Genomic DNA, 70,812 nt, shown 5'->3' on the forward strand with positions numbered 1-70,812 from the left:
CCCCACGGCCTGAGTGAGCCAGAGCCCCCTAATCAGCTGCTACTTTAACCCAATCATGTCTGGGCAGGGAACAGAAGCCCTCAGGTGACCTACAGGCAGATGTGGGGCCATAACCAAAGCTAAATCCAAGGAGCTGTGCAAACAAAGTAGAGAAAGGGAAATTTCTCCAGCAGCCTCAGGAGCAGCGGATTAAATCTCCACAATCAACTTCATGTACCCTGAATCTCTGGAATACCTGAATAGAAAAAGAATCATCCCAAAACTGAGGTGGTGGACTTTGGGAACAACTGTAGATTTGGGGTTGGCTTTCTGCATCTAATTTTTTCTGGTTTTATGTTCAACTTAGTTTAGTATTTAGAGCTTATTATCATTGGTAGATTTGCTTATTGATTTGGTTGCTCTCTTCCTTTTTTTCTTTTTGTGAGTGTGTATGTGTATGCTTCTTTCTGTGATTTGGTCTGCATAGCTTTGCTTTTACTGGGGTTGTGACTGTCCTTTTTTTTTTCTTTTTTTTCAGTATAGTTTTTAGCACTTGTTAAACCTGGTGGATTTGTTTTTTGGACTGCTTGCCCTCTTCTGTCTTTTGTTATTTCTTTCTTTCTTTTATCTCTTATTTACTTTTTTATTTTTTTTACTTTTAATAATATTTTTTATTTTTTTATTTTAATACCTTTATTTTATTTTTTTTCTTTCTTTCATTCTTTCTTTCTTTCTTTCTTTCTTTTATTCTCCCTTTTCTTCTGAGCCGTGTGGCTCACAGGGTCTTGGTATTCCAGCCGGGTGTGCCTCTGAGGTGGGAGAGCCGAGTTCAGAACATTGGTCCACCAGACACCTCCCAGCTCCACCTAATATCAAATGGCAAAACCTCTCCCAGAGATCTCAATCTCAACTCTAAGGCCCAGCTCCACTCAACGACCAGAAAGCTACAGTACTGAACAACCTATGCCAAACAACTAGCAAGACAGGAACACAACCCCACCCATTAGCAGAGAGGCTGCCTAAAATCATAATAAGGTCACACACACCGCAAAACACACCACTGGATGCGGTCCTGCCCACCAGAAAGACAAGATCCAGCCTCATCCACCAGAACACAGGCACCAGTCCCCTCCACCAGGAAACCTACAAAACCCCCTGAAACGACCTTAGCCACTGGCGGCAGACACAAAAAACAACAGGAATTACGAACGTGCAGACTGCAAAAAGGAGACCCCAAACACAGTAAGTTAAGCAAAATGAGAAGACAGAGAAACACACAGCAGATGAAGGAGCAAGGTAAAAACCCACCAGACCAAACAAATGAAGAGGAAACAGGCAGTCTACCCAAAAAAGAATTCAGAGTAATGATAGTAAAGATGATCCAAAATCTTGGAAATAGAATGGAGAAAATACAAGAAACGTTTAACAAGGACCTAGAAGAACTAAAGAGCAAACAAACAATGATGAACAACACAATAAATGAAATTAAAAATTCTCTGGAAGGAATCAGTAGCAGAATAACTGAGGCAGACGAATGGATAAGTGACCTGGAAGATAAAATAGTGGAAATAACTACCACAGAGCAGAATAAAGAAAAAAGAATGAAAAGAATTGAGGACAGTCTCAGAGACCTCTGGGACAACATTAAACGCACCAACATTCGAATTATAGGGGTCCCAGAAGAAGAAGAGAAAAAGAAAGGGACTGAGAAAATATTGAAAAAGATTATAGTTGAAAACGTCCCTAATATGGGAAAGGAAATAGTCAATCAAGTCCAGGAAGTGCAGAGAGAACCATACAGGATAAATCCAAAGGGAAACATGCCAAGACACATATTAATCAACCTATCAAAAATTAAATACAAAGAAAAAATATTAAAAACAGCAAGGGAAAAACAGCAAATAACATACCTGGGAATCCCAATAAGGTTAACAGCTGATCTTTCAGCAGAAACTCTGCAAGCCACAAGGGAATGGAAAGAAATATTTAAAGTGAGGAAAGGGAAAAACCTACAACCAAGATTACTCTACCCAGCAAGGATCTCATTCAGATTCGATGGAGAAATCAAAACCTTTAGAGACAATCAAAAGGTAAGAGAATTCAGCACCACCAAACCAGCTTTACAACAAATGCTAAATACACTTTTCTAGGCAGGTAACACAAGTGAAGGCAAAGGCCTACAATAACAAACCCAAAACAATTAAGAAAATGGTAACAGGAACATACATACCGATAACTACCTTAAATGTAAATGGATTAAATGCTCCAACAAAAGACATACACTGGCTGAATGGATACAAAAACAAGACTCATATATACGCTGTCTAAAAGAGACCCACTTCAGACCTAGGGACACATACAGACTGAAAGTGAGGGGATGGAAAAAGATATTCCATGCAAATGGAAATCAAAAGAAAGGTGGAGTAACAATTCTCATATCAGACAAAATAGACTTTAAAATAAAGCCTATTACAAGAGACAAAGAAGGACACTACATAATGATCAAGGGATTGACCCAAGAAGAACATATAACAATTGTAAATATTTATGAACCCAACATAGGAGCACCTAAATACATAAGGCAAATATTAACAGCCATAAAAGGGGAAATCGACAGTAACACAATCATACTATGGGACTTTAACACCCCACTTTCACCAATGGACACATCATCCAAAATGAAAATAAATAAGGAAACAAAAGCTCTAAATGATACATTAACCAAGATGGACTTAATTGATAGTTATAGGACATTCCATCCAAAAACAACAGAATACACTTTCTTCTCAAGTGCTCATGGAACATTCTCCAAGATAGATCATATCTTGGGTCACAGGTCAAGCCTTGGTAAATTTAAGAAAATTGAAATCGTACCAGGTATCTTTTCTGACTACAATGCTAAGAGACTAGATATCAATTACAGGGAAAAAAAACTGTAAAAAATACAAACAAATGGAGGCTAAACAATACACTACTAAATAATCAAGAGATCACTGCAGAAATCAAAGAGGAAGTCAAAAAACACCTAGAAAAAAATGACAATGAAAACAGGATGACCCAAAACCTATGGGATGCAGCAAAAGCAGTTCTAAGAGGGAAGTTTATAGCAATAAAATCCTACCTCAAGAAACAAGAAAAATCTCGAATACATAACCTAAACTTACATCTAAAGCAATTAGAGAAAGAAGAACAAAAATTCCGCAAAGTTAGCTGGAGGAAAGAAATAATAAAGATCAGATCAGAAATAAATGAAAAAGAAATGAAGGAAACGATAGCAAATATCAATAAAACTAAAAGCTGGTTCTTTGAGAAGATAAACAAAATTAATAAACCATTAGCCAGACTCATCAAGAAAAAAAGGGAGAAGACTCAAATCAATAGAATTAGAAATGAAAAAGGAGAAGTAACAACTGACACTGCAGAAATACAAAGGATCATGAGAGATTACTACTAGAAACTCTATGCCAATAAAATGGACAACCTGGAAGAAATGGACAAATTCTTAGAAATGCAAAACCTTCCGAGACTGAATCAGGAAGAAATAGAAAATATGAACAGACGAATCACAAGCACTGAAATTGAAACTGTGATTAAAAATCTTCCAACAAACAAAAGCACAGGAGCAGATGGCTTCACAGGTGAATTCTATCAAGCATTTAGAGAAGAGCTAACACCGATCCTCCTCAAACTCTTCGAAAATATAGCAGAAGGAGGAAAACTCCCAAACTCATTCTACGAGGGAACATCACCCTGATATCAAAACCAGACAAAGATGTCACGAAGAAAGAAAACTACAGGCCAATATCACTGATGAACATAGATGCAAAAATCCTCAACAAAATACTAGCAAACAGAATCCAACAGCACATTAAAAGGATCATACACCATGTTCAAGTGGGGTTTATCCCAGGAATGCAAGGATTCTTCAATATATGCAAATCAATCAATGTGATACACCATATTAACAAACTGAAGGAGAAAAACCATATGATCATCTCAACAGATGCAGAGAAAGCTTTCGACAAAATTCAACACTAATTTATGATAAAAGCCCTCCAGAAAGTAGGCATAGAGGGAACTTTCCTCAACATAATAAAGGCCATATATGACAAACCCACAGCCAACATCGTCCTCAATGCTGAAAAACTGAAACCATTTCCACTAAGATCAGGAACAAGACAAGATTTCCCACTCTCACCACTATTATTCAACATAGTTTTGGAAGTGTTAGCCACAGCAATCAGAGAAGAAAAAGAAATAAAAGGAATCCAAATTGGAAAAGAAGAAGTAAAGCTGTTACTGTTTGCAGATGACATGATACTATACATAGAGAATCCTAAAGATGCTACCAGAAAACTACTAGAGCTAATCAATGAATTTGGTAAAGTAGCAGGATACAAAATTATTTCACAGAAACTTCTTGCATTCCTATACAATAATGATGAAAAATCTGAAAGAGAAACTAAGTAAACACTCCCATTTACCACTGCAACAAAGAATAAAATACCTAGCAATAAACCTACATAAGGAGACAAAAAACCTGTATGCAAAAAACTATAAGACACTGATGAAAGAAGTTAAAGATGATACAAACACATGGAGAGATATACCATGTTCTTGGACTGGAAGAATCAACATTGTGAAAACGACTATACTATCCAAGGCAATATACAGATTCAATGCAATCCCTATCAAACTACCAATGGTATTATTTTTCACAGAAGTAGATCAAAAAATTTCACAATTTGTATGGAAACACAAAAGACCCTGAATAGCCAAAGTAATCTTGAGGGGAAAAAAAGGAGCTGGAGGAATCAGGCTCCTGGACTTCAGACTATACTACAAAGGTACAGTAATCAAGACAGTATGGTACTAGCACAAAAACTGAAATATAGATCAATGGAACAGGATAGAAAGTCCAGAGATAAACCCACACACATATGGTCACCTTATGTTTGATAAAGGAGGCAAGAACATACAATGGAGAAAAGACAGCCTCTCCAATAAGTGGTGATGCAAAAACTGGACCGCTACATGAAATTAGAACACTTCCTAACACCATTCACAAAAATAGCTCAAAATGGATTAATGACCTAAATGTAAGGCCAGACACTATAAAACTCTTAAAGGAAAACATAGGAAGAACACTCTATGACATAAATCACAGCAAGATCCTTTTTGACCCACCTCCTAGAGAAATGGAAATAAAAACAAAAATAAACAAATGGGACCTAATGAAACTTAAAAGCTTTTGCACAGCAAAGGAAACCGTAAACAAGACCAAAAGACAACCATCAGAATGGGAGAAAATAGTTGCAAATGAAGCAACTGACAAAGGATTTATCTCCAAGATTTACAAGCAGCTCATGCAGCTTAATATCAAAAAAACAAATAACCCAATCCAAAAACGGGCAGAAGACCTAAATAGACATTTCTCCAAAGAAGATAGACAGATTGCCAACAAACACCTGAAAGGATGCTCAACATCACTAATCATTAGAGAAATGTGAATCAAAACTACAGTGAGGTATCACCTCACACCAGTCAGAAGGGCCATCATCAAAAAATCTACAAACAATAAATGCTGGAGAGGGTGTGGAGAAAAGGGAACACTCTTGCACTGTGGTGGCAATGTAAATTGATACAACCACTATGGAGAACAATATGGAGGTTCCTTAAGAAACTAAAAATAGAGCTACCATACGACCCAGCAATCCCACTCCTGGGCATATACCCTGAGAAATCCATAATTCAAAAAGAGTCATGTACCACAATGTTCATTGCAGCTCTATTTACAATAGCCAGGACATGGAAGTAACCTAAGTGTCCATCATCGGATGAATGGATAAAGAAGATGTGGCACATATATACAATGGAATATTACTCAGCCATAAAAAGAAACGAAATGGAGGTATTTGTAGTGAGGTGGATGAAGTTAGAGTCTGTCATACAGAGTGAAGTAAGTCAGAAAGAGAAAAACAAATACAGTATGTTAACACATATATATGGAATCTAAGGGGGAAAAAAAGGTCATGAAGAACCTAGTGGTAAGACGGGAATAAAGACACAGACCTACTAGAGAATGGACTTGAGGATCTGGGGAGGGGGAAGGGTAAGCTGTGACAAAGTGAGAGAGTGACATGGACATATATACACTACCAAACGTAAAATAGATAGCTAGTGGGAAGCAACTGCATAGCACAGGGAGATCAGCTCTGTGCTTTGTGACCACCTAGAGGGGTGCGATAGGGAGGGTGGGAGGGAGGGAGATGCAAGAGGGAAGAGATATGGGAACATATATATATGTATAACTGATTCACTTTGTTATAAAGCAGAAACTAACACACCATTGTAAAGCAATTATACTCCAATAAAGATGTTTAAAAAAAAATCTTTCAACAAACAAAAGCCCAGGACCAGATGGCTTTACAAGTGAATTCTATCAAACATTTAGAGAAGAGCTAACATCTATCCTTCTCAAACTCTTCCAAAATATTGCAGATAGAGGAATACTCCCCAACTCATTCTATGAGACCACCATCACCCTGATACCAAAACCAGACAAAGTCGTCACATAGAAAGAAAACTACAGGCCAATATCACTGATGAACATAGATGCAAAAATCCTCAGCAAAATACTAGCAAACAGAATCCAACAGCACATTAAAAGGATCATACACCATGATCAAGTGGGGTTTATTCCAGGAATTCAAGGTTTCTTCAATGTATGCAAATCAATCAACATGATACACCATATTAACAAATTGAAGGAGAAAAGCCAAACAATCTTGAGAAAGAGAAACAAGTTTAGAGGTGTCTCACGCCCTGATTTCAAACTATACTACGAAGCTACAATAATCAAAACAGTATGGTACTGGCACAAAAACAAACACATTTGTCAATGGAACAGAATAGAGAGCCCAGAAATAAACCCACACACTTATGGTCAATTAATCTACAACAAAGGAAGCAAGAATAAACAAAGGGAAAAGGACAGAATCTTCAACAAATGGTGTTGAAAAAAACTGGACAGCTACATGCAAAAAACTCAAACTAGACTGCTTTCTTACACCATATACAAAAATAAACTCAAATGGATTAAAAAGTTAAATGTAAGACCTGAAACCATAAAACTCCTAGGACATTGGTCCTAACAATATTTTTTGAATCTGTCTCCTCAGGTAAGGGAAACAAAAGCAAAAATAAATAGGACTATAACAAACTAAAAAGCTTTTGCACAGCGAAGGAAATTATCAACAAATAGATAAGGCAGTCAACTGAATGGGAGAAGATATTTGCAAACCATATATTTGCAAGTGGGAGAAGATATTTGATAAGGGGTTAATATCCAAAATATATAGAGAACTCATACAACTCAATATAAAAAACAACCCAATTAAAAAATGGGCAGAGGACCTGAATAGACATTTTTCCAAAGAAGACATACAGATGGCCAACAAACACATGAAAAGATGCTAAACATCACTAATCATTGGGGAAATGAAAGTATAAAACCACAATAAGATGTCACCTCTCACCTGTCAGAATGGCTATTATCAAAAAGACAACAAATAACAAGTGTTGGCAAGGATGTGGAAAAAGGGAACCCTCATGCACTGTTGGTGGGATTGTAAATTGGTGCAGCCACTATGGAAAATATTTTGGAGGTTCCTCAAGACATTAAAAGTAGAACAGCCATATGATCCATCAATTTTCTTCTGGATATTTACCCAAAGAAAAGAAGAGCACTCATTGGAAAAGATGTATGCACACCAATGTTCACTGCAACATTATTTACAGTAGCCAAGATATGGAAACAATCCAAGTATCCATTGATAGATGAGTGGTTAAAAAAGATGTGGTAGATTTATACAGTGGAGTATTACTCAGGTATAAAAATAATGAAATCTTGCCACTTGCAGCAACATGGATGGATCTAGAGGATATTACTAAGTATAATAAGTCAGATATAGAAAGACAAATTTACATGATCTCATTATATATGGAATCTGAAAAACAAAACAAACAAAACAAAAACAAACTCATAGATACAGAGAACAAAAAGGTGGTTGCCAGATGGGAGAGGAGTGGGGGATGGCAATAAATATGTGAAGGGGATTAAGAGGTACAAACCTCCAGTTAGAAAATAAGTAGGCCATGGGGGTGTAATATACTGCATAAGGAATATTGTCAATAATATTGAAATAACTTTGTATAGGGACAGATAGTTACTCGACTTTCACGGTAATCATTTCACAATGTGTGCAAATGTCAAATCACTATGTAGTGGATGTGAATCTAACATAATATTGTACATCAATTAGGTTTGAATACAATTTTTAATTTAATAAACTTCACTACAGCCCTATAAAAAGAAAAATAAGTATTTTCCTGATTTCGTAACTTTGATATGTACCATATCTATGAAGAGCACTACTTTCCTTAGACTTAGGCAACCACCAGAAGCCCTACTCTGGCTTTGTTTTTGCCTTGCGCCTCACCACATAGAGTCCACATCCCCCTTCTATACCATATTTCAGGTACCTGAAACCTTGAAATTCCTTTCCCAAATGATTCCAAGCCAGCTTTCAGGAACTTTTTCCAAGTCTGTCTTCCTGAGGATAAACCATGATGTAACTATGTGCACCCCCAAGCCTGGGAGATGGTCCTGGGGTAAGTATTTATGTTAGAAGAGGTGAATGTGGTTATATCTTGGACTTGGAAGGCTAGAGTATCTATGGTGTCTACATGCATGCACATAAAAACACTTGTGTTGAGGGACAGAGTTTGAAGTGGGGAGATAACCAGTATAAGGCATGGTCCAGGGACCTCTAGTTTTCCTCATGTGCTATACCCTACAAATATTAGGAGCAGACCTGTTGGTTTATGTCAAAATTCTCTTTTATATCTACACAGAAATAAATGTAATTTCTACCTGTGCTCTCAGCAATTGCAATAAAAAGACACAAAGTATGTATCTTTTCCACACTATTCATCCTGTAAATTCAATATGTAGAGCATTAGTTTTTATAAGTTAGATTCGTATTTGTAAATAGTTGCTTCTATTTAAAGCACAATTTCTGTTAGACATATTTGTCATTTCTAAAGGGTTTTGATGCCAAGATTTATTTTTTTCACTTAATAGTAGATAAGGTCATTTGGCTCACTCAATCTCCATCCCGTCCTCTTTCTAGTGTATCTTGCTACAGATTCTCTTGCAGCCAGATTTCTGAATGCAAATTGTTTTTTCCAATTAAATGCATTCACACTATATTTAGAAGGCAGAAGTTGGGTGGAGGCCATTTTATTATAGCTTTTTGTTGTCATCTTCTCAAAAGTAATGTTGTGAAAATTTTAGTGTCCAATCTCTAGCTTTGTGGGGGTCAAGAAGTTAGTTTCACTGCCAGGGTACAGATTCTGGAAGTAATTTCTAGAGATTCATACAAGAGTACATTTCTCCAGCTTTTCCAATAATTTTGATAACTTCTAATTGTCATGGTAAATCCCCTTCTGCACAACTGGCTGGAAAAACAAAATTTTGATGTCAGCTGGCTGCTTCTTGCTGCCTTTGTCAAAGTCCTGCAAGAAAGATGAACGCATAAAAAGTGGCTATTGTTATAAAGAGGCAGCCTTAGCAAGAGACAAGTCTGTGGCCCTAAACTTTTCTTGAGTACCACCTATAAGGTCTTCCCTGTAAGAAAGTGGGCATCAACCCATTGGCAAAATTCAGACAGTCTTCCCAGCCAAGTCTATCATTTTCAAATAGCCTCAAGTTATCCTCCACTAAGAGGAGGGAGTAAAAATGGGTAAAGCACAAGAATGAGTAAATAAAAATTAGAATTTTTCAGCACTAAAAAACATGACTAGAGGAAGCACTTACAGAAGGGTGGAGTGTGGATCTCCAAAAACCTGCTCCTCTATGAAAGCAATGAGATTGTGCCAAACCTTGTCACAATCAACTTTCCCAGAATTCTGGAAATTAGCCAAAGTCATGCAAAAATCTGAGGAGTGACCATGCAAGTAACATGGTCAAATCTCACTAAGAGCAGATTCGAATATGAATTTGATAAAAGTCATCTGTAAGAACCATCAGCAAGCATCAAACTTAATTGTAAAAGAGTGAATTCTTTTCCCTTAAGGTCAGAAACAAGACAAGCATGCTCATTCTTGCCACTTCTATTCAAAACTGTAATAGAGGTTCTAGCCAGGGCAATCAGGCAAGAAAATAAAATAAAATGTATCCAGATTGGAAAGGAAGAGGCAGAACTATTCACAGGTGACATGGTCTTGTATATAGAAAATGTTAAGGAATTCACATACAAAAAAAAAAAAAAAAACTGTTCCAATTAATAAAAGGATTCCAAAAGGCTGTAGGACAAGACAAGAACTAATTGTATTTCTATACAGTAACAATGAACAATCCCAAAATGAAATTAATTGCAAAACTCCATTTAAAGCAGCATAAAAATAATATAATACTTTGGATTAAATTTAACAAAATAAATGCAAGATATACACTTAAAACTACAAAATGGGGCTGACTGTGAAAGAGATTGCTTGCTGTCCTATCAATTTTCTTCATTTTCTGCAAGAGTAGAAATTTTAGCTGGGCACATGGTCATATGATGAAAATTCATCTTTCTCAACTTTATTTGCAGCTATATGTGGCCATGTGACTAAGTTCTGTCCAATGGGTCATGAATAATAGTGTTGTAAACAACCTCTAGATCATGCCATTAGAGCAAATGGTTTAGCCTCCCCTTTTTCTCCCTTCCCTCTTTTCTGCTAGCTGAAATAAGCATCTTATTATTTTGAAGATGCAAAGGCATCTTCAACCATACAGAGGAGGGCAACACCCTAAGGATGGTTCTTTTTTTATTATTATTTCTATCTATTCTTATTCTCTGTTTGGTAAGCCATAGTTGTCATACTTTACTTCTTTAGACATGGTTTCTTTTAGCTTTTTGAACAAATTTTAAATATCTGACTTAAAGTCTTTGGTTACTAAGGACATCATCTGGACCACCTCAGGGACAGTTTTTTTAGGGCTGCTTCTTTTGGGGTATATGGGCCATGCTTTCTTGCTCTTTGCATGTCTCATAATGTTTGGTTGAAAACTGGACATTGTAGATAATATGTTGTAGTAACTCTGGAATTAGAAAACTCCTGCACCTCTAGTTTGTTGTTGTTGTTGTTGTTGCTGCTGCTCCTTATTTGTTTAGCAACATTCCTAGATTGATTATATGGATTCTGTATTCCCTACAGCATGGGGGCATTGAGCTCTCTCCTCACATTTTTTAAAAATAGTATTGCTTTTATTTATAAGCTTGGCTTCCTTGGAGCCATCTCTAGTCAGTATAGTTAGTGGTCAGCCAATAATAATCAGTCAGAATATTTCTTTAAACGCCCTGAACTAGCAGGTCTTCCATGAATTTATCAAAGGGATCTGTGTGTGAAAGCACACCTTGAAAGTTCAGGCAGTTTATAAGTCAGCATTAGCTTTCACTTCCTGCTTGTGCAGAGCCTCCAGGTCAGCCAGAGGTGAGTTGATGGGGCTGTCTCAGCCCTTTCTTGGGCATGCACACAACTCTGCACATATGAGCAGCTTCCTAGATTCCAAAAATACATTGGCACTTCACCAAGTACCCTGCAGGTGTGTAATTCTTTGGGTCTAAATTTTAAATTTTGAGCCGCAGCTGGATTTTAAATTTTCAGACCCCAAAATTTGTTTGCCCCAACTGAAATCACAGGCTTATGCGTCTGTGGTATTACCAATTCCACATAATTGCTCTTGTTGTCAGCATGAGAATAGGTTTCTTTCTGCAAAACTGGGCTCTGAATATGATCAAATAGAAACAACACCATGGGTGTGAAACTTTTCCAGGGAACTAAGAATCTGCTCAAAATACTGACTGTGCTCTGAGGAAGGGGCTTTTCACAGACCTCTAAAAGAGGTCATTCCTTCTTATTCGCTACAAGGCTGCCGAATTTTCATGGCTACCACACCACTTAGTTGGGGATGGCGGTGTGTGAAGTCCCAAGTTAAAGTGCCACAGGCAGGCACTGATGTTCTTATAGCTGTTCAGTACTTTTTCTTGATTAATTGCTTTTCAGCTTACTCTGTGCCTTTGGTTAATTTCCAGAGTTCTGAAATGGTTGGTTTTAACAGTTTTGTCAGTTATTTGTATTACTTTTGTGGTGGAGTGGGTTCACTGAGGTCCTCATTCCACCATTTCAGAAGCCAATTCTCAACACCCTGAGGATGGAAGAGCCACCAGATGGAAGGAGCTTAGGTCCCCAACGCTGTCAACCTACTATACCGGCCCTTGACTTAAAAGATTATTTGAAAGAGAAATGTCTTTTTTTAAGCTAATGTATTTTAACTCCCTTATTAAATAGACTAGCCTATGTCCTAACTAAACTATGTCCTATAAATAGTACATGCACGGCAGCATCACTGACAAGCAAACTCTATAGAAATTTTGGTTCTTGTTTTCAGTTTAATGAATTTTCCATCATACATCTTTTCCAAACAGCAAATCATATTTTTTCCTATATTTGTTTCCTAATAGCATATTAGGTTGTATTATTTTGGCACAGACATCCTTTGCATTGTAAGGATGTAGGGAAATTCTTTACTGGCCCTAAAATTATGATTCTAGAGCTTGTGCTCTTATCTGTTATAAAATTATGTGAATAAGATTTATTGAGTATATACTTTGTGTCAGGCACTATGCTAAGTCCTTTATATGTACTGTAGTCTCATTCATGACAGAAACCTTATCAGGTAGGTAACTCTAATTATCTCCATTTAACGGATGAGAAAGAAAACTGCTGCTTAGAGAGATCACTGCTAGGGGTGTCTCTATTATATGAACCCTATGATGACTCTAGGGACAGATTTCCTTTGAATCTCATTACCAGGAACACTGGTACTTGCCTTGAGAAAATGGTTTGTTTTGATCCAATAGTGACTGTAGTTTATGCAAGTGATCCTGTAGAACTCTTTTCATTGGCTGCTAAACTTGTTGAGAAAAATATATAAAGTGATTCAAATAGAGGTTAAAGCCTTTTTCCAGCTGATGTGCATCACCTTAAGACCAGGTAACACTGAACTGAAACAGAACTAGAGGTTTTATAGGGAAAGGAGGAGAGAGATACATTACTAGTATTTGCCAGGTTTCAGTTTTTAACTGCTACAAATGTGTAGTTGGAATGGTCGGGAATTTGTTCTACTTTTTCACAGCTCTTGCTCATATCTTTAGTGCAATCTCATTCCAATAGGCGTCAGAACAGTTTTTCAAGGGTTATTTTTGTATTTGTTGTTGTCATGTTTTAGTAGTGGGGAGAGGTAACAAAAAAGATGAGGTAGGTTAAAAAAAAGAGAGAAAAAAAGGTAAAGAAAGCAAAGGTTGAAGCAAGGAAAACTGGGGTCTATTGTACAGTTGTCCCTTGGTATCTGCCAGGGATTGGTTTCAGGACCTGCCTTGAATACCAAATTTCAAAGATGCTCAAGTCCCAGAGTCAGTCCCTATCCATGGTTCCACATGCATGGATTCAACCAACTGAAGATCATGTAGTACAGTTGTATTTATTGAAAATAATACTGAGTATAAGTGGACCCATGCAGTTCAAACCCACGTTGTTCAAGGGTCAACTGTAATTATTTTTCAGTTTCTCCTCTTAGACAAGATGAACTTCTTTCATCACTAGCCAAATCTTTTCAGAGATAAAATTACAAGGATGTACAAGGTTCAGGAATTGAGTCAAGAAGGCCCTCATCGTGGGTTAGAGGAGCAGTTTGTTCTTTCATCTTCTGTTCCTTAATTGTAGCTTGGATCATCTATTTGGACAGTGATGCTGGTTCTGACTAGGTGTGTGCTATAGATTGAATGTCTGTGTACACCCCTCCCAAATCCATATGCTGAATCCTAACCCCTAATGTGATGGTATTTGGATTTGCAGCCTTTGAGGGTGACTAAGTCATGAAGGTAGAGCCCTCCTGAATGGGATTAGGGTCCTTATAAAAGAGACTCCAGGGACCTCTCTTACCCCATCCATCAGGTAAAGATACAACAAGAAGTCCATCTATGAATGAGGAAGCGAGGCTTCAACAGACACAGAATCTGCTGGCACTTTGATCTTGGACTTCCCAGCCTCCACAATTGTGAGAAATAAATGTTTGTTGTTTAAGCCACCCGGTCTATCATATTTCATTATAGCAGCCCAAAAAACTAAGACACAATGATTGAATGCAGTTTCATTGATGATATTTGTGTCTATATTAATGGGTTATTAGTATTTGCTTTGCTTTTCCTGAAAGGTCTTTGTCTGGTTTCGGTATCAGGGTTATAATACTGGCCCCATACAAAGAGTTTGAAAGTATTACCTCTTCTTCTATTTTTTGGAAAAACTTGTAAAGTTTTGTTATTAATATTTGTTCTTTCAATATTTGGTAGGTTTACCAATAAAGTCATCTCAGCACCAGACATTCACTGTGGAAAGTTTTTAAATTATTAATTCAACTCTTATTATAGGTATATTCTTATTTTCTATTTCCCCTTCAGTTATTTTTGGTATTTTGACTTTTTCTAAAATTTTCCTATTTTATCAAAGTTGTCTTTCTAATTTGTTGTCATACAGTGTTCATTATATTCACATATAATACTTTTTAATTTCTGTAAGGTCAGTAGTAATGTCCCATCTTTCACTCTGATTTCATAATTTGAGTTGTCTCTCTCTCTGCTTGGTCAGTCTAGCTAAAAGCTTGTCAATTTTGTTGATTTCTTTCAAAGAGGAAGCTTGATTTCACTGATTTTCTCTATTGCTTTTCCTGTTCTCTATTCCATCTATTTCCATTAGAGTCTTTATTATTTCATTCCATCAGCTTGCTTTAGATTTAGTTTGCTCTTCTTTTTCTAGTTCCTTAAGGTGAAAATTAGGTTAATTATTTGAGCCATTTTTTCTTTTTTAATATACGTATTTATATGTCAATGGACACTTAGGTTGCTTCCATGTCCTGGCTATTGTAAATAGAGCTGCAATGAACACTGGGGTACATGTCTCTTTTTGAATTATAGTCTTCTCTGGAAATATGCCTAGTAGTGGGATTGCTGGGTCATATGGTAGATCTATTTTTACATTTTTACGGAGTCTCCATACTGTTCTCCATAGTGGCTGTATCAATTTACATTCCCATCAACAGTGCAAGATGTTTCCCTTTTCTCCACACCCTCTCCAGCATTTATTGTTTGTAGATTTTCTGATGATGGACATTCTGACTGGTGTGAGGTGATACCTCATTGTAGTTTTGATTTGCATTTCTCTGATAATTGGTGATGGTGAGCATCTTTTCGTGTGTCTGTTGGCCATCTATATGTCTTCTTTGGAGAACTGTCCATTTAGGTTTTCCGCCCATTTTCTGAATGGGTTGTTTGTTTTTTTGATATTGAGCTGCATGAGTTGCTTGTATATTTTGCAGATTAATCCTTTGTCAGTATATTCATTTGAAAATATTTTCTCCCATTCTGAGGGTTGTCTTTTCGTCTTGTTTATGGTTTCCTTTGTTGTGAAAAAGCTTTAAAGTTTAATTAGGTCCCATTTGTTGATTTTTGTTTTTATTCTCGTTACTCTAGGAATTGGGTCAAAAAAGATCTTGCTGCAATTTATGTCAAAGAATGTTCTACCTATGTTTTCCTCTAAGAGTTTGATAGTGTCCGGCCTTACATTTAGGTCTTTAATCCATTTTGAGTTTATTTTTGTGTATGGTGTGAGGGAGTGTTCAAATTTCTTTTCATTCTTTTACAGGTAGCTGTCCAGTTTTCCCAGCACCACTTATTGAAGAGGCTATCTTTGCTCCATTGTATATTCTTGCCTCCTTTGTCATAGATTAGGTGACAATAGGTGTGTGTGTTTATCTCTGGGCTTTCTAACCTGTCGCATTTGTCTATGTTTCTGTTTTTGTGCCGGTACCATATTGTCTAGATTTCTGTAGCTTTGTAGTAGAGTCTGAAGTCAGGGAGTCTGATTCCTCCAGCTCTGTTTTCCTTCTCAAGATTGCTTTGGCTATTCAGGGTCTTTTGTGTTTCCATACAAATTGTGAAATTTTTTGTTCTACTTCTGTGAAAAATGCCATTGGTAATTTGATAGGGATTGCATTGAATCTGTAGATTGCTTTGGGTAGTAGAGTCATTTTCACAATATTGATTCTTCCAATCCAAGAAAATTGTATATCTCTCCATCTGTTTGTGTTGTCTTTGATTTCTTTCATCACTATCTTATAGTTTACTGTGTGCAGGTCTTTTGCTTCCTTAGGTAGGTTTATTCCTAGGTATTTTATTCTTTTTGTTGCAGTTGTAAATGGGATTGTTTCCTTAATTTCTCTTTCTGATCTTTTGTTGTTAATGTATAGGAATGCAAGAGATTTTTGTGTATTAATTTTGTATCCTGACACTTTACTAAATTCATTGATTAGCTCTAGTAGTTTCCTTGTGGCATCCTTAGGACTTCCTATGTATCATGGCATCTGCAAAGTGACAGTTTTCCTTTTTTCCCAATTTGGATTCTTTTTATTTCTTTTTCTTCTCTAATTGCCATGGGTAGGACTTCCAAAACTATGTTGAATAATAGTGGCAAGAGTAGACAACCTTGTCTTGTTCCTGATCTTAGAGGAAATGCTTTCAGTTTTTCACCATTGAGCATAATGTTTGCTGTGGGTTTGTCATATATGGCCTTTATTATGTTGAGGTAGGTTCCCTCTGTGCCCACTTTCTGGAGAATATTTACCATAAATGGGTGTTGAATTTTGTCAAAAGCTTTTTCTGCATCTATTGAGATGATCATATGGTTTTTATTCTTCAGTTTGTTAACATGGTGTATCACATTGATTGATTTGTGTATATTGAAGAATCCTTACATCCCTGGATAAATCCCAGTTGGTCATGGTGTATGATCCTTTTAATGTGTTGTTGGATTTGGTTTGCTAGTATCTTGTTGAGGATTTTTGCCTCTATGTTCATCAGTGATATTGGCCTGTAACTTTCTTTTTTTGCCATATCTTTGTCTGGTTTTGGTATCAGGGTGATGGTGGCCTCGTAGAATGAGTTTGGGAGTGTTCTTCCCTCTGTTATATTTTGGAAGAGTTTGAGAAGGATAGGTGTTAGCTCTTCTCTAAATGTTTGATAGAATTCGCCTGTGAAGCCATCTGGTCCTGGGCTTTTGTCTGTTGGAAGATTTTTAATCACAGTCTCAATCTCAGTGCTTGTGATTGGTCTGTTTATATTTTCTATTTCTTCCTGGTTCAGTCTCAGAAGGTTGTGCTTTTCTAAGAATTGGTCCACTTCTTCTAAGTTGTCCACTTTATTGGCATATAGTTGCTTGTAGTAGTTTCTTATGATGCTTTGTATTTCTGCAGTGTCAGTTGTCACTTCTCCTTTTTCATTTCTAATTTTATTGATTTGAGTCCTCTCCCTTTTTTCTTGATGATTCTTGGTAAAGGTTTGTGAATTTTATTTATCTTCTCAGAGAACCAGCTTTTAGTTTTATTGATCTTTGCTATTGTTTTATTTGTTTCTATTTCATTCATTTCTGCTCTGATCGTCATTATTTCTTTCCTTCTACTAGCTTAGGGTTTTGTTTGTTCTTATTTCTCTAGTTGCTTTAGGCATAAGGTTAGGTTGTTTATTTGAGATGCTTCTTGTTTCTTGAGGTAGGATTGTTTTGCTATAAACTTCCCTGTTTGAACTACTTTTGCTGCATCCCACAGGTTTGGGGTCATCGTGTTTGTGTTGTCATTTGTTTCTAGGTATTTTATTTCCTCTTTGATTTCTTCAGTGATCTCTTGGTTATTTAGTAGCATATTGTTTAGCTTCCATGTGTTTGTATTTTTTCGTGTTTTTTTTCTTTTTCCTGTAATTGATTTCTAATCTCATAGTGTTGTGGTCGGAAAAGATGCTTGATATGATTTCAATTTTCTTAAATTTACTGAGGCTTGATTTGTGACCCAAGGTGTGATCTATCCTGGAGAATATTCTATGTGCACTTGAGAAGGAAGTGTATCCTGGACTGTCCTCATTTCTTTTCATTCGTTTTTCTTTATTCTGCTCCTCAGCAGTTATTTCCACCATTCTATCTTCCAGCCCACTTATCCGTTCTTCTGTCTTAGTTATTCTGCCATTGATTCCTTCTAGTATATTTTTCATTTTAGTTGTTGTGTTGTTCATCACTGACTGTTTGTTCTTTATTTCTTCTAGGTCCTTGTTAAACATTTCTTGTATCTTCTCAATCTATGCCTCCATTCTATTTCCGAGATTTTGTATCTTCTTTACTATCATTACTCTGAATTCTCTTTCAGGTAGATTGCCTATTTCCTCTTCATTTATTTGGTCTTGTGGGATTTTACCTTTCTCCTTCATCTGCAGCATATTTCTCTGTCTTCTCATTTTGTCTAACCTACTGTGTTTATGGTCTCCTTTCTGCAGGCTGCAGGGTCATAGTTCCTCTTGCTTCTGTTGTCTGCCCCCTGGTGAGTGAGGTTGGTCCAGGAGTTTCTGTAGGTTTTCTGTTGGGAAGGACTGGTGCCTGTGCTCTGGTGGGTGGGGCTGAGTCTTTTCCCTCTGATGGGCAAGACCACATCAGTTGGTATGTTTTGGGGTGTCTGTGAGTTCACTACAACTTTAGGCAGACTGTCTGCTGATGGATGGTGCTGTGTTCCTGTCTTGCTGGTTGTTTGGTGTTATGTGTCCAGCACTGGAGCCTGCAGACAGTTGGGGGGATCCAGATCTTGGTGTTGAAATGGATACCTCCAGGAAAGCATATGCCAATTAATATTCCCTGGGCCTGGGAATTCTCTGGCAGTCCAGCATCCTGGACTCAGTGCTCTCACCCCAGAGGCCCAGGCCTGACCCCTGGCCAGGGAACCAAGAGCCCACAAGCCACACAGTGGGGTCAGAGGAAAAAGAAAGAAAAAGAAAAAAAGAAGGAAAGAAACAGACAAACAAAACCCAAGACAAATAGCAAAGACAAAAACAAACACACAGTAGCAACAACACAACACACACCCACACAGAAAAAAAATAGAAGAAAACAGACACAGCCAATCCAAGACAAATGATGACAACAAAACTAAACTAACAGAAACAGAGGCAGACAGAAAAGAAAAAAGAGAAAGGAAAAAATCAAAACAAGAGAACAAACAAATGAAAGATTTCAAAAATGAGAACAATCAATAAGGACTAAACTAACAAAAACAAAAAATGGAAAATAAAACAAAAACAGATGTAAACAAACAAAAAAAGCAAAGAAAACATAAAACAAACACATAAAAACAACCAAAAAAGGAAAAAATAAAATAAAATAAAAAACAAAGAACCAAAAGCACAAAACAAGAAAAAGAAACACAAAACACAAAAGTAAAAATAGAAAAATAAAAAATATATATTTAAAAAATTAAAAATAAATTAAAAGTAATAAAACAACAACACCAACAACTGAACAAAATGAAACAAACAAAAAAGAATAATAGTAATAAGAATATTTTCCTGGGGCCTCCTCTGTCAGTGTACTTGCTCCCACTGTGAGCCAGAGCCAATCCCCACCTCCCCAGGAGGCCTTCCAATACCTCTTGGTAGGTCTCTGTACCTGCTGTAGGCACTGTGGGGTCAGCTCAGACTCTGTCCTGGCTTGGCTCCCACCTGTGCTAGTCCCCAAAGTCCACTGCTGCTAAGGCTAGACGGGTCTCAATTGTGGGAACACTTGTTATCCATTCAGATATTCCATAGATGCAGGATTTACCAAGCCGATCTCAGGGATTTAATCCATGGCTTGTGCAGCTGCAGGGAAATATATCCATTCCTCTTCCTTAGTCACCTGTCCCTGGGGTTTAGCTTTGCTTTTGGCCCCGCCTCTGTGTATGCACCACCCTCAAGTGTCTGTTCCCCACCCAGGTGAGAGGGAGCAAAAGCAGCAGCTGATTGGGGCACACTCCTTCAGGCCCAGGATGGGCACGGCGGCCATAACTGGCGTGTGCGCAAGTTCCCTGTGGTGGCAGGGACTGGCAGACAGTTGCAACAAACTGTGGTGTGCTTACTCTGGAGGGAGTCCCTCCCAGTGCCTGAGGAGGCAGGGGCTGGTGTGTGGGGAGTGGTGGTAGTCCTGCCCCTTGCACGTCTCTCAACAATGGCACCCTGTTTCCTAGGCAGACTACATTTTTTTAAACATATTTATAATGGCTGCTTTCAAGTGTTTTTCTGCTAAGTCCAAAATTTGGGACCTTCCAAAGACAGTTTCTATTAACTGCTTTTTTGCTATGTATGGGTTACATTTTCCTGTTTCATTACATGAATCATTTATTTTTTCTATTATTGAAAACTGGAAATTTTAGATAAATTTATATATTTATCTAATTAGATATTGTTTCTATTACAGATATGGACCTCCCCCTACTCTGGAATTGTTGTTGTTGATTTGCCATTTATTTATTTTTAGTGATTTTGCTGAACTAACTTTGTGAAGTCTATTTCCCCTAGTGTTCAGCCTCTGGTGTCCCTGCTCATGTTTTTTCCTTGGTTTTGTGTCTTTTAGCATGACTACATAAGGGTCAACCATGGGTCAGCATAAGCCACTTATTGGTCAAAGATTGTGTTTAAACCCCTTTGCCAATTAGATTTTTACCTTTTACCATTGGATGTGTGTTTGGCTGCTATTACTGTTCAAAGAGTTTACACTTTTGCCTCACATTCAGTCAGGGACTATTAGCTTGAATTTTCTCTTTCAAATCACTCCTAAGAGAACAAAGCTTTGAGCATGCACACAATCTTCTAATTTCCATGGGTACCTGTGAATTTACTCTTAAGCCTGGCTTCCTAGGAATTGCCCCTATCAGAATAGATTATACAGCTGGTGTTTGGTCAGTGAGACTTGGACTCTTGGTTCATGGGTCTGTGTGAGGTCTGGGAAATGTTTTCAAGTCTTCTTTGTGTCATTTCTAATTGCTCTTGAGTGGGTGCAGCATAGTGTTTATGTACAGCCTTCCTGACCCCAGGCTTGGTTATGATCCCAGACAGCTCTTCTTGGCTTTCTTTTCCCTAATTCTCTCTGTAAACTGCTGATTGCTCTGCACTTCCTTGTTGCTACCAGTATGATGGGGCTGTGAATGCTGTTTTAATTGCTTTGCAACAGGATCTCTATTGTTTTTGACAACATTGCTGGGCATGGAATTATCCATATTCTGTTCCAAATAAAGTTAGTCCCCTTAGGCAGAGCTAAAGAGCTTTTCATCCTTATAGCCTGCCTTTCTCCTTGCCCAGCACCTCTGCACAGGAACTGGAGTGACAGACTGTCCCAGAGTGACACTCCTGTTCTATAAGTGGGCACTGAGGCAAAAGTAGCCTCTGTTCTTCTTGGCTTACCCCTGCTGGCGTGGAGCCTCCACCCTATAAACAGTTGTGAGTGGGACTGATCAGACCTGTGTTCTCAGCCTTCTCCAACCGGAGTAGATTTTCTACCCTATGACTAGGTGGAGGAACAGAACTCAGTCCTCTTGGCAAACCCTATCAGGAATAGACCTTCTGCAAAACAGGGCTGGAGGAGATAAGAAATGCCAGTGGCCTGCCCATCCTGGGGTGAAACCATAGCCCTAGGCTGGGAGCTGGGGGCAGAGGAAGCCTCATCTTCTTGGGCACATCTGTCAGGAGTAGCTCCCCAGATTTGTTTCCATAAAATATAGCTGGGAGGAAAAGAAGAAACAGGCTGTGGCTCAAGTTTAGCCACAGATTATCACTGTTATTACCTCAATTTAGTGTATTTTCTCTTTTTTTAACATCTTTATTGGAGTATAATTGCCTTACAATGGTGTGTTAGTTTCTGCTTTATAACAAAGTGAATCAGATATACATATACATATATCACCATATCACCTCCTTCTTGAGCCTCCCTCCCACCCTCCCTATCCCACCCCTCTAGGTGGTCACAAAGCACCGAGCTGATCTCCCTGTGCTATGCGGCTGCTTCCCACTAGCCAGAGACTTTAAATGATTGGGTTTTTAAAATAGTTTTCTCCAGTTAAATGGCTATTTTGTGGGGAAAGTCTGCCATGTAATAGGGCAAGAGAAATATAGAATGGCTATAACTCTGCCTGGTGAGAGGAACTTACCATCTTGGGATAGACAGATTGATAATTTGGACCCGACAAAATAGTGATTGATCTTTAGAAACTTCATGTCTTTTTATAACCTAATTTTCCAATAAATAGACTCCTCTTAATAAGAGGTTAGACCAGGTGAACATAAGATCAAGTTATCTACATATTGATTGATCGAGTTAAAAGAATGAGGAAATTACAAAGCTTTGAAAATATGGTTGAGAATCTTACAGAAATATGAGAGGGCTTCAGTGAAGCCTTGAGACATCACAGTCCAAGTGTATTGTTGTTTATTCCATGTGAAAGCAAAAAGACAGTATGAATCAGAATAAGGGAATACTAAGGAAGGCTAAACAGAGCCCTACTACTGTGTTGAACTTGGAGGTAGAGAAGCCAGCGTAGTATTTGGGTTAAGGACCACAGAGAAACATATGCACATGGTGTGATTTATATCCCTTAAGTCTTAAACATAGAATTACCCACATCCATTTGGACTTTTTACCTGGAGAATAGAGGTACTACATTGATCAGTACAAGGAATAAGTAAGCCCTTAGCTATGAAATCTGCAACAATCTGTTGTAGTCTCTTTAATGCTTAGGGTTTTAGGGGGTACTGAAGCAATTTAGGCAGAGGAATAATGGTGTCAATCTTGACTTGTAAAACTTCTATATTACTAATTTATCACATGTCTGTAGATGATGTGGAGAATATGGGGTACTGAAAAAAATAATCAGAAAATTACAGTAATTCTAAGGGTAAGAGACTTGGGGACATCAGAGTGCAGGGTAGTCAAAGGAAGCCACCATAAGATGGTTTACTGGGTCATCCAACTCCATGAAATCAAGAAAAAGTCTTTCTGGTGTTCATCTAATAGTGGCTCCTCATTGAGCCAAAGGACCCCATCCTAATAGGATAGTAGAGTTGGAAAGACCACAGAGAAAGACATGTTGAGAAGTTAAGGGACCCAAATAGATGGGTAGAGAATGTAAACAACTGGCAAGTCCTACCACTGAAATCTCTTTATTACTTCAAGGAAAGTTCAAATGAAATTGTGAAGAATTATTGGTGGAGACTGTGGTTCCAATATCTATAAAAAAATTAGGTCAGTGGCTGTGATGGTTGATTTTATGTGCCAACTTGTCTAGTCCACTGAAACACTAGTTTAAATATTGTGGTGAAGGTTTTTTTTTCAGATGAGATTAAGATTTAAATCAGTAGATTTTGAGAAAAGCAGATTAGCCCCCATAATGTAGATGGGTCTCATTCAATCACAAGAAGGCCTTAAGGGGAAAAAAGACTGACATTCCCCAAATAAGAGGGAATTGTACCATCAGACTACCTTCAGACTCAAATTGCAGGATCAACTCTTCTGTGGGTCTCCAGCCTGCTAGCCTACTTGCCAGCCTTCACAACTGCATGAGCTAATTTCTTTAACACACACACACACACACACACACACATACACACACTATTGGTTCTGTGTCTCTGGAGGACTCTGACTAATACAGTGATCATTTACTAATAGGGTTCTTTCTCTTTGCTGAACCAAAGGCACTTAGAGACACTGAAAGATGCCTTCCTTGGAAGGGAGTCATTTTGTTCTGATTGAGCAGTTTGTTTGGCTGCTTGGGTCCTGGCCAAAGCAATACAATTTAGGCCCAGTGATATTTTTCCACCAATATGTGCAAGTGTCTTCATCTATCTATGTTGTATTTGAGGAGGGCCTTTGTTTCCCTCCAGTTGTTTATAGTATCATAAGTTTGTGTATGTAGTTTTCTCTTTGCTTATCAGATTATCCACAAAATGCTGGGGTAATTGTTATAACTCATGGATGGGCAAGGTCTGCCAGTCTTTCTTCTGTTTCTGAACAGCAGCTGATATCTCAGTCTTCATACCATTAACAACAACAACAACAAAAGGTAGAGATCTCTGCGATGGTGTTAGCATTAATGCCCAGCCCGCAGCATTCCTGAAAGTAGGTGCTACTCGATCTCTATAGTTAGAGTTGGATTCATCTCGCCCCTGTCAACAGGATTGGATTATTCCCCAGGAAATGCTGGGCTGTGGTAAACTTCAAGGATACCATTTACAAGCTGTTCTCCTTTCACTAGGGCTACAGCATGTGCAGAGGGAGTGTTATTTCTATCAGAGTTAGATAAATTCTCATTTATGGTTATCCATATGGCCTTGTCAAAGCAGGCTCTGGCACCTCCTGGTCCTACTAAAAGGTGTGCTGAAATGAATAAGAGAGCCATTTCAGTCAGCCTTTTAGTTGGTGGGAAATCCCAGATTTTGCCAAATAGTTGGGGGTAAATCCTAACTACCTGTGGTTACTGTGAATTTTCATTTGTTCTGTGTCTTTAAGGCATTTTAGTGGGGGATTTAGTCAGGGGACTAGAAGCACAGAGAAGAATAGGGATGAAAATAAGTAACAGAACAGATGGATTAGGAAGGACTTTACCAGCATTGTACCAAAGAGTGAAGCTATGCATGAAACATTGATGGAATTAGTTACATAAAAATAAGACTATCTATGCATCTGTAAACCACAAATAATTAAAAAGCAAAATCCAAGTATTTGCAATGTATATGCCTGAATGTGGGTAAAAGTCTTCACACGTAACTGTTCAAATCACTGAGCTAATTGTTTTAAAAACATGAATATATGCTGATGAGAGTACAAAAACCAAGAATTCTCATAGAAAGTCAGTGACAATACAAATGGGTATTATGTTTCTTGCAATATGCATCAAGTGTGTCAAGTGTTCACATCTTCCAATTCAGTAAATCTACCCCTGGAAATCAGTTATAAACAGAGATGGTGAAAAAATACATACATATAAAAATATTCTTTTCATTTTATGGAGGAATAATCTTTGAGGAATATATCAATGTGCTTTCCTCCTACACATCTCCTTGACTGAATTTCCCTACAAATTACTACCAATTCCCTGCAAATTATGTTTTCCACCAGAAAGCAGAAATGGGTAGTAGAAGAACAGATATCAGCTGTAAGGAAGTTTAAAGAGAACATTTTTATCACACCGAGTCTTGTGGCTTGAAAATCTTTACCTACTACACATTATAGTGAATACTGACGATAACACCAACAATAATAACATGATAGCTACAAGTGCCAAGCTAAGAACCTGTTGGTAATTGATTCTGGACACCACCCATGAAGCAGATGCTATTACCGCCCTCATTTTATGCCTGTGGAAACTGTGGCACACAGAGAAAGAGCTGTCAAGGGTCTCAGGGTTCCTCAGAGGGTCCCTACGTTCAGGTCCCAGGTCTGTCAGACTCTAGATTGCACACTGGTTTGCAGGATGCTTTCCAGCCCCCAATACAAGAATGAAATAAAATACTCACTGGGAAAGAGGGTAAAACAACACGCAAAACTTTTTTTAAAGTGTAATAATATAGTTATTGCCCCCAATAAAGTGCTAAATGGAAGGAATTAAAAGCAATGTAGGAAACTGTTCATAGAGTATCATTCAAGTATTATAAAAAGATGTCATAATTACAAAGAAAAGCATAGAGAAGAAATCAGGCAGTTGTTCATTTAATCAACAAATATATATTGAGAATACACTGCTAAGCACTGTTTTGTTAATGTGCTGCAAATACTATGGTGAGCAAAAACAAAGCAAAAAATACAGCTCCTGTCCTTAGAAGGGTTACATCATGATACTTTCTTTTGAGACAGAGGTCACAAAGTATTTCTGCTTTCCATCTCAGGCATTAAGTTTTTCACTGTTTTAGACAAAGGATTCTTTTCAGAAGAAAAATGAATAAAAATTTTTTCTTTCTCAAACGATTTTTATGACTTGGGGAACATGCTAAAATTCTGAGTTTAAAAAGCGAGATATTAGGGGACCTTCAAGATGGCAGAGGAGTAAGACATGAAGATCACCTTCCTCCCCACAAATACATCAAAAATACATCTACATGTGGAACAACTCCTACAGAACACCAACTGAACGCTGGCAGAAGACCTCAGACTTGCCAAAAGGCAAGAAACTCCCCGCATACCTGGGTAGGGAAAAAGAAAAAAGAAAAAACAGAGACAAAAGAATAGGGACGGGACCTGCACCTCTGGGAGGGAGCTGTGAAGGAGGAAAAGTTTCCACACACTAGGAAGCCCCTTCACTGGTGGACAGGGGGCGGTGGCCAGGGGGAAGTTTCGGAGCCATGGAGGAGAGTACAGCAACAGGGGTGCAGAGGGCAAAGCAGAGAGATTCCCACCAGAGGATCACTGCCGACCAGCACTCACCAGCCTGAGAGGCTTATCTGCTCACCCACCCCAGGGCGGGTGGGGGCTGGGAGCTGAGGCTCCGGCTTCTTTGGAGGTCAGACCCCAGGGAGAGGACTGGGGTTGGCTGTGTGAACACAGCCTGAAGGGGCTAGTGTGCCACAGCTAGCCAGGAGCGTGTCTGGGAAAAACACTGGACCTGCCTAAGAGGCAAGAGACCATTGTTTCAGGGTGTTCAAGGAGAGGGGATTCCTTCCCTGTCTGCCCACAGAAGCAGAGCACCGCCTAAATGAGCTCCAGAGAGGGGCACAAGCCACAGCTATCAGCTCGGACACCAGAGACGGGCATGAAACAATAACGCTGCTACAGCAGCCACCAAGAATCCTGTGTGCAAGCACAGATCATTAACCACACACTCCCAGGAGCCTGTGCAGCCACCACCAGGGTCCCGAGATCCAGGGACCACTTCCCTGGGAGAACTCACAGCAACCTCATGCTGTTGCAATGTCACAACAGCCTCTGCCACCACAGGCTCACCCCGCATTACAGTTATAACACCATAACCCTCCCTCCCTCAGGCATGAGTGAGCCAGAGCCCCCTAATTAGCCACTGCATTAACCCCGTCCTGTCTGGGCAGGAACAGAAGCCTGAGGGCAACCTACACACAGAGGTGGGGCCAAAAACAAAGCTGAACCCCAGGAGGTGAGTGAACAAAGAAGAGAAAGGGAAATCTCTCTGTGTAGTTTCAGGAGCAGTGGATTAAATCCCCACAGTCAACGTGAGGTGCCCTGCATCTGTGAAATACCTGAATAGACAACGAATCAACCCAAAACTGAGGTGATGAAATTTGAGAGAAACTGTAGACTTGGGGTTTGCTGTCTGCGACTTACTTGTTTCTCATTTTTATGTTTATAGTAGTATAGTTTTTAGCACATGTTATCATTGGTGGATTGGTTCATTGCTTTGGTTGCTCTCTTCTTTTTTTTATTACTTTTTTATTTTTTTATTTTAATTATTTTATTTTATATTATTTTTAACTATTTTTCTTGCTATTTTTCTCCCTTTTCTTCTGACCTGTGTGGCTGACAGGGTCTTGGTGCTCTGGCCTGCTGTCAGGCTTGAGCCTCTGAGGTGGGAGAGCCAAGCTCAGGATATTTGACCACCAGAGACCTCCCGGCCCCACGTAATATCAATTGGCGAGAGCTCTCCCAGAGATCTCTGTCTCAATGCTAATACCCAGCTCCACCCAATGGCCAACAAGCTGCAGTGCTGGACGCCCAACTAGCAAGACAGGAACACAGCCCCACCCATTAGCAGAGAGGCTGGCTAAAATCATACTAAGTTCACAGACACACCAAAACACACCACCAGATGCAGGACTGCCCACCAGAAACACAATATACAGCCCCACCCACCAGAAAACAGGCACCAGTCCCCTCCACCAGGAACCCTACACAAGCCACTGAACAAATCTTACCCACCAGGGGCAGATACCAAAAACAACAGAAACTACGAACCTGCAGCTTGTGAAAAGGAAAACCCAAAACATGGTAAGTTAAGCAAAATGGGAAGACAGAGAAATACGCAGCAGATGAAGGAGCAAGAAAAAAACCCACAGACCAAACAAATGAAGAGGAAATAGGCAGTCTACCAGAAAAAGAATTCAGAATAATAATAGTAAAGATGATACAAAATTTTGGAAATAGAATGGAGAAAATACAAGAAACATTTAACAAGGACCTAAAAGAACTAAAGAGCAAACAAACAATGATGAACAACACAATAAATGAAATTTAAAATTCTCTAGAAGGAATCAATAGCAGAATAACTGAGGCAGAGGAATGGATAAGTGACCTGGAAGATAAAATACTGGAAATAACTACCACAGAGCAGAATAAAGAAAAAACAATGAAAAGAATTGAGGACAGTCTCAGAGACCTCTGGGACAACATTAAATGCACCAACAGTCGAATATAAGGGTCCCAGAAGAAGAAGAGAGAAAGAAAGGGTCTGAGAAAATATTTGAAGAGATTATAGTTGAAAACTTCCCTAACATGGGAAAGAAAATAGTCAATAAAGCCCAGGAAGTGCAGAGAGTCCCATACAAGATAAATCCAAGGGGAAACACGCCAAGACACATATTAATCAAACTATCAAAAATCAAATACAAAGAAAAAATAATAAAGGCAACAAGGGAAAAACAACAAATAACATACAAGGGAATCCCCATAAGGTTAACAGCTGATCTTTCAGCAGAAACTCTGCAAGCCAGAAGGGAGTGGCAGGACATACTTAAAGTGACGAAAGAGAAAAAACTACAACCAACATTACTCTACCCAGCAAGGATCTCATTCAGATTCAACGGAGAAAGCAAAACCTTTAAAGACAAGCAAAAGTTAAGAGAATACAGCACCACCAAACCAGCTTTACAACAAATGTTAAATGAACTTCTCTAGGCAGGAAGCACAAGAGAAGGGAAAGATCTACAATAACAAACCCAAAACAATTAAGAAAATGGTAATAGAAACATATATATTAATAATTACTTTAAATGTAAATGAATTAAATGCTTCAACCAAAAGACATAGATGGGCTGAATGGATACAAAAACAAGACCCATATATATGTTGCCTACAAGAGACCCACTTCAGACCTAGGGACACATACAGACTGAAAGTGAGGGGATAGAAAAAGATATTCCATGCAAATAGAAATCAAAAGAAAACTGGAGTAGCAATTCTCCTAACAGACAAAATAGACTTTAAAATTAAAACTATTAAAAGAGACAAAGAAGGACACTACATAATGATCAAGGGATCAATCCAAGACGAAGATATAACAATTATAAATATATATGCACCCAACATAGGAGCACCTCAATACATAAGGCAAATGCTAACAGCCATAAAAGTGGAAATCAACAGTAACACAAACATTGTAGGGGACTTTAACACCCCACTTTCAACAATGGACAAATCATCCAAAATGAAAATAAATAAGGAAACACAAGCTTTAAATGATACAATAAACAAGATGGAGTTAATTGATATTGATAGGACCTTCCATCCAAAAACAACAGAATACACTTTCTTCTCAAGTGCTCATGGAACATTCTCCAGGATAGACCATATCTTGGGTCACAAATCAAGCCTTGCTAAATTTAAGGAAATTGAAATCGTATCAAGTATCTTTTCCAACAACAACACTATGAGACTAGATAACAGTTACAGGAAAAAAATATGTAAAAAATATAAACACATGGAGGCTAAACAATACACTACTTAATAACCAAGAGATCACTGAAGAAATCAAAGAGGAAGTCAAAAAATACCTGGAAACAAATGAAACTGAAAACACGATGACCCGAAACCAATGGGATGCAGCAAAATCTGTTCTAATAAGGAAGTTTATAGCAATACAATCCTACCTCAAGAAACATCTCAAATGAACAACCTAACCTTACATCAAAAACAATTAGAGAAAGAAGAACTAAAAAAACCCAAAGTTAGCAGAGGGAAAGAAATCATAAAGATCAAATCAGAAACAAATGAAAAAGAAATGAAGGAAACAATAGCAAACATCAATAAAACTAAAATCTGGTTCTTTGAGAAGATAAACAAAATTGATAAACCATTAGCCAGACTCATCAAGAAAAAAAGGGAGAAGACTCAAATCAACAGAATTAGAAATGAAAAAGGAGAAGTAACCACTGACACTGCAGAAATACAAAGGATCATGAGAGATTACTACTAGAAACTCTATGCCAATAAAATGGACAACCTGGAAGAAATGGACCAATTCTTAGAAAAGCACAACCTTCTGAGACTGAACCAGGAAGAAATAGAAAATATAAACAGACCAATCACAAGCACTGAAATTGAAACTGTGATTAAAAATCTTCCAACAGACAAAAGCCCAGGACCACATGTCTTCACAGGCAAATTCTACCAAACATTTAGAGAAGAGCTAACACCTATCCTTCTCAAACTCTTCCAAAATATAGCAGAGGGAAGAACACTCCCAAACTCATTCTACGAGGCCTCCATCACCCTGATACCAAAACCAGACAAAGATGTCACAAAGCAAGAAAACTACAGGCCAATATCACTGATGAACATAGATGCAAAAATCCTCAACAAAATACTAGCAAACAGAATCCAACAGCACATTAAAAGGATCATACACCATGATCAAGTGGGGTTTATCTGAGGAATGCAAGGATTCTTCAATATATGCAAATCAATCAATGTGATACAACATATTAGCCAACTGAAGGAGAAAAACCATATGATCATCTCAGTAGATGCAGAAAAAGCTTTCAACAAAATTCAACACCCATTTATGATAAAAAATCCTCCAGAAAATAGACATAAAGGGAACTTTCCTCAACATAATAAAGGCCATATATGACAAACCCAAAGCCAACATTGTTCTCAATGGTGAAAAACTGAAACCATTTCCTCTAAGATCAGGAAGAAGAAAAGGATGCCCACTATCACCACTATTATTCAACATAGTTTTGGAAGTTTTAGCCACAGCAATCAGAGAAGAAAAAGAAATAAAAGGAATCCAAATCAGAAAGAAGAAATGAAACTGTCACTGTTTGCGGATGACATGATAGTATACACAGAGAATCCTAAAGATGCTACCAGAAAACTAGTAGAGCTAATCAATGAATTTGGTAAAGTAGCAGGATACAAAATTAATGCACAGAAATCTCTGGCATTCCTATACACTAATGATGAAAAATCTGAAATTGAAATTAAGGAAACACTCCCATTTACCACTGCAACAAAAAGAATAAAACACCTCGGAATAAACCTACCTAAGGAGACAAAAGACCTGTATGCAGAAAATTATAAGACACTGATGAAAGAAATTAAAGATGATACAAATAGATGGAGAGATATACCATGCTCTTGGATTGGAAGAATCAACATTGTGAAGATGACTATACTACCCAAAGCAAACTACAGATTCAATGCAATCCCTATCAAAGTACCAATGGCATTTTTCACAGAACTAAAACAAAAAATTGCACAATTTGTATGGAAACACAAAAGACCCTGTATAGGGCTTCCCTGGTTGTGCAGTGGTTGAGAATCTGCCTGCTAATGCAGGGGACATGGGTTCGAGCCCTGGTCTGGGAATATCCCACATGCCGCGGAGCAACTAGGCCCGTGAGCCACAACTACTGGGCCTGCGCTTCTGGAGCCTGTGCTCCGCAATAAGAGAGGCCGCGATAGTGAAGAGGCCCATGCACCGCGATGAAGAGTGGCCCCTGCTCACTGCAACTAGAAGCCCTCCCACAGAAACGAAGACCCAACACAGCCAAAAATATATATATAAATAAATAAATAAATAAAAGATTACTATAAAAAAAAAAGACCCCAAATAGCCAAAGCAATCTTGAGAAAGAAAAATGGAGCTGGAGGAATCAGGCTCCTGGACTTCAAACTATACTACAAAGCTACAGTATACAAGACAGTATGGTACTGGCACAAAAACAGAAATATAGATCCATGGAACAGGATAGAAAGCCCAGAGATAAACCCACACACATATGGTCTCCTTATCTTTGACAAAGGAGGCAAGAACATACAATGGAGAAAAGACACCCTCTTCAATAAGTGGTGCTGGGAAAACTGGACAGCTACATGTAAAAGAATGAAATTAGAAGACTCCCTAACACCATACACAAAAATAAACTCAAAATGGATTAAAGACCTAAATGTAAGGCCAGATACTATCAAACTCTTAGAGGAAAACATAGGAAGAACACTCTATGACATAAATCACAGCAAGATCCTTTTTGACCCACCTCCTAGAGAAATGGAAATAAAAACAAAAATAAACAAATGGGATCTAATGAAACTTAAAAGCTTTTGTACAGCAAAGGAAACCATAAACAAGATGAAAAGACAACCCTCAGAATGGGAGAAAATATTTGCAAACGAAGCTACTGACAAAGGATTAATCTTCAAAATATACAAGTAGATCGTGCAGCTCAATATCAGAAAACAAACAACCCAATCCAAAAATGGGCAGAAGACCTAAATAGACATTTCTCCAAAGAAGATATACAGATCACCAACAAACACATGAAAGGATGCTCAACATCATTAATCATTAGAGAAATGCAAATCAAAACTACAATGAGATATCATCTCACACCGGTCAGAATGGCCATCATCAAAAACTCTACAAACAATAAATGCTGGAGAGGGTGTGGAGAAAAGGGAACACTCTTGCACTGTTGGTGGGAATGTAAATTGATACAGCCACTATGGAGAACAGTATGGAGGTTCCTTAAAAAACTAAAAATAGAACTACCATACGACCCAGCAATCCCACTACTGGGCATATACCCTGAGAAAACCATAATTCAAAAACATGTACTACAATGTTCATTGCAGCTCTATTTGCAATAGCCAGGTCATGGAAGCAACCTAAGTGTCCATCGATACATGAAGGGATAAAGAAGAAGTGGCACATATATACAATGGAATATTACTCAGCCATAAAAAGAAACAAAATTGAGTTATTTATAGTGAGGTGGATGGACCTAGAGGCTGTCATACAGAGTGAAGTAAGTCAGAAAGAGAAAATCCAATACTGTATGCTAACACATATATATGGAATCTAAAAAAAAAATGGTTCTGAAGAACCTAGGGGCAGGACAGGAATAAAGACCCAGACGTAGAGAACAGATTTGAGGACACAGGGAAGGGGAAGGGTAAGCTGGGACAAAGTGAAAGAGTGATATGGACATATATACACTACCATATATGAAATAGATAGATAGTGGGAAGCAGCTACATAGCACAGGGAGATCAGCTCGGTGCTTTGTCACAACCTAGAGGGGTGGGATAGGGAGGCTGGGAGGCAGACGCAGGAGGGTGGTGATATGGCAATATATGTATATGTATAACTGATTCACCTTGTTATAAAGCAGAAACTAACACACCATTGTAAACCAATTATACTCCAATAAAGATGTTAAAAGAAAAAAAAAACTACAGTGAGGTATCACCTCACACCGGTCAGAATGGCCATCATCAAAAAAATCTACAAACAATAAATGCTAGAGAGGGTGTGGAGAAAAGGGAACCCTCCTACCCTGTTGGTTTGAATGTAAATTGATACAGCCACTATGGAGAACAGTATGGATGCTCCTCAAAAAACTAAAAATAGAGCTACCATATGACCCAGCAATCCCACTACTGGGCATATACCCTGAGAAAACCAAAATCCAAAAAGAGTCATGTACCACAGTTTTCATTGCAGCACTATTTACAATAGCCAGGACATGTAAGCCACCTAAGTGTCCATCGACAGATGAATGGATAAAGAAGATATGGCACATATATACAATGGAATATTACTCAGCCATAAAAAGAAATGAAACTGAGTTATTTGTAGTGATGTTGATGGACTTAGAGTCTGTCATACAGAGTGAAGTAAGTCAGCAGGAGAAAAACAAATACCATACGCTAACACATATATATGGAATCTAAAAAAATTCTTTAAATGGTTCTGATGAATCTAGGGGCTGGACAGGAATAAAGACAGAGGTAGAGAATGGACTTTGAGGACACGGGGAGTGGGAAAGGTAAGCTGGAACTAAGTGAGAGATTAGCACTTACATATATACACTACCAAATGTAGAATCGATAGCTACATAACACAGGAAGATCAGCTTGGTGCTTTATGACCACCTAGAGGGGTGGGATACAGAGGGTGAGGGAGATGCAAGAGGGAGGGGATATGGGGATATATGTATACATATAGCTGATTCACTTTATTATACAGCAGCAACTAACACAACAATGTAAAGCAATTATACTCCCATAAAGATGTTAAAAAAATAAAAGGGAGATATTCAAGTCACGATGCAATAGGATCCTCATGTTTAAAGTTCACATTTATGAATGAAAAACCTCTAAGGAAACTTATCATGAAATATTATCAATGGTTATCACCGGGTAATGGGATTGTGGATAAGATTAGCTTTCTTTGTTACACTTTATCTGTATTCCAAATTTCTTATATTGCGGTCCAGTGACTTTAATAATGAGAGAATATATTCTATCATATGTAAAACCCAGGTCCATAAAACACAGGAAAACCCAGGGTAAACCCATAACAAGACCATTCAGAGAAACAGAAATACAAGTTGCTAAGGAACAAAGGCAGCTCCGAGGGAGAAAGGTCAATTTGAAAAGCAAAAGGGTTCTGTCCCTGGGCGGTGAGTTTTCAAAAGGGACCCCACTACGGGAGCAGATCCAGCCTTAGGACCGGCCTAGCGCGCGCAGACTCCAAAACAGGCCGACTTTTTCGCGGAAAAGGCTCCTTGGGGTTTTTTAAAGCACGAAGGGAGGGGCCGGAGGCGGGCAAGGCTGCTGCACGGTGCAACACTGCCATCTAGCGTCTAATGAGATTAATTGCCACCAATCCCAGAGAAAAAATTCATCTTTTCCGCTGGTTTTCCGCGCAGAGCCCTGGAGGTCGTGGATGTGGAAGCCAAGCGGGATGCCAGTGTTGACCACAAAAATGCAGGGAACCCGCCGAACTGTCCGCCGCACCGAAGCCTTCCCTAGTCCCGGCCCCAGAACCATAGCAACAGGGGCAAGAAGTCCCGGCGCCCAGGAAGGACGACAGCCCAGGGGGCGGGGCTGCGCTCCGATTGGCGGGTTCTGGGCCTGCGCGCGGGAGTCAAGTGAGGTTAGTGCCACTCTCGCTGCCCGGGTCTCTTTGAAGTTCTTTCCTGGACCCTGCTGTGATCTGTTGGCTAAGGGACTGGACCGGTGACGTCCGGGTCCCGTCGCCCACTGCCCCAGCCCCCCACATGCGGGATCTGTACCAATCCCCTGGACATTCTCCTCCCGCCCACCCCCGGCGTGTAAACGCACTCGTCCCGTGGCACACTGAACTGCGCTCTTCTCAGCCCTCATTCTTCTGATCCGTCCCGGCGACCTAAGTGCCCAAGAGACTCACCCGGTCACACCGGAGCCTCTCCGTCCTCAGCGATGTTCTTCTCCTCCCCACCCGAGCATCCCCCTGCCCACGGTCACGCCCTGGGCATCAGGAAAGACCGCGGCCTTCATGGTGTCCGTTTCTAGCATTCCTCCCTCTCATCACCCCAAACACAACGTCCTGTCCTCCAGCTCCCTCGCTCTAGTGCCTCTTCACCGACAGCCTTCAACCTTTTGGGGAGCCTCCAAGACTGGCCTCCAGTCCAGCGACCCCACCCCCCGACTTTCTCACGGTCCACCAAGCCCCTCCGCACCCAGCTTACCCAGGGCTATAAATTCTCCCCCCTCTAACATACCTCATATGCTTCTTTCTCCCTCCTGCCTACTCTCCTGGCAGTTCCACCAAGAGGACAAACTTTGCACCCTCCACACCTGTATCTTCTTTCTCCTCTACCTGCAATAGACTTCCACAAGCATAAGCACCCACTCTTATGATATTCGATGATAACTGAGAATAGAAAAGCGATCAGACAGGAACTCTCACCACTTGCCAACACTGGATCTGCACTTGTATTCTCTGCTGCGCCTCTGGAGGAAGTGACCAGATCCCATCTGAGGCCAAGCCCTTCACCTGGATCCCATATCCTTCCTCCTTCTCCAGGAGTGGGCCTTTGCAATGATCATCCCTTTTTCCTGAATCGTCACGTTCCCCGTTTCTTCTCGATCATTCCATCATCTACAAAGTGGGCAGAAGGATGGCTGCAGTTTAGGAATTTAGCCTTCTGGAGCTGATCCTGGTTCCTGCTGTGGTGGTGAGACCCCTAGGGCCTTCATTCCCTGTAGCGGGAATGTGGAAATTGGCTGAGTCCAGAGCCAGGGGTTCTACCATGAAGGAAGTCTAACCTGTCTAAGGGGCTTAGATGACCCTGCAACTGAGGCTGTGGAGCCAACACCCTGCGCAGGGGTGGGATGGAGGATGCGACCCAGATTCAGAGGGGTCTGCAGATGCCAGCAGAGTGAGCTGAGGCTGAGTCAGCCAGGGAGCACCGGCTCCCCACCAAGAGGAGAGAGACAAAAATGCAAGTTTCACCAGCCCCACCCATGGGCGGTGCAGGTCAGCATCACCAGCTGGACCCGGGAGAGGAGAGCCGTCCTTCCCTCAGAAACCACCAAGGATACTGTGAGCAGCGTTAAGAATTTCATAGACCCCCACCCCTTCCCACATCACCCAGGAGATTTGTAAACCATACATACGCCTTCCCCACCTTGGAAAGGAGCTGGGAAGTGGGGTGGAAATCTGAGAGACTGAGCATTTCACCAAAACAGACAGCATTATTTTAAATGAACCATTCACATGATAGCATCAGATTGCACTTACCAGATTAGATATAAATTCAGTGGGTTTGTTTTTTTTTTTTTGCCACTTACTATCCACTCCAGAGAGCGGGCACTCGTGATAAAGATCAGATCAGATCGGCCAGAGAGAATAAGTTAACCAAAGTGCCCATGCCGTCTGAGGAGTGTGAGTGAGTCTGTGATTTCAGCACACCATCCCCACCAGCTCCTCCTCTGCCCACCATCTCATCGGTCCATGTTTGAGGAGATTGGGGCATCCTCGCCTCATCCTCCCCTTTAACTGAGGACAACGTTTCACATCCCATAAAGAGAGCCCCCCCACAAAAAAAGGGAGCACAGAAGGAAGAACGGACCAGACAGACACACAGAGTGGAGTAACAGATGAGAGTTGTCACTGAGGTGAGCAGGGCCTCCTCAAGGCCATCCTTGCCCTCCATAAGCGATGTCAGGCTCCATTCTCCTTTAACAAACAACACAGGCCCCATTTTCCAAGGCCTGAGGCATGGAGCTTGGCTTCAGAAAATGGTTGTAGCACTGTGTACTGCTGGAGAAAATCACGGAACCACACGTTAGAGCCACTGTGCTTTCATAGTCTTCATTGTCTCCCGAGATCGCAGTGCTGTACACAATGCTTTCTTTGTGACTCCCGCACCTCCCCCAGTCCCTTCTGAAGGCTCCCAAGATTTCACCTCCCTCCTTAAATTCTCTACCATGCATCTATCTCTTCACTCTTAGCCAAAGCACATTCCCATTCTCAGGTGAGATCCAAGCGTGCAGGGAGGGGGAGGGAGAAGTGCCTCAGTGCTGGACAGGAGTGTGGGATTCTGTTGTCTTGGCAACATTCTTCTGCTCATCCTCACTGGATCACTCATCTCAGGCGACAGCCCAGGTGGAAGGGCCAGGACCGATGGGAGATTCTTCTCTCCATCTTGCTGTCTTTCTGTGACCAGAGGCTGAGATAAAATACCGGTGTTGGTTACCAGGGAAACTGAAGCTTAATCCATCTGACTCAAGAGAAAAAGAAACCAACAAAAGAGTGGAAACTAAGACACAGGATGTATTGTGGGAGGCCACGCACAGACATGGAATTGTGATTCTCAATAGATGCGCTTCTCCCAAGTGTCCTGTGCATGCACAAACATGTCTACTCATGAGCACCCCTTCCAGCCCAGAGCAGCACAGTGACTGTGGCATAAGGTTCATAAGGGGGAGGCAATGAGGCGGGAATGGAGGCAGAAACCAGTCCATGAAAGGCTGGGAGGATGACTTTTAATTTTTAAATTATTACCTACCTGTTCTTTCAAGGCTTATTTTGACATTTGCATTTCATTTAGATCCATTTGTACAACTACTTGTTTAGAACAAACTATGCTAAGTCACATTCACCTAAAAGAATGTGCAGCCCTATTTTTAAAAAAAAAAAAAAACCATAATAGTACATCACTGACACTGTGATAATGTTATCTTATGAATCAGCTCTGGAGTTCAGCAGATGAACCCCATCATGGGAGGTCAGTTGAATAAGTTGCTTTTCATTTATAGCAACTTAAGAACAAAAAAGCACAGATCCTCTCTCCAGGGCTGAAACTTTACCTAGTGATAAACCAAGTGGAGAAATAGATGGAGGTACAGTGGTACAATACAGGAGGAGGCTTGTCCTATATATGAAAAATTGACCCACAAACTGTACTTTTTCACAAAGCTTCAGATGTTACCCTTCCTGCTCTGTGATTTATATTGAGTTGAGAAGCACCACTCAAATGGACATGTAGAACTACATCATTTGTGAATGTTCTAGTGTTCTGATGTTGGTCAGTGGGGAGAAACCAAGTGATCCAGCAGCTAGAAAGATACATAAGAAGTATAGTTCCATCTGAAAGCATTTGTTTATGAGCTGGCAATAAATATGTCACAGAATGCCGAAAGAGGCAATCAGTCCCAGAGGAGAACAGAGAGGACCAGAGTTCTGAAACAGGGAGAAGGTTCCTTAAGAGAGTCCCTTGCCCTGCCTCACAAAATGATAATGAAGCTTTTTAATGGGGTGTGGACTGTAGTGCATGGCCTATTGAAGCTCTAGAAACATATTTCTTGGATGGATAGATGGATGAAGTCATGATTTCCATGCATGGATGTGCAGATGGGTGGATGGATGGATGGGCTGAGACAAGTTTATGCAGTTTCTATGGGGGGGTCACTTTGCTATTACAAAAGACTTTGTGCAATTTGCACAATAAAAGGAAGCCCCAGATCTTTCAGAGCATGCTTTTTGTCGGTGACAACCATTCTAAGGAAAATGGAATCAGCAACTATTCAGAGCCCTTATGGGCTTTGAAATCAGACAAAACAGGGTATCACTATTTCTTATTTCAACACTAACATTTCATTTAGATCCATTTACAGCTACTTATTTAGAAAAAACTCTATGGTATGTCACCTTCACCTGAAACTTCTTTTCTTATTTTTTATTGTGGAAAAATATACATTACAAAATTTATCATTTTAAGCATATTAACTGAACAATTCAGGGACATTAGGTACACTCACATTATTGTGCAACCATCGCCACTATCCATCTCCAAAATTTTTCATCATCCCAAACTGTGAATGCTTTCTTTGTAATTTTTTTTTTATTTGGTTGCGCCAGGTCTTTTTTTTTTTTTAACATCTTTATTAGAGTATAATTGCTTTACAATGGTGTGTCAGTTTCTCCTTTATAACAAAGTGAAACAGTTACACATATACATATGTCCCCATATCTCTTCCCTCTTGCATCTCCCTCCCTCCCACACTCCCTATCCCAACCCTCTAGCTGGTCACAAAGCACCGAGCTGATCTCCCTGTGCTATGCGGCTGCTTCCCACTAGCTATCTATTTTACGTTTGCTAGTGCATATATGTCCATGCCACTTTCTCACTTTGTCCCAGCTTACCCTTCCCCCTCCCCGTATCCTCAAGTCCATTCTCTAGTAGGTCTGCATCTTTATTCCCGTCTTGCCCCTAGGTCCTTCTGACCACTTTCTTTTTTTTTTTTTTTTTTTTAGATTCCATATATACGTGTTAGCATACGGTATTTGTTTTTCTCTTTCTCACTTACTTCACTCTGTATGACAGTCTCTAGGTCCGTCCACCTCACTTCAAATAACTGCAGTAATCAGTAGACTGAAGTCCGGGAGCCTGATTCCTCCAGCTCTCTTTTTCTTTCTCAAGATTGCTTTGGCTATTAGGGGTCTTTTGTGTTTCCATACAAATTGTGAAATTTCGGTTCTAGTTCTGAGAAAAATAACAGTGGTCGTTTGACAGGGATTGCATTGAATCTGTATATTGCATTGGGTAGTAGAGTCATTTGCACAATGTTGATTCTTCCAATCCAAGAACATGGTATATCTCTCCATCTATGTGTATCATCTTTAATTTCTTTCATCAGTGTCTTATAGTTTTCTGCGTACAGGTCTTTCGTCTCCGTAGGTAGGTTTATTCCTAGATATTTTATTCTTTTTGTTGCAATGGTAAATGGAAGTGTTTTCTTAATTTCAATTTCAGATTTTTCCTCATTAGTATATAGGAATGCAAGAGATTTCTGTGCATTAATTTTGTATCCTCCTACTTTACCAAATTCATTGATTAGCTCTAATAGTTTTCTGGTAGCATATTTAGGATTCTCTATGTATAGTATCATGTCATCTGCAAACAGTAACAGCTTTACTTCTTCTTTTCCAATTTGGATTCCTTTTATTTCTTTTTCTTCTCTGATTGCTGTGGCTAACACTTCCAAAACTATGTTGAATAAAAGTGGTGAGAGTGGGCAACCTTGTCTTGTTCCTGATCTTAGTGCAAATGGTTTCAATTTTGAACCATTGAGGATGATGTTGGCTGTGGGTTTGTCATATATGGCCTTTATTATGTTGAGGAAAGTTCCCTCTATGACTACTTTCTGGAGGGTTTTTATCATACATGGGTGTTAAATTTTGTTGAAAGCTTTCTCTGCATCTATTGAGATGATCATATGGTTTTTCTCCTTCAATTTGTTAATATGGTGTATCACGTTGATTGATTTGCGTATATTTTTTTAACATCTTTATTGGAGTATAATTGCTTTACAATGGTGTGTTAGTTTCTGCTTTATAACAAAGTGAATCAGTTATACATATACATATGATCCTCTATCTCTTCCCTCTTGCATCTCCCTCCCTCCCACCCTCCCTATCCCACCCCTCTAGGTGGTCACAAAGTACCGAGCTGATCTCCCTGTGCTATGCGGCTGCTTCCCAGTAAGCTATCTGTTTTACCTTTGGTAGTGTATATATGTCCATGCCACTCTCTCACTTTGTCACAGCTTACCCTTCCCCCTCCCCATACCCTCAAGTCCATTCTCTAGTAGGTCTGTGTCTTTATTCCCTTCTTACAACTAGGTTCTTCATGACCTTTTTTTTTTCCCTTAGATTCCATATATATGTGTTAGCATACTGTATTTGTTTTTCTCTTTCTGACTTACTTCATTCTGTATGACAGACTCTAACTCCATCCACCTCACTACAAATAACTCCATTTCGATTCTTTTTATGGCTGAGTAATATTCCATTGCATATATGTGCCACATTTTCTTTATCCATTCATCTGATGATGTACACTTACGTTGCTTCCATGTCCTGGCTACTGTAAATAGAGCTGCAATGAACATTTTGGTACATGACTCTTTTTGAATTATGGTTTTCTCAGGGTATATGCCCAGTAGTGGTATTGCTGGGTCGTATGGTAGTTCTATGTTTAGTTTTTTAGGGAACCTCCATACTGTTCTCCATAGTGGTTGTATCAATGTACATTACCACCAAAGTGCAAGAGGGCTCCATTTTCTCCACACCCTCTCCAGCATTTATTGTTTGTAGATTTTTTGATGATGGCCATTCTGACAGGTGTGAGATGATATCTCATTGTAGTTTTGATTTGCATTTCTCTAATGTTTAATGATGCTGAACATTCTTTCATGTATTTGCTGGCAATCTGTATATCTTCTTTGGAGAAATGTCTATTTAGGTCTTCTGAGCATTTTTGGACTAGGTTGTTTGTTTTTTTGTTATTGAGCTACATGAGCTGCTTGTAAATCTTGGAGATTAATCCTTTGTCAGTTGCTTCATTTGCAAATATTTTCTCCCATTCTGAGGGTTGTCTTTTGGTCTTGTTTATGGTTTCCTTTACTGTGCAAAAGCTTTTAAGTTTCATTAGGTCCCATTTCTTTACTTTTGTTTTTATTTCCATTTCTGTAGGAGCTGGGTCAAAAAGGATCTTGCTGTGATTTATGTCATAGTGTGTTCTGCCTATGTTTTCCTCTAAGAGTTTGATAGTGTCTGGCCTTACATTTAAGTCTTTAATCCATTTTGAGTTTATTTTTGTGTATGGTGTTAGGGAGTGTTCTAATTTCATACTTTTACATGTAGCTGTCCAGTTTTGCCAGCACCACTTATTGAAAAGACTGTCTTTTCTCCACTGTATATGCTTGCCTCCTTTATCAAAGATAAGGAGAGAATATGTGTGTGGGTTTATCTCTGGGCTTTCTATCCTGTTGCATTGATCTATATTTCTGTTTTCGTGCCAGTACCATACTGTCTTGATTACTGTAGCTTTGTAGTATAGTCTGAAGTCAGGGAGCCTGATTCCTCCAGCTCCATTTTTCGTTCTGAAGATTGCTTTGGCTATTCGGGGTCTTCTGTATTTCCACACAAATTGTGAAATTTTTTGTTCTACTTCTCTGAAAAATGCCATTGGTACTTTGATAGGGATTGCATTGAATATTTAGATTGCTTTGGGTAGTGGACTCATTTTCACAATGTTGATTCTTCCAATCCAAGAACATGGTATATCTCTCCATCTATTTGTATCATCTTTAATTTCTTTCATCAGTGTCTTATAATTTTCTGCATACAGGTCTTTTGTCTCCTTAGGCAGGTTTATTCCTAGATATTTTATTCTTTTTGTTGCAGTGGTAAATGGGAGTGTTTTCTTAATTTCAATTTCAGATTTTTCATCATTAGTGTATAGGAATGCCAGAGATTTCTGTGCATTAATTTTGTACCCTGCTACTTTACCAAATTCATTGATTAGCTCTAGTAGTTTTCTGGTAGCATCTTCAGGACTCTCTATGTTTAGTATCATGTCACCTGCAAACAGTGACAGCTTTATTTCTTCTTTTCTGATTTGGATTCCTTTTATTTCTTTTTCTTCTCTGATTGCTGTAGCTAAAACTTCCAAAACTATGTTGAATAATAGTGGTGAGAGTGGGCAACCTTGTCTTGTTCCTGATCTTAGTGGAAATGGTTTCAGTTTTTCACCATTGAGGACGATGTTGGCTGTGTGTTTGTCATATATGGCCTTTATTATGTTGAGGTAAGTTCCTCTATGCCTACTTTCTGCAGGGCTTTTATCATAAATGGGTGTTGAATTTTGTCGAAAGCTTTCTCTGCATCTATTGAGATGATCATATGGTTTTTCTCCTTCAATTTGTTAATATGGTGTATCACACTGATTGATTTGCGTATATTGAAGAATCCTTGCATTCCTGGGATAAACCCCACTTGATCATGGTGTATGATCCTTTTAATGTGCTGTTGGATTCTGTTTGCTAGTATTTTGTTGAGGATATTTGCATCTATATTCATCAGTGATATTGGCCTGTAGTTTTCTTTCTGTGTGACATCTTTGTCTGGGTTTGGTATCAGAGTGATGGTGGCCTCATAGAATGAGTTTGGGAGTGTTCCTCCCTCTGCAATATTTCGGAAGAGGTTGAGAAGGATAGGTGTTAGCTCTTCTCTAAATGCTTGATAGAATTCGCCTGTGAAGCCATCTGCTCCTGCGCTTTTGTTTGTTGGAAGATTTTTAATCACACTTTCAATTTCAGCGCTTGTGATTGGTCTGTTCATATTTTCTGTTTCTTCCTGATTCAGTCTCGGAAGGTTTTGCATTTCTAAGAATTCGTCCATTTATTCCAGGTTGTCCATTTTATTGACATAGAGTTTCTAGTAGTAATCTCTCATGATCCTTTGTATTTCTGCAGTGTCAGTTGTTACTTCTCCTTTTTCATTTCTAATTCTATTGATTTGAGTCTTCTCCCTTTTTTTCTTGATGGGTCTGGCTAATGGTTTATCAATTTTGTTTATCTTCTCAAAGAACCAGCTTTCAGTTTTATTGATCTTTGCTATCATTTCCTTCATTTCTTTTTCATTTATTTCTGATTTGATCTTTATGATTTCTTTCCTTCTGCTAACTCTGGGGGTTTTTTGTTCTTCTTTCTCTAATTGTTTTAGGTGTAAGGTTAGGTTGTTTATTTGATATGTTTCTTGTTTTTAAGGTAGGCTTGTATAGCTCTAAAATTCCCTCTTAGAACTGCTTTTCCTGCATCCCATAGGTTTTGGGTCGTTGTGTTTTCATTGTCATTTGTTTCTAGGTATTTTTTGATTTCCTCTTTGATTTCTTCAGTGATCTCTTGGTTATTAAGTAGTGTGTTGTTTAGCCTCCATGTGTTTGTATTTCTTACAGATTTTTTCCTGTAATTGATATCTAGTCTCATAGCGTTGTGGTCAGAAAAGATGCTTTATACGATTTCAATTTTCTTAAATTTACCAAGGCTTGATTTGTGACCCAAGATATGACCTGTCCTGGAGAATGTTCCATGAGCACTTGAGAAGAAAGTGTATTCTGTTGTTTTTGGATGGAAGGTCCTATCAATATCAATTAAGTCCATCTTGTTTAATGTATCAATTAAAGCTTGTGTTTCCTTATTTATTTTCATTTTGCATGATCTGTCCATTGGTGAAAGTGGGGTGTTAAAGTCCCCTATTATGATTGTGTTACTGTCGATTTCCCCTTTTATGGCTGTTAGTATTTGCCTTATGTAGTGAGGTGCTCCTATGTTGGGTGCATAAATATTTACAATTTTTATATCTTCTTCTTGGATTGATCCCTAGATCATTATGTAGTGTCCTTCTTTGTCTCTTGTAATAGTCTTTATTTTAAAGTCTATTTTGTCTGATATGAGAATTGCTACTCCAGCTTTCTTTTGATTTCCATTTGCATGGAATATCTTTTTCCATCCCCTCACTTTCAGTCTGTTTGTGTCCCTAGTTCTGAAATGGGTCTCTTGTAGACAGCCTATATATGGGTCTTGTTTTTGTATCCATTCAGCCAGTCTGTCTTTTGGTGGGAGCATTTCATCCATTTACCTTTAAGGTAATTATCGATATTTGTGTTCCTATTCCCATTTTCTTAATTGTTTTTGGTTTGTTATTGTAGGTCTTTTCCTTCTCTTGTGTTTCTTGCCTAGAGAAGTTCCTTTAGCATTTGTTGTAGAGCTGGTTTGGTGGTGCTGAATTCTCTTAGCTTTTGCTTGTCTGTAAAGCTTTTAATTTCTCCATCAAATCTGAATGAGATCCTTCCTCGGTAGAGTAATCTTGGTTGTAGGTTTTTCTCCTTCATCACTTTAAATATGTCCTGCCACTCCCTTCTGGCTTGCAGAGTTTCTGCTGAAAGATCAGCTGTTAACCTTATGGGGATTCCCTTATGTGTTACTTGTTGTTTTTCCCTTGCTGCTTTTAATATTTGTTCTTTGTATTTAATTTTTAATAGTTTGATTAATATGTGTCTTGGCGTGTTTCTCCTTGGATTTATCCTGTATGGGACTCTCTGTGCTTCCTGGACTTGATTAACTATTTCCTTTCCCATATTAGGGAAGTTTTCAACTATAATCTCTTCAAATATTGTCTCAGTCCCTTTCTTTTTCTCTTCTTCTTCTGGGACCCCTGTAATTCGAATGTTGGTGCATTTAATGTTGTCCCAGAGGTCTCTGAGACTGTCCTCAATTCTTTTCATTCTTTTTGTTTTTTTCTGCTCTGCAGTAGCTATTTCCACTATTTTATCTTCCAGGTCACTTATCCGTTCTTCTGCCTCAGTTATTCTGCTGTTCATCCCTTCTAGAGAATTTTTAATTTCATTTATCGTGTTGTTCATCTCTGTTTGTTTGCTCTTTAGTTCTTTTAGGTCCTTTGTTAAACGTTTCTTGTATTTTCTCCATTCTATTTCCAAGATTTTGGATCATCTTTACTATCATTATTCTGAATTCATTTTCAGGTAGACTGCCTATTTCCTCTTCATTTGTTAGGTTTGGTGGGTTTTTGCCTTGCTCCTTCATCTGCTGTGTGTTTCTGTGTCTTCTCATTTTGCTTAACTTACTGTGTTTGGGGTCTCCTTTTCGCAGGCTGCAAGTTTGTAGTTTCCGTTGTTTTTGGTGTCTGTCCCCAGTGGCTATGGTTGGTTCAGTGGGTTGTGTAGGCTTCCTGCTGGAGGGAACCAGTGCCTGTGTTCTGGTGGATGAGGCTGGATCTTGTCTTTCTGGTGGGCAGGTCCACATCTGGTGGTGTGTTTTGGGGTGTCTATGGCCTTATTATGATTTTAGGCAGCCTGTGTGCTAATGGATGGGGTTGTGTTCCTGTCTTGCTAGTTGTTTGTCATAGGGTGTCCTGCACTGTAGCTTGCTGGTCATTGAGTGGAGCTGGGTCTTGGCGTTGAAATGGATATCTCTGGGAGATTTTCGCCATTTGATATTACCTGGAGCTGGGAGGTCTCTTGTGGACCAGTGTCCTGAACTTGGCTCTCCCACCTCAATGGCACAGCCCTGACACCTGACTGGAGCACCAACAGCCTGTCCTCCACATGGCTCAGAATAAAAGGAAGAAAAAGAAAGAAAGAAAGAAAGAAGAAGATAAAATAAAATAAAGTAAAATAAAATAAAATAAAGTTACTAAAATAAAAAATAATTATTAAGAAAAAAAATTTTTTAAGTAATAAAAAAAAAGCGGACAGACAGAACCCTAGGACAAATGGTAAAAGCAAAGCTATACAGACAAAATCACACACAGAAGCATGCACATACACACTCACAAGAAAATGAAAAGGGGAAATATATATATATATATCATTGCTCCCAAAGTCCACCACCTCAATTTGGGATGATTCGTTGTCTATTCAGGTATTCCACAGATGTAGGGTACATCAAGTTGACTGTGGAGATTTAATCCACTGCTCCTGAGGCTGCTGGGAGAGATTTCCCTTTCTCTTCTTTGTTCGCACAGCTCCTGGGGTTCAGCTTTGCATTTGGCCGTGCCTCTGCATGTAGGTCGCCTGAGGGCGTCTGTTGTTCGTTCAGACAGGATAGGGTTAAAGGAGCAGCTGCTTCGGGGGCTCTGGCTCACTCAGGCCGTAGGGAGGGAGGGGTACGGAGTGCGGGGCGAGCCTCCGGCGGCAGAGGCCAGCGTGACGTTGCACCAGCCTGAGGTGCGCCCTGTGTTCTCCTAGGGAAGTTGTCCGTGGATCACGGGACCCTGGCAATGGCGGGCTCCACAGGTTCCTGGGAGGGGAGGTGTGGATAGTGACCTGTGCTTGCACACAAGCTTCTTGGTGGCTGCAGCAGCAGCCTTAGTGTCCCATGCCCGTCTCTGGGGTCCTCACTGACAGCCGCGGCTCGCGCCCGTCCCTGGAGCTCCTTTAAGCGGCACTCTTAATCCCCTCTCCTCGCGCACCAGGAAACAAAGAGGCAAGAAAAAGTCTCTTGTCTCTTCGGCAGCTCCAGACTTTTTCCTGGACTCCCTCCCCGCTAGCTGTGGTGCACTAGCCCCCTTCAGGCTGTGTTCATGCAGCTAACCCCAGTCCTCTCCCTGGGATCTGACCTCCGAAGCCCGAGCCTCAGCTCCCAGCCCCCACCCGTCCCATCAGGTGAGCAGAGAAGCCTCTTGGGCTGGTGAGTGCTGGTCTGCATGGATCCTCTGTGCGGGAATCTCTCCGCTTTGCCCTCTGCACCCCTGTTGCTGTGCTCTCCTCCATGGCTCCGAAGCTTCGCTCCTCCACCACCCACAGTCTCCCCCCGTGAAGGGGCTTCCTAGTGTGTGGAAACCTTTCCTCCTTCATAGCTCCCTCCCACTGGTGCAGGTCCCGTCCCTATTCTTTGTCTCTGTTTTTTCTTTTTTCTTTTGCCCTACCCAGGTACGTGGGGAGTTTCTTGCCTTTTGGGAGGTATGAGGTCTTCTGCCACCATTCAGTAGGTGTTCTGTAGGAGTTGTTCCACATGTAGATGTATTTCTGATGTATTTGTAGGGAGGAAGGTGATCTCCATGTCTTACTCTTCGGCCATCTTGAAGCTCCTCCCTGCGCCAGGTCTTAGTTGCGGCAGGCGGGCTCCTTTAGTTGCGGTTCACAGGCTCCTTAGTTGCAGAACGTGGGCACCTTAGTTGCGGTTTGCCAGCTCCTTACTTGTGGCTCCAGGGCTCCTTAGTTGCAGCTTGCTGGCTCCTTAGTTGTGGCACGTTGGCTCCTTAGTTGCGGCATGCATGTGGGGTCTAGTTCCTTGGCCAGGGATCAAACCCAGACCCTCTGCATTGGGAGCGTGGAATCTTAACCACTGCACCACCAGGGAAGTCCCTGTAATTATTAATTATTGGTTTGGTGAGGGATTTTCAATAGAAACCTGGACATTTTGGGTATTATGGTATGAGATTCCAGATTTTATTTAAATCTTGAACTTCAGTAGTTTGCTGCCTCATTACTGACAGCTTGGTGTCGATGTTTAGGTTTTCCATTTGGCTTTGAGGAGGTGGGCATGGACTAAATGGTTTTCCCTTTGTCGTGTGTGTGTGTGTGTGTGTGTGTGTGTGTGTGTGCATGGTGTTTGGCTGGAATACGGCTGTTTATTGTCAAAAAGTTTTCTGTCAAGCGGTGTGATGAATTGGGCTATTGGGATTGACATGTATACACTGATATGTATAAAATTGATGACTAATTAGAACCTGTTGTATAAAAAAATAAATAAAATAAAATTCAAATATTAAAAAAAAACAGAAAACAAACAAACAAAAAAAACTTTTCTGTCTTACTAAGCTGACTTTTTCCTTCTCCTTTGTCTTCCCCAGTGCCCAGAACAGGATATATAAGCCAAAAAGAAAACCTAAGGAACCCACCACCATGTTGATCATTGGCTTCTGAGAACCCTAATCAGCTTGCTACTTTCTTCTCTTAAACTTTCAGAATCCTCAGGTATATTTTATATGTAACTTCCAGCATTTTTAGTTGTATTTAGTGAGAGGAATAGGGAAATATACATTGACTTCCAGAAGTGGAAGTCTTTGTCCTGAAAATTTTTTAAAACTTTCTGAAGTGTTTAAGTTTTTCAAAATGGGTGGGAGGGGGCAGATACTAACTAGGAGGAGGTGAATCAAACTTTGTGGCAGCAATTCTATTTTCCTGGATAGTCAAATCAACACATCAGCTAGCAGTATGGTTTCTTAAAGGAAATGTTCTCTTACATCTTCTCATACCTAGAAAAGCACTAAAATCATTAATGGAGACATCTGCTCCTCATGACTAGCAGCAACCTTCTACTGAGATGTGTGCTTGACTGCATGTACCCCCTTCATCAGATCATATATATACTGACCTCCCCCCGCACCTGTTTGGAGCAGTTCCTTAGAGAAATCTGTGAGGGTGTCTCCCGGCCTACAGTCCTCAGTAAGTCCCCAAATTCAAATTGAATTCACAGTTCTCACATTGTGCTTTTTTTTTTCAGCCAATAGCCATTTCCAAAGGAAAAATTATGCTCAAACAACAGATGGCTAAGAAAATTAGAGTGATTCACAAAATAACAGGGAAATATAGAGTGGAGAATCAAAGAGCTTGTTCCAGCAGGATGGAAATCTTTAAAAGGTTATTAAGAAAAGGGATGAATAAATTGGACATTGACGAGGTTAAAGTAAAGGTCTTAATGTGACACTACCAGTGGTTGACATTGATGAGGTTAAAGTAAAGGTCTTAATGTGACACTACCAGTGGTTGATTGGACAGATGGGAACTCCTGATGGTCCCCCAACATTGAAGGGCCCTAAACAAATATGCTTTATTTACCCTACTTTATAGGAATTTTAAAAGCTGGAAGGCAAGTATGATAATGAGAAACCTGACCTCAAATCAGCTCAGACAGGGCTTCCCTGGTGGTGCAGTGGTTAAGAATCCGCCTACCAATGCAGGGGACACAGGTTCAAGCCCTGGTCCGGGAAGATCCCACACTCAGTGGAGCAACTGAGCCCGTGCACCACAACTACTGAGCCTGTGCGCCTAGAGCCCGCCTGTGCTCTGCAACAAGGGAAGCCACCACAATGAGAAGCCCGCGCACCACAACAAAGAGTAACCCCCACTCGCCGCAACTAGGGAAAGCCTGCGCGCAGCAACAAAGACCCAACACAGCCAAAAATAAAATTAATTAATTAATTAATTTAAAAAATATCAGCTCAGACAGTGGTCCCACAAATTAATCATGATTAGGATTAGTGAAAGAGTCAGGGACCGAAGACCCTATGTGCACGTGTGGGTAAAATGGATAAGTGGCTAAGATAGGACCCCAGTGTTCTGTGATTCCAAACTCATTGCAGTTAGATTGAGAGGATGTGTGGATGCAATGGTCGATGGGATTAAGGTGGCAGTTTGGATGAAAATTGGAATGCTTGAATAGACTTTATGTGAAGTCATGTCTTCTTTACCTGAATGTATTATTGGAATGGAAATTATGTCTGAAAGGGGAACACTTTCACTACCTAATATTGTAAAACAGAAGGCATGTTAAACTTATCCTTCAGCCAGTGTTAATTGGACATGCTAATTAGGAATCTCTAGAATCATCCACATTTGTACAGTTTAACTTGAAACATTATACTGTTTCAAGTACAGTACAATTTTATACAATACCTGGTGGACAAAAAGAGATTACCACTTTAATTAATGGCATGTTAGAAGCTGGAGGGCTGTACTGACAAATTCTCTGTAGTTTAGCCCCATGTGGACCACAGACTGGAGTTTATGGCAAAAGCCTGTGAGAGCCACACAGAGGCGACCACTGGTTTTTTAGACCAGAAAATTTCCAGATGCGGTGGTAAGATATAAGCAACTTGTGAAACAATTACTAGCTTGCTATTGGACATTAATAGAAACTGCCCTTATGACTGACTGAAGGACATAAATAATCTTGAAACCTGAAATACCCATAATGTCTTGGGTGATGTTGGAGAAACACTCCAATAAGGAAGGCAGTGTGCAGAAGAGATCCATAATAAAATGGAAATGGTTTATACAGGAGCATGCTACCAGAGGAATGCAAGGAGGTACCCATCATATTCAAAAGCAGGTAACTTTTTTTCCTGAGAGCTGACTTTGGAACAACCTGAGGAACTACCATATCCTACTTCACCTGGGAAATACCCTATGAACAGTTTTCTATTAACCAACAAAGAGCTGCTTGGTTTATGGATGGCAGTTCCAAAGTGAACAGACAGAATCCTATTTAGAAGCTTGCTGCATTACAACCGATTGAAGCAGATAAAACAAGTCAGCTCAGTGGGTTGAATTGCATGCTGTTTTCCCCCATGCTTGGGTTTTACCAACTCATGAGTGGTAGCTAATGGCTTGGTTACATGGTCAGGCAGATGGACAATGAAAAACCGGACTATTGGGGAGGCCCAACTTGGAGGCAGCTGGCAGGTTCCCAGGCGGGAGTTGTGAGGCGTGGCCAGGTGGAGGAGGCGCCTGGCAGGGCATGGGGCTCCCCGGCGGGTGGGAGGGACCGAGCGAGGGGCACCAGCTGAAAAAAAAAGGAATAAATGAAAAAGAAAATTGGACTATTAAAGGGACGCCCATGTGAGGCAAAGCAGTATGGAAATAACTATAGGAATTTAAGGGGTGAATTAAAGTATCAATAGTATAATGGCTTTTCTGAGTTCTGTGAGTCCATATAGAGAATTACTGAACCTGAGGATCATCTTAGGGACCCGCAGACTGCAGTATGATTTGCCAGTGAAACCAATTGGGTCTGGAGATTTTTTTTTTTTTGACAGTTTTTCAACTTCGAGTTCAACTTTTTAATTGATGAAGATCTATTCAGGTTATGTATTTATTCTTGGGTGACCTTCACTAATTGGGGTCTTTCAAGGAATTGTTCCATTTCATCTAAGTTGCCAAATGTATATTTGTAGAGTTATTCCTAGTAATCTCTTCTTGTCCTTTTAATTTCTGTGGGATCTGTACTCTTTCATTCCTGATATTGATAATTTAGGTTTGCTGGCTTTCTTGCTTGCTCTTTTTCTTTCTTTTTTTTTTTTTCTTGCTTTCTTTCCCCTTTCTCCTTTTTTGTCAGTCTGACTAGAAGTCTATAAATTTTATTGATTTTATTGATTTTTTTCAAAGAACCAACTTTTGGCTTCATTGATTTTCTCTATTTTCCCGTTATTCTTTTATAAGAATAAAAGACAAACATTTTTTAATGTCTTTATTGGAATATAATTGCTTTACAATGTTGTATTAGTTTCTGCTGTATAACAAAGTGAATCAGCTATATTATAATACAGACATTTAATGCTATAAATTTATCTCTAAGCATTGATTTATCTGATTCCTGCCAATTTTTATATGCATAATTTTCATTTTCATTTGGTTCAAAATATTTTATAATTTCTCTTGAGACTTGCTCTTTGATCCACGAAATATTTAGAAGTGTACTGTATAATTTCAAAGTGTTTGGAAGATTTCTCTTAATTTCTTAACTTTCTCTTATTGATCTCTGGTTGAATTACTTTAAGGTCAGAGAACATTCTTTGTATAATTTCAATTATCTTACATTTGGTAAGATTTGTTTTATGATCCAGAATATGGTCTATCTTAGTGAAACTCCCATAAGCACTTGAATAGAATGTGTATTCTGCTGTATTATGTGGAAGATTCCATACATGTCAACTTGATTCAGTTGGTAGGTGATGAAATAAAAATTCATATTCTAAGGCAAGTCAAGGAAAATTTAGACATAAAAACTTTTCTCTGACCTTTGGCCTCCTCTCTCCCCTCTACTATGTGTTGTGTATCTCCATTATGCATCAACCAGACCTCCCCATTGGCAGAAATACCTGCTCAACCATATAGAGCAACATTCTCCTAGCAACACAAGATAACTCCTTAGGAGATAACCTTCTTTTTTTTTTTTAATTAATTAATTTATTTATTTATGGCTGTGTTGTGTCTTCGTTTCTGTGCGAGGGCTTTCTCTAGTTGTGGCAAGCGGGGGTCAGTCTTCATCGCGGTGCGCGGGCCTCTCACTATCGCGGCCTCTCTTGTTGCGGAGCACAGGCTCCAGACGCGCAGACTCAGTAATTGTGGCTCATGGGCCCAGTTGCTCCGCGGCATGTGGGATCTTCCCAGACCAGGGCTCGAACCCGTGTCCCCTGCATTGGCAGGCGGACTCCCAACCACTGCGCCACCAGGGAAGCCCAACCTTCTTTCTTAATCTTGTAAGGGGACATGATTACCCATGACTCACTCGTTTTGTATGCTTAGATCTGGATTGGGTAAACTGTCAACAATATGCCATTTAATATACAACTTTCTGTCTCAAAAAACTTACATAACTGTGCTTTGACCTTTAATGGGCGGAACAGTTCTCATAGCTTTCTGAGACGCTGTTCCCGGGTTATAATCCTCAATTTGGCTTGAACAAAATTTTTCATTTCTTTCTTAGATCAACTGATTATAATTTTTTTCATTGACAAAGGTGTGGTTCAGTTCTTCTATATCCTTAATGCTTTTCATTACACTAGTTCTAGATATTACTGAGAAAGTGTTAAAGTCTCCAACTTAATTGTAGATTTCTTCATTAATCCTTTCAGCTATGTCTGATTTTGCTTATGTATTTTTTTAACATCTTTATTGGAGTATAATTGCTTTACAACGGTGTGTTAGTTTCTGCTGTATAACAAAGTGAATCAGCTATACATATACATATATCCCCATATCTCCTCCCTCTTGCATCTCCCTCTCACCCTCCCTATCCCACCCCTCTAGGTGGTCACAAAGCACCAAGCTGATCTCCCTGTGCTATGTAGCTGCTTCTCACTATCTATCTATTTTATATATGGTAGTGTATATATGTCCATACCACTCTCTCACTTTGCCCCAGCTTACCCTTCCCCTTCCCTATGTCCTCAAGTCCATTCTCTACATCTGGGTCTTTATTCCTGTCCTGCCCCTAGGTTCTTCAGAACCATTTTTTTTTTAGATTCCATATATTTGGGTGTTGTGCAAGATAGAGTTAACATACCAGGTCTGAGGCTTCTATCCTTAGAAAGGCCTGATTACAAATTGGGCCCTTGTCTGAGGTCTGGTAACTTGTACTTATAGAAGATCCCCACCATTCTTTAACTAATAAAAGTGGTTTACTGAGCCTAAATTGTTTGTGCAAACAATTTATTTTATGCTAAATAGCTGCATTTCTTCTGGGAGTAGGGATCTTGGTACATCATGCTAGGCAGAGAGTGCCTACTTGACCAGCTCCCAATAAAAACCATGGGCACTGAGTCTCTAATGAGCTTCCCTGTGTCAACTGAAAAAAAATGCACAATGTGAGAGTTGTGAGTTAAGTTTTATTCAGGGACTTTCTGAGGACTGTAGCCCAGGAGACAGCCTCTCAGATAGCTCTGAGGAACTGCTCCAAAGAGGTAAGGGAGGAGCCTGGATATATGTGAATTTTTTTGCTAGGAAACACATGTAGTCAAACATTTAAAGACTACCGCTACTCAAAAAAAACAGACATCTTAGTTAATGATTTTTTTTAATTTTTTAAATTAATAAACTTTATTTTTTAGAGCAAGTTTAGGTTCACAGGAAAATTGAACAGAAAGTACAGAGAGTTCCCCTAAACCCCCTGTCGCCACGCATGCACAGCACCTCCCCCATTAGCAACACCCTGCCCCAGAGGGGCACATTTGTGAATTGATGAATCTACCTTGATATATCATTATTACCCAAAGTCCACAGTTTACATTAGGGTTCACCTTTTGTATTGTACATTCTATGGGGTTTGACAAACATATAATGACATGTATCCACCATTGTAGTATCATGTGGAATAGTTTAGCTGCCCTAAAAGTCCTCTGGCTCCAACTATTCATCCCTCCCTTCCACCTAGCCTCTGGCAAACACTGATCTTGTTACTGTCTCGACAGCTTGCCTTTTCCAGAATGTCATATAGTTGGAATTATACAGTATGTAGCCTTTTCAGATTGGCTTCTTTCACTTTGTACTATGCATTTAAGGATGAAAGCCATGTCTTTTCATGGCTTGATAGTTCATTCCTTTTTAGCACTAAATAATATTTCATTATATATACCACAGTTTATTTATCCATTCACCTTAGTTAATGATTTTAATGCTTTTCTATGTATAGGAAGATGCAAAAATCTGGGATCATTGAAATCTTCCTTAGATATGCATCTTAACTATCTGGGGCCAGTATATCCAAAGCACAGAATCCTTCCTGTTTTTCTCCATCCTGAATTCCCCTCAGAGCACACTGTTGGTGGGCAACTGCTGTGGCTCATGACTTGATCCTTGTAGACCTGGAATGGTTGGCAACATTATTTTGTTTACACCTAGCAGACAACACTTCACAGTGTGTTGCCACAATTCTTTGCTAGAGTAATGTATTGTGTGACTCCCCTGGGTAGCTTGAGCTGATTTCGTCCAGACTTTGCTTCATACACTTTCCCTTTGGTGATTTTTATTTTTCACTGTAATAAATCTTAGCCATGAATACAACTACATGCTGAGTCCTGAGTCCTCCTAATGAATCATCAAAATTGGAGGTGGAGGGGGCATGGTCTTGGGGATTCCTGACACAGTAGTGGCAATGGTTACAGTGTGACAATGGTAGCAATGGTAGGATTATTTGCTAGAATGACCTTGACTCACTAAAACATGGCAAAAGCCTTGTTTGAGTAATAGAAGCATGAAGAGGTAGTGTTGATGAACCTTTTGTGCCTGGGTGACTATGGTTTTACCCATGATATAAAACAGCAGCTGAGCTGTTATCTGTTATGAAAAGTAAATATTGCATATAGTATTTTAAAATAATAGGTCCAACTCCAGGAAAGTTGGCTCACTAGGTCCCTTGACTGCTTTTGCCATGCTGGATGATGGGAGGGAGGGGTGGAGACAGGGGAGCACACAACCTGGTCAAGACTTTGATTTTTGTTCTCTCCTCCAAGCAGGAGGAGAAATGGCCTACGTATTCCCAAAGGTGAGCTTTGGGTGGGCAGAAAATGTTAAAAGTTTTCATTGTTCTTCCCTCTAAGTGGAAGGGAAAACTAAATCAGTTCCCTGGACTGGAGCACAGCTTCCAAACCAGTGGAAAAAACCTTCAGCTTGGCTGCTGCACTGCTGCAGCACCCCAGCATTTCAGCCAGGATCACGCTTGGCCACTGCAATGTTAACCCTGTAAATGCTAAATCTACTGCTAGATATTTGAATAAAATCGCAATGAGACCAAAAAAATGGAATTTTAAAAATGGCTTTGTGTCTTGTGGCTATTACATGTGGATATATCATTAAATTCATTTAAAATGTTAGAGGCTTGTAATTTCATAATTTCCCACCAGAGAAAACTGGAAAAAAAACATGTTAATGGGTTACAATATCCTTACTTTTTGCCTCTGATGAGTGAATTGAAATTCAAACTCTTTGAACATTAAAAAAGAAAACAAGCCATCATAACTGATTTTTTTTGTTGTTCTTATTATGGCCTCTGGGAAAAAAGAGAAGGAAATGTCCAGTTGATGACACACTTTGGGGGGGGGGGGTTTAAGCAGTTTTTAGTTGCTAATCAGTTCTTGTAAAATCAGATGGCTGGCCCTTAAAGGCTGGTGATTTTTCAGCCTGATATGCATAGTTTTGAGTGGTTCAATTTGAACTCTAAGACTGATGAGATCAATAGAACTTAAGCTAGCCTTGCTCGTCACTTGGACTTGGAAGAGGGCTGTCTAGTCTTGCAGCTTCTCTCCTTTGCTGCTGGCAAAGAAAAGCCTCTGGCTTCTTTGGAACCCTATATTCACAAATCCTAATTGCCTGACCTGACTCTAAGCTGAAACCTGGTATTGCCTGCTCTATGCTGTTTCAGCCTCAGCAGGAGCTGCGCTGAACTGAATGCAGGCACAGGCTCAGTGAACAGGACTGAGACTCTGGGACTGTTGCAGATTTAAGACACCCCTCTGTGAGCCCATAAACTAAGAAAACATCATGGATGCTGCCTGGACCATCTTGGTCACTTGCAGATGCCCAAAGAAAAGGGCCTCTTTTTCTGATGGAACTATCTAAAATTGAGCTGCTGATTGACTCTATATTTCTGATGCAGAGGATAGTTGCATTCCTAATATGGGATTCCTGCCAGAAGCTGCAAATTAGGAGAGGACACATCACAGGGAGTATGATGTCTCCATCCACTCCTGACAGAGCCTATTCTTGACCCTCTCTAAGTGATATCTCCCTGTTGTTGGCTTGTGTTAGAATTTCAAGATTAATTGAAATTTGCAAAAATGGACTGATAGCCTGAGTCTACTCCCTTCACCTTCTACTCCCTTCACCTATCTCCTGCTTCATACACTTTAGGAGGGCAGTTTAATTACTCAATGCAGCTGCCCCCAGCAAGGGATTAATATTTTTTTCCAGCCAGTTCACTAAATAAGTGATAGAGACAAAAGGGACAGGAGGTTATATAAATTCATTTTTTCAATTTTTTTAACATGTAGAAATATCTTTATTTTCTTTAGATTAAAAAAAACTTAAAGTTAGGGATATATTTTTATTTTATTTTTTCTTTCTTTTTTAAATTTTTATTTATATTGGAATATAGTTGATTAACAATGTTGTGTTAGCCTCAGGTGTACAGCAAAGTGATTCAGTTATACATATACATTGGGAGATTGGGATTGACATATACACACTGCTATATTTAAAATAGTTAACCAATAAAGACCTACTGTATAGCACAGGGAACTCTGTTCAATATTCTGTAATAACTTAAATGGGAAAAGAATTTTTCTAAATTCAGGATTTTGTACTGACCAATCCCTAAACGGGATCTGTCTTTGTAGTTAAGTTACATAATTTTTTTCTATGAAAATGCTTTTGTTTTTCTTGAATACAACCTTTCCAGACAAAAGATTTGGAGTAGAGTAAGGGATAATTTTTAAAATGTAGTTTTGATTAGAGAATGGGCCACACCGATTGTATATCAGTGGAGAAAACATAAAACCTGGCACCTGGAGAAAGGTGGAGAGAGGGAGCGAGGACATTAATGGTCTTGTCTGTCCAAACTGTTCCTCGAAATTTTCTGTTTCCTAAAGAAATACTCCCCATGCAGCCATTCCAAGCTGCTGTGAGCACTTTGAATGCAAACTGTCTGCTGAGGCTCCAGTCACACCTGAGGGAGCTCTGACTGTGGGACCGCAGGAGTGGCCCCAGCCCCTGGACGTTTCATGCAGAGCACCTCCAGGTGTCACCCACCCTCGGAAAGAGGATGCGCTGGGGTCCTGGACAGACAGAACTGTTTGGAACGGGCTGCCTCCAGGCAGTGCCTCTGAAACCAAGGCCTCAGATGGATTATTCAAACTGGACAGGGAGTCCTAGAGAGGCAGGTTCCTGGGTGGGAGGCCACAATGGGAGCTGTCCTGCCTGCCTGATGTATGTCCTGCTTGGGGAACCCTAACAATTGTGAACTCTTTGTTTCTAGGGATGCCATGTATGCCTCGGAATTACCCTCCTTGTGTGTGAGCCCTGAATATCCCTACACGGCCTCAGCCTGGAAGACTTTCAGATCAGCTTCCGCTTAGTGACCAGAGCATGCTGTGCCTGAATTGGTGCCTCAGGCCAGCTTTTTAAAAAAAAGTTAAAGCAGAAATTTAAAAGTAGGAAGTCACCTGGTTTTCTAAGAGATCTTCATGATTAATGGGATTTGTTTTTACTGGCTAAATCCAGGGCCCCTAAAGGGCATAGCTGACATCAGTACTGTAAGCTGGTCTCACCATGCTGCATGGGGTCCTACCGTAATGACACTTTGGCAACAAGCTAAGGGGGTGGACTGCAGACAAGACAACATAGTATGTCTAAAACTGCTATCCTTAGAAAGGTCTTCTTGCAAGTTGGCCCCTGGTTGGCAACTGAGAACTTGGATTTTGGGAGGACCCCTACCATTCCCTAACTGATAAGGATGGTTCACCGTTGCTAAACTGTACAAATTATGTGGTTTATGCAAGATACCTCCTTTCCGCTGTGAGTCTGAAATTTTGCTATGTACATGACCAGCCCCTAATAATTACCTTAGGCACTATAATGAGCTTTCCTGGTAGAAAACACTTTAACACATGTTGTCACAATTCACAGCTGGAGAAATGAATTCTGTGACATCACTGGAAAGAGGATTCCTGGAAGCTTGTGCCGATCTCCTGTTGTCTTTGCAATATGCACCTTTTCCCCTTGCTGATTTTGTTTTTTGTTCTTTCACTGTAATAAATCTTAGCAGTGAGTACAACTGTGTGCTGAGTTCTGTGAGTCCTAGCAAATCATCAAACCTGGGGTGGGTTTAGGGACCCCTGATACAGGGGCATACACATTAAGGATTATTATATATTCTTTGTGAGTTAACCTTTTTGTCAGTTGTAATGTCACTCTTTATCCCTGGAAATTTTCTTTGCTCTATAGTCTACTTTGTCAGGTATTAATGCACTCGCTTAAGTTTTCTTTTTATAGTGTTCGTCTGATGTATTTTTTCCATCCTTGTAATTTAATCTACCTATATCATTACATTTGAGGTGAATTTCTTATTCATATCATGTACTTGGTTCCTGTTTTCTTTTTTATTTGTAAATCCATTCATGAAATGTTTCACTCTTAATTAGTGTGTTTAGACCAATTACATTTAATGTAATTACTGATATGATTTGATTTAGGTGCATCATTTTATCATTTACTCTTTCTTCCTTCTGTTTTAATTTCTATCCTCCCATTTTCTTCCCTTCTATGGGATTATTTAAACAAGTTTTAATATTCCTTTTTAATTTCACTATTATTTTTATGACTATATCACTGTACAAACTTTTTTTAGTGACTTACCCTAGGAATTAAGATATACACACTTAACTCTTTACCAACTACTTAGAATCAGTATTTTACCACTTCACATAGAATGTATAAACCTCCTAACCACCATATAGGTCCCTTTATTCTTGCCCTCTTTATAGTATAGTTATCATATGTATTTCATCAACATATGTTGAAACCCCATCACAAACGTTTTAAATTTGCCTTCAATCTTCAAATTTGCTTTAGATAATTCAAAAGGAGAAGAATAGTCTATTATATTTAGCCAAATATATACTATTTCTGTTTCTCTTCTTTCATTCCTAATGTGGTATGTTTCCTTCTGGTATCATTTCCTTTCTGTCTGAAGAATTTCTATTGCAAATCTTTTAGGTCTGCTGGCAATGCATTGTCTTTTTTTTCCCCTTTCATCTGCAAATGTCTTTTTTTCACCTTCATTTCTGAAGAATATTTTTGCTGGATGCAGAATTCTGGGTTGACAATTATTTTCTTGCAGCACATTAAAAGTTTTGAGACACTCCCTTCTGGTCTCCATTGTTTCTGATGAGAAATCCACAGTCATTTGAATCATCGTTCTCATACAGGTAATGCATCATTTTCCTCTGGTTGCTTTTGGGATTTTTCTCTGTCTTTGCTTTTTGGCAGTTTGATCTTTATATGCCTGGGTATGGGTTCTTTTGGGTCTATTCTGTTTGGGGATTGCTAAGCTTCTTGAATCTGTAGGTTTATATCTTTTGCCAAATTTGGAAAGTTTCCAGCCATTGTTATTTCAAAAATTGTTTTTCATCACTGCACTTGTTCTCCTCTCTTTCTGGAATTCTGATGACACAACTGTTAAATGTTCTGGTATTTTCCCATAGGTCCTTGACTTTCTGTTCATTTCTCTTGCAATCTCATTTTCTTTCTGTTTTTCAGATGCAATAATTTCTTTTGATCTATCTTCAAGTTTACTGACTCTTTTCTTGCCTCCACTCTACTACTGAATTCACCTATTATGATTTTTAGTTTGGTGATCACAGTTTTCACTTATAAAAATTTCCATTTGGTTCTTCTTTAAATCCTCCAATATTTGTGGGAGCTGAGACTTCCTATTTTTATATTTGTTTTAAAAGGCTTCATGATTGCTTGTTGGAGCATTTTTAAAATTGCAGCTTTAACGACTTTGTCAGATAATCCCAACATCTCTGTCTTCTCAGCATTGTTGTCTGTTGGTTGTCTTCTCCCATGAGAATTGAGATGTTTCTGCTTCTTCATATTTCCAGTAATTTTTAATTGCATTCAGGACGTTTTGACTATTTGGTTATGAGACTCTTGGTCTGTGTAAATCCTATGAAGAATGTTGATATTTCTGTATATTTCTGCTTAGGTTCAAGCAGCAAGTTCCAACATGCTTTCTGCATGCCCTGTTCTAATGGCAGCTGTTTTCAAAATATTGCTCTGGTGTGCCATCTAGTGGCTGGTCTGGTACTGGTTGGTGGTCTATCGGTAGTTGTTCTCAGTATGCACTGCTTAAGGTTCAGCCTAGGAATTAGTAACAAACTTTGCGGTTCAGTTTTCCATGCTTCTCTGTCTATTGATCTCATCAATATTTCTTGGTCCGTGAAGCTCCCTTTGATGGTCCTCTGGCCAGAAATCTGGGGCTTTAGTTGCTCTGTGCCTGTGCCCATTGCCAAGTGGTGGGTAGACTGGTGGAAATAAAAATGGTAAAATGAACACCGTTTCATTGGTAGTTTACATTCTGGTCTTTTTTCCAATTTTCTTGCTACGATTTAATCTTTGGAGTCCTCAAATACCTGCTCCGTGCATTCTGTCCAGATTTTATAGCTACATTATAAAATGATGAGAGGGGTGAGAGAGGAAGGGTTAAATATGCTTACTCCAAATTACTTGAAAAAGGAACCTCCAATTCGAGTCCTTTTGAGAGCAATATTCTGACTGTTTCTTTTTTGGGAGATAGTCCAAGAACTGAAACAACTCAAAAGAATTATTTTGTACAGTTTCTAGTTTAAAACTAATAAGCAAATATGTTAATCTTTTAGAATAATGATTTTCATTTTAAGAGAAAAGAGATAAAAATATAAAATAAAAGGAGGTAAGGAAAAATGTTTAATGTTATTTTGAATTTGAATTATCTGTATATATGTGTATATATACGTATATATTCCTTACCTCTGTCTGTTCACTGAAAAGATCTAGAAGAAAAGACACCTCAGTACTCAGTAGCAGTGACCAGACCTGCTTCTGAAATCATGGTTACTAAAGAAGCCAGGGCTCCTTGGTAAAATGGCTCATTCTTAGCTGGAGGTGGGAAAAGTACAAGATGAGCATGGAACACCATTGTCTTCAGAGAACAAGAAAGGGTCCAAAGACTAATGGGGTCAAATAAAAAGGATACTAATTCTAATTAACATTTTAGTCATATTAGTTGTTTAATGTGCAGACTCCTCTCCGACTCATCTACTAATATCACCAGTGTGTGAACCTCAGAGAATGAGGTTAAGGCACAGATCTGAGGCATTTCTCATCCACCCACCCAGGCTAACATCCATCAGGTTCATGATTACAATACTGGGTTTGGTCATCCAACCATTTAGAGTTTCCTTCAAATCCACAAGTGTTTACTTGCCTCCTACCATATGTCAGGTCCTCTGCTCTATCCTGAGGACAGAGTATGTTTCCAATATATCAGGAAAGTCTGGTGGCTCTGGTGAGGGAGACAGATATGGAAAAAAAACTTCAGTGCAGTAACAGCAATGGGTATAGCTGAATTTGTTCAGAAGCTCTTAAAGGATCACACTATGAACATCTCCCACTAAATTTTCCCTGTCAATTAACACTATATCATGGAGAAAATTTCTGTGGTCAGTAGAGTTGGATTCCCCTCATTCTGCGTGCTCCCATCATGCACAGCTACCATGTAAACTGATAACACGCATGTTGCATCAGATTCAAATTCAAGAACAGTATTGCCTTCATGATGTGTTTTCCAAAACAGTCAAGAATATTTAGTGAGTTTCCAAACCAAACAAGACACAGGCTTCTCTCAATACACAGGAAAGTATACGCATAGAGGGAACATACTGCAACATAATAAAAGCCATATATGACAAACCTACAGGTAACATCATACTCGACAATGAAAACCTGAAAGCATTTCCTCTAAGATCAGCAATGAGACAAGGATGTCCACTCTCACCACTTGTATTCAACATAGTTTTCAAAGTCCTAGCCACGGCAATCAGAGAAGAAAAAGAAATAAAGGGAATCCAGACTGGAAAAGAAGAAGTAAAACTGTCACTGTTTCCAGATGACATGATACTATACATAGAGAATCCTAAAGATGCTACCAGAAAGCTACTAGAACTAATCAATGAATTTGGTAAAGTTGCAGGATACAAAATAAATACACAGAAATCTGTTGCATTTCTATACACTGACAACAAAAGAACAGATAGAAAATTAAAGAAACCCCCATTTACCATAGCATCAAAAAGAATAAAATACCTAGGAATAAACCTACCTAAGGAGGCAAAAGACCTGTACTCCAAAAACTATAAGATGTCAATGAAAGAAACTGAAGATGACACAGACAGATGGAAAGATGTACCATGTTCTTGAATTGGAAGAATCAATATTGTTGAAATGACTATACTACCCAAGGCAATCTACAGATTCAATGTAATCCCTATCAAATTATCAATGGCATTTTTCACAGAACTAGAACAAAAAAATCTTAAAATTTGTATGAACACAAAAAAGACCCCAAATAGCCAAAGCAATCTTGAGAAAGAAAAATGGAGCTGGAGGAATCAGGCTCCCTGATTTAAGGTTATACTACAAAGCTAAAGTCATCAAAACGGTATGGTCCTGGCACAAAAACACAAATATAGATCAATGGAACAGGATACAAATCCCAGAAATATACCCATGCACTTATGGTCAAATAATCTACAACAAAGGAGGCAAGACTATACAAGGAGATGACAGTCTCTTCAATAAGTTGTGCTAGGAAGACAGGACAGCGACATGTAAAAAAATGAAATTAGAACATTCTTTAACAGCATACACAAAAATAAACTCAAAATGGATTAAATGCCTAAATGTAAGACCGGATACAATAAAACTCCTAGAGGAAAATATAGGCAGAACACTCTTTGACATAAATCGCAGCAATATATTTTTAGATCCGTCTCCTAGAGTAATGTAAATAAAAACAAAAATAAACAAACGGGACCTAATTAAACTCAAAAGCTTTTGCAGAGCAAAGGAAACCATAAACAAAACAAAAATGCAACACACAGAATGGGAGAAAATATCTGCAAATGATGTCACCGACAGGGGACTAATCTCCAAAATTTACAAACAGCTCATGCAGTTCAATATCAAAATACAAACAACCCAATCCAAAAATGGGCAGAAGATCTAAATAGACATTTCTCCAAAGAAGATATACAGATTGCCAGCAAACACATGAAAGAATGCTCAACATCATTAATCATTAGAGAAATGCAAATCAAAACTACAATGAGATATCATCTCACACCAGTCAGAATGGCCATCATCAAAAAATCTAAAAACAATAAATGCTGGAGAGGGTGTGGAGAAAAGGGAACACTCTTGCACTGTTGGTGGGAATGTAAATTAGTACAGCCACCATGGAGAACAGTATGGAGGTTCCTTAAGAAACTAGAAATAGAGCTATCATATGATCCATCAATCCCACTCCTGGCCATATATCCAGAGAATAACATGGTTCTTAAGTATACATGCACCCCAATGCTCATTGCAGTGCTGTATACAATAGCCAGGATATGGAAATAACTTAAAAGTCCATCAACAGATGAATGGATAAAGAAGATGTGGTACATATATACAATGGAATACTAGCCATTATAAAGAATGAAATCATGCCATTTGCAGCAACATGGATGGACTTGGAGATTAGCATACTAAGTGGAGTAAGTCAGATAGAGAGAAACAAATATCACATGATATCGCTTATATACAGAATCTAAAAAAATGATACAAATGAAATCATTACAGAACAGAAACACACTCACAGACTTAGAGAACGAACTTATGGCTACCAGGGGAGAAGGGCGAGGGGAAGGATAGATTGGGAGTTTGGGATTGACATGTACACACTGCTATACTTATTTTTTTTTATAGTTGATTTGCAATGTTGCATTAGTTTCTGCTGTACAGCAAAGTGTATCAGTTATACATATATACACTATTTTTTAGATTCTTTTCCCATGTAGGTCATTACAGAGTATAAAGAAGAGTTGCCTGTGCTATACAGTACCTTATTAGTTATCTATTTTATATATACTAGTGTGTATATGTCACACTGCTATATTTAAAGTAGATAACCAGCAAAGACCTACTGTATAGCACAGGGAACTCTGCTCAATATTCTGTAATAACCTAAATGGGAAAAGAAGTTGAAAAAGAATAGATACATATATATGTATGACTGAATCACTCTGCTATACACCTAAAACTAACACAACATTGTTAGTTGTGTATAGTATATCAACTATGCTCCAATATAAAAAATTTTTTTAATAAATAAATAAACTTCAGTACCTTAAAGACAATGGGCTTACCTGGCTTTGTTCAGCAACTCATGGCAGATCACACTATGAACATTTCCCACATAATTTTTCCCGTCCATTGACAGCATATCCTGAAGATCCCTCTAGTCAGCACAGTTGGATTCCCCTCATTCCTCTAGGCGTGTGCAACCTCAGCTATCAAGCGATACTGGTGTGTTGCGTCAAGCTCAAAGCCAGTAACAGAATGGCCTTCAGTATGTGTTCTCTAAAACACTCAAGGATTCTTTGTAAGTTTCCAGAGAAAGCAACATTCAAGCTTCCCTTAATTCACAGGGAAATTACAATTATGGAAAATCCACTTTATTTAACTCTCTGCTAGAAAGTGTTTGCCTCCCTGTAACCCTCAGCCCACAGATGCCAGTAGCTCCTCCCAATCATTTCAACACCCAAACCTACCCTCTGAAACTTCGTGTCAGCTTCCACTTACTTACCAGATGCATCACTGTGGTAGTAAACCACATAACATACTGGTTATCAACCACAAGAATAGGATTTTATGAAGGTATCCCCAGACCTCTTATTCACATCCAAAGGATAGGAATGTTATGGTCCATGTCAGGGTCTGGTCTGGGGAGATAGCATGGCAGCATGGAGTAGGACACAGGACTCCCCAGGAAGGATTCCAGGCACCTTCCTCGTCTGTCTTGCTTTCTGTGACAAGATAACGGTTCAGGGACAGATGGGGTGTGAGGTAAGGCTTCGTTTCCAAGGTCAATCACTGCCGTAGGCATCAACGTTTAGGATGGTTCTGTGGTCGTCATGGCTCTTGGCTCCCGGGTCTGGGGTCCTTCTCAGAGAGGACGAGCCCTCTCCAGGCTAGGTCACCAGAGTCACAGGCCAGGCGAGGACTTTAAGCTACGAGGGAAGGCTGTCTGCTTTGGCACGGCAGATGAGGTCAGAGGAGGAGAGCTGAGAGGAGAAGAGGGGAGAAGATCTCCTCAGGTCAGGGGCAGGTGTCTGATGGGTGAAGGGAAGACATTTTTCCTAAATTCTGGTTGCTCTGGGCTTGTGTGGCATGGAGGGGGTGAGGGTGCAAGAGAGAAGCAGAGGCTGACTGGAGGTGGGGAGAATAGGTCATATAACCTCATATTGTCTGTGTCCCATGGCCCCCGAGAAAAGCCCAGGCCATGTGGGATCTCAAAGGTCATCTCCTCTCACCACCTCCACCCACTGGCCATGAAGAGAATGGATCTGAGATAAACTGAAGCCTCAGAGAGACAGGCCAGTGGGGTGGTGATGTCTTCTCAGAAGATCCATTGCCCTGCCCTTGGTTTGACTCTCACGCTGTGTCCTTTGCCTTCTGTCTCCTGTGCTCTCAGGTTGGTCTTCCCAACTGTGTGTTTGTCCTGGGAAGAGTCAGTACATTGGAGACAAGTCTCGCTACCAAAGGAGTTTAATAAAGTTCCTGAGAGTTTCCCAGGCAGAGTGAAAAATCAAAGATTCTAGGGCACCGTTGTAGCCACACTAAATGAGATTCACTGAGTGTGGATCATGGAATCTGCATTTTTTGTTTGTTTGTTTTTTCATAATTCCTCAGTTCTGATTGACATGGACAACTTGTCTGGGCACTACCAGAGCAGAGGAACGGTCTTATTTTCCCTACTGCCAGGTTTCTCTCTCCATCGGGAGCGTGTGGAGGTGACAGAGGTTTGCTGCCTTCTCTGATGCACAAACCCAAGACCTTCAGGCTAGGAGGCTGACATGCTGTCTGCTGTTCTAAGGAGGCCCTCAGATCATTGTTTCCACAAAACATCCTGATTCCAATCCTGTCAAGCCTCCATCTAAAAGATTTCTGAAGAAACCAGATTTCTATTTAGTGTGCAGCTCCATGCTGTAAGGTCAGTTTGTGTTATGTGTTAGCTGCTTTCCTACATATTTTGCAGTAGCCATATTGGATCTTGCCCTTGACTGAGTAAATACAGAACACACTGAGTTTTCCACAATGCCTCCACAGACCTGTGGCTCCAGCCCTTATGCTGAGTGACACTGAGCAGGCTACTTAGCGTCTCTGTGCCTCAATTCTTCCGTTAGTAACGTGGAAACACTAGTTAGGAGTAAATGTAACTCCTTCTTGGGGCAGTTTAGAGCACTGACCGTGTTAAGACATGGGAAGTTGTCAGGACAGTGCTCGGCATGTGACAAGTTCCTGGTGAATTCTAGCTGTTGCCATTACTGTTGTTAATATTGTTACCGTTCCCACATTTCCCTGGAGAGTGTTCCAGAGAGACAATGTCAAGACCACCTTTGACTCACCACATGGACTTTGCACTATCACTTCAGCCACTCAGGGACTCAAAAACTGAATGTATGGGGCATGGGTGTGGGTATATATATATATATTTTTTTAGCATAATGAGTATTTAACTCTCCTTATGGGGATATTGTGAAGCCTAAATGCAATGCTGGGGTTTCATCAGGCGCTCGTATGGAAAAGTTTAGTGCCTATTCTCTAGGAAATTAGAAGTCTAATGACCTCTTCGTATGATTTGTATAATGAAGGGAAAGTAAGTGATCGCTGGACGATTGTAGAACATGAGTATATACATTTTCAAAAGCATTCCAGAGGGAAATTTAAAGGCCCAAGAACCTCATCATATAGCCCTTCTGGGGGGCCATTATTTTTATCAAGTCTAATTCTCCTGTATCAAATTCTGAATATCTGAATCTGATGAGGATACAAAAGTATTAATACTCAAACTTTCATCAGTAGGACTTTATTTCTTGTGTAGTTTTCACATTGCCGGTTTTATGGTGTTTCTTATTTCTTCCACTAATATTCACATTTTTTTAACCAAAGGGTGATGGTATGAATATTTTCTGAGTTACATCCTGAGGAGTTGGTAAACACTGTTTTTGGATGGAGAGTCTGAGGAAAGGGGCAAAGAGGAGAGAGAGTGCAGCGGCAGTGGGGGAGGAGAAAGCATGGGGGCAGGGAGAGAGGGATATGGCTACAAGCAGAAACCGAAGTGAAGAGACACAAGAAGAAAAGCTCACCCTTCTGGACCATGTTTAGCTCTCTATGTGTATAAGTATAATAAGGTCTCTGAGTACTCACAGCAACATTATGAGGTAAGCATTTTTAACGTTACCATCCTTTTTTGCAGATGAGGAAGCCTGAGACACGTAGAGGTTAATGGGTGAAGGAACTTGCCCAAAGTCACCTAGCCGGCAAGAGCTGAGTCAGATTGCTACCCAGGCCAGAAAGAAACAGAAATGTGGTATCTGACCCCCAAATCTGGAATACACTGCAGTGTCCAGCGTCCTCTGGATCAAAAGGCAGGTGAACATGTCCATCGGCATGAATCAGATTACAGTGAATCTGTGTGTGGATTGAACATGATGTCTCCTAAGTGCATGAAAGACCACGGGGTGTCGTGTCAATATGCACACGTCACAGAGCACAGTTCCTGGTCGATATCAAGCTCTATACATGTGTTTGCTCCTACTGACACCAGTATCAACATCCTCATCTTCATTCTCATTATAGAAAGTAGAGTATGGTATTATGTTAAACAAAACAGAATAAAAACTACAGACAGTATTATAAAGACATTACCACCACCCGCCAAGCTCATAACCTTTACAAATGCATTTTTAAAAGCCTGGAATGAATACACAGCGTACTAAGTTGTTTTCTCTAAGTGTGAAACTCTAGATAATTTGCAAATAACAATTTGTTTGCTGCTTTCTTAGTTTTTATTACTCAGCCAACATTTCAATTATAATTTTTAAATGATTTTTGTAAATACACATTCTCTTAAGTCTCTAAATGATTCAAGGTATCACATTGTTTTGATATCTTTCTCAGGTTAAAAACAGGCAAGTGACCAGAGGTAGCACCTAATGCAAAAAAAGATCTGAGGTACAGTAGAGAGGAGCGATGAGGAAAGGGGAGGCCCAAATAGAAGGTTAGCTAAGTTCTGCAAGCATCGTGGAAAATGCCACAGATGATACAGGCAAAAACACCAGTCCCTACGAGGACTGTTGGACTATTGAGATGAATACAGTTGATTCTCCTTATTCACGGTTCTTATATTCTATGTTGTATTCAGTAAAAGTCAGCACAAACAATGAATTAGCAAATACTGAATCACTGCTCCTAAGTGAAATACAGAGCTAGGTTCCTGCAAGACTCTAATAACAACATTTTATCAACCAAGCAATACATATTCTTATTTTTATGTGTGTTTCTATTTAAAGTCACTATATATAAATTGATTGATTGATTGAAGATTCAATAACATTGTATTCAGGCCCGTCAGCACTGTAACTCATTCCTGAACAAAACATATCTAACACATGTATGTTCTCCATTAGTCACATCACAGCCTTCCTGCACTTAGGAACACTGGACAGCACTTTAACACTATGCTTGGGAGCCATTTTAAGCAGCGAAATCATCAACAACAGGCACAAAAATTTGAAAACCATGGCACTAAATCATGGAAAGAACATTATGAGAGCTGAAACAAGATGTCAGACAGTTGGCTTGTTCTTCTACCTCAGCTGGGAATGTGTGTTGAGTTACTCAAATTTTTCAGTGCTCTGTACATGTCCGTGACTGAGACAGCACTATATTTATTTGGGAGTTTCAAATACATTTTAGCCATTAGGCAAATTGAGTACATGGAATCTGGGGATAATAAGGGTCGACTATGTCTTCATTAAGGCTTCTTAGGCCTTTATTATCTTTAGTTACTATGGTGCAGTGTGGTAGCATGTGATTCTTATAAGGCAATACTGCCTTGAGCTATGCTGAGATTGAGAGTCACAGCCTCATCTGGAGCACCACTCCTTTTCTGGACAATCTAGAGCACTTTTCTTGATATCTGGAAGCCTACAGATTCAGAAAGGGAAAAGAGAAAGAAAATACACAGTGTAACTGTAGTATATAAAATCATAAACAACTATTATGAACAATTATATACCAGCAAATTTGATAACATAGAAGAAATGGTTAAATTCCTAAAAACATACAATTTATCAAGATGAATCATGACAAAACAGAAAATATGAACAGACCAGTAACAAGTAAGGAGACTGAGTCAGTAATCAAAAATCTCCCAACAAAGAAAAGCCCAGGATCAGATTGTTTTACTGGTCAATTCTGCCAAACTTTTAAAGAAGAATTAACACCAATCCTTTTCACACTCTTCCAAAAAACTGAAGAGGACAGAATACTACCAAGTTCATTTTATCAGGCCAGCACTACTCTGATACCAAAGCAAGATAAGAACACTACAAGAAAACAAAACTACAGACCAGTATCCCTGATGAATATACAATTGACCCATGAACAATGCAGTGGTTAATCAGCACAAAACTTATAGTCAGTCCTCCATATCAATGGATTCAAACAACTATGGACCATGTAGTCCTGTAGTATTTATTATTGAAAAATATCTGCATAGAACTGGACTCTCACAGTTCAAACCCATGTTGGTCAAGGGTCAACTATAGATGCAAAAATTCTCAACAAAATATTAACAAACTGAATT

At 39.6% G+C, this 70,812-nt stretch overlaps 1 long non-coding RNA gene across 1 annotated transcript; it reads left to right on the top strand.

Moving 5' to 3' along the window:
• The first annotated feature begins 47,077 nt into the window (after positions 1–47,077).
• On the top strand, positions 47,078–59,095 carry LOC132357632 (uncharacterized). The gene is made up of 3 exons (XR_009500244.1): positions 47,078–47,459; positions 48,650–48,773; positions 58,330–59,095. It is a non-coding gene; the product is annotated as an uncharacterized LOC132357632 (long non-coding RNA).
• Positions 59,096–70,812: the final 11,717 nt, after the last annotated feature.

The sequence above is a fragment of the Balaenoptera ricei genome, chromosome X, assembly GCF_028023285.1.
Source record: "Balaenoptera ricei isolate mBalRic1 chromosome X, mBalRic1.hap2, whole genome shotgun sequence".
NCBI lineage: Eukaryota > Metazoa > Chordata > Mammalia > Artiodactyla > Balaenopteridae > Balaenoptera > Balaenoptera ricei.